The following is a 72,089-nucleotide window of genomic DNA, read 5'->3' as shown; positions in this document are numbered from 1 at the left end:
GAGATTCAGGGGAACCACGCATGTGTAAGATACTTAAAATTATCTTACCGACGAAGAAATCGCTCCATCTCTAGGTTCAGCGTTCATCGCGGTCAATTTCTTGAATTTTAGTCGCTCTTTTATTAAGGGGAAAATAGTGCCTTAGTTATTCTACAACGTGAGCAGTGCCAAGGAGATATTCACCGTCGAAACCGTCCTTTTCTGCAAGATAAGATACGAGCAAATATCAGCGGAGGAGTCAAGTTTGTGTACATAAAGTTGCAATAAAATGTGTTGTTAAGAAAATTTCTTTCGCTCACCTATTATCCTCTCTAGTCTCTTGAGAAAATCCATGCGACCCGAGCCAAGAGACAACCTCCTCGCTACTGTAATTCATTATTGAGTCCAACGCACGAGGTCTAGCTATATAGGTTAGTTCGACTAATGAGATACGGAAGAAGGAGGTGCTGAAACGCACTCGCAAAAGAAGGACGAATTTTGGAGGGAAATCGCTTTTATAAAAGAAATTTAAATCGTTTAAAAGTTCACAGCATGAAGTTGAGCAAAAACTAATGACCTTAGTCACTGTGTTTACAATTATTGCATCCTTCTGAGGCCAAACTGGTTAATCCTACGTGGCTCCTTGAGGGGCCAAATTGAAAAAAAAATCCCAAAGTAGAATTCATAGGGGCCAATTCAGATTTTGGAGGGGTCGAAATGGTGCCTGTCCCACCCGTTTTGGCTCAAATAGTCCAAAACGAACCTTAATGGGCCAAATTGGTCCCCGAGAAACTGGGGCCAATTTGGCTTTTGGGGTCAGTTTGGCTCTTTTCATTTTACAGCGTAAGCTATACATATTGTCATCGGATTTCCATTTATCGCAAATATACTCGGTGATACACTCAGTGTATTGTGTCTTCATTTTCTTAAAGCGCAAGCTATGCTGTGCTATGCTGATTCAAGCAACTTAGAGTAAAAGTACAACTTACAGCAATAAGAAAATACAAATAGTAAATGTTATTGTTATTGTTAAAAATACTGTACAATGACACAGCCTAATGTATTTATTGCACTTGCCTGGTTTCTAAAGCCAACAAATACAGACATAAATTCCTGTTCCGTTTGTTTGCCCATGAGTGCTATTTTTTGTTAATTTACTTAGAGCGTATTTCATTGTGTTAAACTAATTTAAGCTCATTAATATAAATGTACAACAGCAGCAAAAGAAAAAAAATCACTACAATGCCACAACTCAAATGTAATTATTGCTTCTAAGGTCAACGGATGCAGACATGAATTTCTGTTTCGTTGTATGTCGATGCGCACCATACATTTAGTCCTTGGATTTCTATTTATCTTAAAATGTATTAGTTTCGTTGTTGCAGCGAAGATAGCGCTACTGCACTGGAAAGTATTTACTGGGATGATCATCCTTTGCAATTATCCATAATGACGTTGCTGTTAGCATTTAATAACGTTAAATTATTATCCAACTACACTTCGTAGAGTACAAATAACGCCACAGACGAGTACAAATATCACGCGGTATTTGTACTCGTCTATGGTAGCCGTACCAGTTAAACAAGTTTTCTCGCTTCGCGCAAGCGAAGGATTGGATTGTAGTTACAAAAAAAAAAAAAAAAAAATGGCGGACAATTTGAATCATATTTCCGACAACGAAGAGTCAGAATGGCTGGCAAATATACATCAAAGTTTATTAGATGAATCGAACGAAGAAAAACATCTTGACGACCAGAAAATTTCTTCTTTTAGTGAAGAAAATAGAAACAGCAACACGACAACGCGCCAATTCCGTTCCGCTTCGCATACTTCTGTCACGCACTCCCCGTAAATAAATTTCCGCAAAATTCGCCCGCACTGAAATAACGGTTTGGCGTGTTGGATAATAAATAACTTATAAGACGTTTTGTTGTGTAGCATCGCTGAGTATTTTTACTCATCATTTGTATTTTGACTCACCCTACAGGCTCGTCAAAATACGGCACAACTCGTAAAAATACTCAGCGATACTACACAACAAATAAGATATATATATATATATATACTTCACACTTGGTTCCTGAATACATATTCAGTTAAAATTGGTAATCCATCATAAAAACTTCTCGTCGGGGCTAATGCTAAAAAAACAAAAAGATGCACTCTACAACTACCAGATGTGTAGGCTCTGTCGTTTATATCAGTTAGGGACTTAAATGATTTTGTTTTTATTTTAGAGAGGCGGAAGAAACGAGAAGGTAATGTATTTTTTATCCATGATAATGAATCTCAGTATTTTTTTATTATTATTTATCGCGTCACTCTATGCACTACACATTGGATATGAACGTATGTTTAATAAGAGCGAATATAGTCAGTAATACACTCAGCTTCTTTTTCCTTTATTTTCTTAGAGCACATACTATTGTGATAAATTGACTTAAGCAACTTAGTGTAACAAGTTTTATCTATCGCACTTGCCTGGCGTTGAAATACATTTATGCTTCGTTGGCTCTCGATACGCACTGTACATTTTGTCCTCGATTTTCCATTTGTAGTGTCATGTCTTCTTTGAACACATCTCATCCAGTTTTGGGGCTACCTCGACTAAAATCTCTTTGCGAGACGCTCTCGTTTCGAATAGTCTCGTTAACTTAAAAACCAACAAATTTGGAAATCGGCTGTCATTTTAATAAGCGATCTGGTGCTCCTGACAATTTTGATGAGACTTTCATTGAGTGCTTTGTGAACATTTCTGACTGCCCCGGTCTTAGGTCAATCACCCGACGATTGCCAATTGTCGGGTAATGCATGAGGTACGTGGCCACAGCGTATGAACGGTGGGCAAGACGCCTCTTTTGTCGTCTGTTTATAACAAAGCATTTCCAAATTGTTTTCTCAATTATATTTGACGATAACATAAGCAATTGAAGGTTATCGTTCTCCCGTTGAAGATTAGATTTTCCAAGTTATCTGTAATTCTCGTTTATTTTGTTTTTTACCTTTTTTTATTTTTGCGTTTTTTCATTATGACGTAGTTACAGTTTGGTGTAAGTATCCTGAATGGAAAAACAAAAACACAAACAAAGAAAATCAAAAATAACATGTAAATGCTCCCAAATTGATCCAATATTGGTAGTTAGACTGTGACGAATCGTTTTCATACTAAGAGAATTACCAACCTTATCGCATTGATTTGTCAATTTGATCCAATACGCATTCAAGTCAAAATGCATGATCTTTCTATAACACTGAATTGACACTGTCGCGTCAGTTACAGCTTATTACCAATCAACTGCTAACAGGTCGTCCAATTTATGCATCTAGTCCCCATAGAAATTCATTCTCGCGGTCCTGTTGCGGTTAAGGCCTACAACTACGCCATCAAAGACGGAGAGGCATCCGTAAACAGAATACCAGTAATCTTGGTGGGACAAGAGCGAACAGGGAAAACTAGTCTGAAGAGGTCTTTAAAAGGAGAGCCTTTCGACAGATTTGAAGAAAGTACGGATGGAATACAGGCAGATCCTGCATATTTCAAAGTCTCCAAAGAGATTTGGAAAACTGGGAAAAAAATCAAAGATGCGGGTCCTGAGTCAAGTCTCTCGTTTGAAAACCTTGCGGCAGCTAAGTTGACCCTTGAACGGTTAAGGAAAGAAATTGCGAGTTCACAGGATCTTCCGGAAGAACAAAGTAGAACAGCTACTCATTTCGCTGCCAAAGAAACCGAGACAGACGTGGCATTATCTTCTCCGAGTCGATCTGATGGAAGCGAAAACAGTCGCCGACATATGCTAGAAATACCTGAAGAAGTAGTTAAGCAGCTAAAAAAAATGGTGCGGAGAAAGAAAGATGTTTGCGACAACGACGATATCTATTCAATCCTGTGGGACTTTGCTGGGCAATCAGTCTATTACGACACCCATCCAATTTTCCTGATTGAGAATGCTATCTATCTATTGGTAGCTAATCTGAGTCATAATCCAAAAGAGAAGGCAACTCCATCTGTGAAAAAAGGACTGTTCAGGAATACTGTGGACTCTCACAGCGACAGAACAAACCTCGACTTCCTTGACTTTTGGATGTCATCAATTTTTTCATTGGTAGGCTCAGAACTTAGCTCCTCGGAGACAGCCACAGCTAGTCACGAGAATTTACCAGGAAGACTTCCCCCAGTGTTCTTGGTCTGCACCCATGCCGATAAGCCTTTCCTTAATACTAACGCTAGAGATCAAGCACTTGAAGTATTTGGTTTTTTACGAAGCAAAGCATACAGAGAGCACCTTTTCAAAGACGTTTTCGTTGTAGATAATACTAAATCAGGAGGTGACCACGAGTGTCCAGAGGTCGTGCGCCTGAGAGAGAAAGTACTTGCTGTAGCAAAGGAGCTCCCGCTGATGAAAAACAAAATACCGTTGAGGTGGTTGAAGTATGAAAGCTTGCTTCACATCCGTATGAAGCGCGACAAGTGGATATCACTGGATGAGGCCAGGCGTATCGCATTTGGCGAGTGTACTGTTCATAACGAGGCAGAATTCTTGACCTTGTTGAATTTCCTGCATGATCAGAGAATTGTTGTTCACTTCAGTGGCTCTCCAGAGCTGGAAAGGATGGTGATCCTAGATCCCCAGTGGCTTGTCGATGTTCTCAAGAGGATTATCACTGTAAAGCGGTATGAACACTCTGAGAAGCAAGTAGAAGCCTTGTGGTTGAAGCTTGAAGACACAGGGATCTTAGATGAAAAGCTAATCGACCATGCATGGAGACACTTGTTTGACAACCAAGAATCCCGCAACAGCCTTATTGCAATCATGGAAAGGTTGAGCTTACTTTATTCTTGGCCGTCTGCGGACTCTAACAGGCAATATCTTGTTCCCTCCATGCTGATGTCACCCCCAACAGAGGATGTCCTGAGGCTTCTTGACTCCGTAAAAATTCCATCCCTGTTTATAACATTCGCATCAGGTCGAGTGCCCCCTGGTCTGTTCTCCCGACTTATCCTGCTTTTTCTCCCGTGGTGCAACGAAGAATGGAACAGCAAAATGACCCCACAGTTATTTCATAATTTTGCCATTTTTCACATTCTTCCCGGCCAGGGTGTCTCCCTAATTTTTCGGTGCCATTCTTCATCGATTGAAATCGTCGTTTACAGTGGAGACATCGACAACGAGACGGGAGCTAAGACAACTCGAGGAAACATTGACCAAACTCTATCTCGTGCCATTCACTGGAAGTTGAGGTTGGTACTTGAATGCATGCGGAAAGAGTTTCACTGGCTCAAGAACGTGAAGTACGATATGTGTGTCTGCTGCCCAGTCTGTTCTCAACCAGGCTCGGTCAAATGTCACCCTCATGACGTGCATGGATGTGAATGTCTACACTTCTTGTCAGAGTCTGATTTGAGACAGCGTCAATATTGTGACAGACCAGGACACAACCCTCTTGGGGATTGCAGGATTCGGGTCAAGCAGTTCGAATGTTGGTTCTCATTTGAAGACGTCGAAGAAAGTGCTGGAACTTCCACGAATTGGGTAAGTTAAGTGAATAATCTAGCAGAATTTTTATATAAGGTCAGTTTTAACATAATTACACGGTTTAATTGTCAGTTTTAACTTAATTAAACAGTGTATAAATTGTGGCAGGAATGTATGACTTAAAATCATATTTTTGCGCTTAATGTATATATGTCCCAGTGTTTTCTTAAAACAATTATTCATCTTCGTTTCCTTGAATAGTTGATAATCGGATTTAAGTTTTCTGCATGCTGACTTTCAACACATCGTAGTAAATTCTTAAATGAATAAGAATGAAGCTATAATTTTTAAGAGTTGCAGGAAGTTATTTAACCCAAAGCTGAATACAGTAATGGATGTCTCTCCACTTGAAGATGTTCAAGTTTGATTCATCAAATCTGAATTCTACGAGCCATCATAATTTCATCTAGCTTTCCCATCAAGGGGCGTACTCCTCACGAAATTGAGATTACAAATAGAATGGTAAGAGTTAACTTGGTAGCCGGCAACCTGTAGCTGGTCTCCTCAACAGGCTAACTTGTCCCATTTTCTATTTCTTGAGCTCGATTCCAAAGTTGATTTAATTTGTTTTGTTTTTTTAGCAGCTGCAAGATTTTCATGCACCGCGTCATGGAAGTTGTCTCGATGAAAAAGGCATAGTTCCCTCGGAAGGTGAGAGACCCTTTCTTTTCATGTCACTATCGCTCAATAAAAATGTCATTCTAAGAAGAAAAAAGAGCAATTTTTTTTTAACACAGTTTAGCTTACCCTAGAATTATAGTTACAAATTTTGATACGAGAGGATTTCGAACAAACTTCTCTCGCGCGGAATAGGCATAGCAACCAGTTCAAGATGTTGTGCGTTAACAAATTGCTTTCCGTCATCGTGAGTCTGTCTTCTTGCACTTCAGTGTGGCTCTTTACTATTTCAATAAATACTATATCATTTTCAAGGAGCGAAACGGAAAGAACTTGCGCTGCCAGAGAGTGTCAAAAAATCCATTCAGTCCATTCCACTCCACTCAGCACGTGACGTTAAGGATATTGTGATTCAGTTTCAAGAAGCTCTGCAGTTGGAACCAGCATCTCTGACCAGTCCAGAGCCTGAGACGAAAAATATGATTCGTGGCCTTGTCCTAAGAGCGAAATCTGAGAAAAGGGATGACTTAGTGAGGCACTTACGTAAGATCACACCTGCTGGTACTACTGGTGAGTGAAGGGAAGATGAGATTTTTTTCTCAAGGGGATGGGGGTATAGGTTTGTAAGATTTGAAGAAGTACTCTCGCAAGTTTCCTCTCCATGCAGCATTATAACATAACCAAAGTTAAGCGCGCGCTCTGATTCGTCAATTTAGCGTCCCCCATTTGCCCATGGGTGTACGCTGCTGACGTGAGCAAATGCAAAGGCTATTTTTCCGCGCGCGCTTGTTTTTTCTGGTCGCGTAAGATTTGTTAAATAAAAGGGAATTCTTTAGCTATAATGTATCAATGTTATGTTATAAAACAAATGGTAAACACCACAGCGTACACTATTGAGTTATGGATACACTTGGGAGGTTTGCTAAGCACTCAAGAAGCTAGAGTTGCTCTCGGCTTTTGCCTCGAGCGACTCTTACGCCTCTATCGGGCTTAGCAACCTCCCGCGTGCATTCATAACTCAATAGTGTACGCTGTGGTGTTTACCGTTTGTTAATTAAAATAATTTCAACGCGTACTTGATTTTATCGAGTTCTTGCATTCGTTATTCATGCCCTTTTGATCTGCACTAAGTAATGTTTTGGTTTTAAGTTTTCTAAAACATGTTCCGCTATATCCATCTTTTTCTTTTCTGTTTGTTTGTCTACAGGGCCGTTGTTGAATGAGGATATGTCAGTTGGTTGCATGCCATTTGAACAATACAAAGATTTGACGTTCAGCCTCTCGGGTAAGGAATAGAGTTGGCGTCTGTGCACCCATTTATTTATAAACCAGTCGTCACTTTTAGTCGATTTCATGGGTTATCGCCCTCGACTCTCAGAAGGAGCCTGGAAAAATTTAGGCCCCGACAGGATTCGATTTTGCAGATGCGTTTGCGGATCATTTCCGCACCAATTTCCACCAATTAGCAACACAGTTAAAACAAAGTTTGGTTTAAGGTCGCAGTCTGTTTTTCAGTTTGTAAAACAATATGATATGTTGTTCTCTGCAGGTGGGGACGAATGGAAACTGTTGGCAGGAAGGCTGGGTTTCTCTCAAATCGAGATTCGCTTTCTAGACAAGAGAGTTGTAAACCCTTCTGACGTTGTCCTTGGCGCAGTGGGAGCGCATCGCCACCTGAGTGTTGGAGAAATCTATGACACATTGGTCGACTGCGAGCTACCAGTTATTGCAGATCTAATGTAAGAAGGCAAGCGACAGAGCAAGAAGCAGAAGTTAAGAGCAAGGTAGCAGCAGGAGTCATTTCCAAGAGATACACGTACGGAACAACAAATCTGATGAGCTCGCAGGATATGCGCGTCGAGGTGTATCGAGAATTATTTTAGCAGGTTCTAAGGTAACTTGCAATAGCACGCTTATAAAGTAAGGAAAATAATTTCAACCTCGGTTGTACATGAAATTAAGCTTCGTTGTCCTAGCGAGAATAGTACATAGGTTTTCTTTCTTTAGTTTATCTATATTGGATCTTATTCTAGCTTTTATTGATTTTACTTCTTAAATCTTTGAATAGTTGTTTTTGTTAATTGATTTCCATTTAGAACATGGTTTACTCTATACAACAGTAATGATATCAGAAGTTAGTTAAGCCTAAAAGCAGAGTTAAAGCGGTTCTTTTTTCCTTTTTTCATGTTTAAGTAAGGATGGTGTGTGGGAAAACATAGGCAGTCAAGGTTATTTTCTTAGTTGTCAGAGAGTGGGCTTTCAGCATGGAAATATATTTATCATATATGTAGACACTATACTTTTGGTGCTGGTTTCTGTGTCCTTCTGAATGTTTTTCCACAAGTACGGTGTAGGGAAGGGATGGTATCTTCCGCTATAGAAATTCAAAAAAGTAACATTCAAGTCTATTTTGAAATATAATCGTAACCATTCAGTGTTTCTTTGTGATTTAACACTGACAAACTTTCTTGAACCGCGGAGATCGAATGAAGTGACAAGGTTTCCTTGTGCATGTAACGTCTCTGTATTGGTATCTAGTTTTCATATTTTTTTAACAAATGCATTGTGGAAAAACAATGATTTCGTAATTAATAATACATGTATACACTCTTAAATTTTCCCTTTTGGTTCGATAGAAGAATAAGACAGTTTTCGTTTCAGAAAGAAAAACAGCAGATTAACCATTCATGTCGCGGTTACCCACTGGTATCCCCTAGGTAGAGATAAACATTTTGAGAGTGAAGTGCACCATTAATATGCATTGAAGAATAATGATTTATTGTAGTTAGTAATGCGCACTGAAATATATTCGATCTTTGGCTGTGCCTGAATTAGTTTAGAGTATAATTAGCAGCCCATTTTATCTTCCGCTGGACCTATATGTATGCCATGCACGCCAATATCAAGTTAAAGTAAGCTCGTGTGCGTTTATCATGTGATTGAATAAATAAATCAATAAATCTTGATTCGATGGAAGAAAGTGAAAGATTTAGTTGACCACTTTTTCTTTTCCATTTCTTTAAATTTCCCTTCTAAATTGTGGCTAACCAATCGTACTCCAGAATAGAGAAGGACATTGTGAGAGCAACATGTCTCCCATAAAAACAGAACGCAATAAGCTAGACAGGGCAACTGAAGCTCTCGATCAGTCAGGAGTCCACAGCAATAACCACTGTCACCCCCACCCCCTCTCCCCTTTTTCCCACGGTGCCATGGTCTGATATAATCCTCCATTTTGTAGTTGGACATTTCACTCGAGCGTTTAGTCATTGATGATCATGAACCCTACTTCAAGTTAGTTATTTACGATAATAACCTTTTCATCTTTCCCTTTTTCCTAAATTGAAATTCCACGACAGTGATATAGGTAGTTAGTTTTATCCCTTTTACTACATGAATTTATTTATTCTCGATGTTTGGAAACCTACCGGTCCCCAAGCTGAGACTATCCAGTAATATCCCCTCTCTGTAAATTCAGTGATAAAAAAGAAAGATTAAATGAAGATAACAAACATCAAATAAACTGCGATGCTCCTTGCGCGATACTCCTCCTGGAAATCAAATACCAAAATGTAATTTGGACATGTGACTTTGTTAATGGCACAGATTTCTCAGTGAAAGCTTCTAATTTTAAAGAGCACGATAATCTGACACCAATTAAAAGAGCGAAGTGGGTACTCCATACATTTTGATTTCTGTTTCAAAATGTTTGATTGCTTGACTGAACCAACGAACATTATTTTAAACGCACAAAATTATAACACAGATTTTGTAACTTTTTGCTATTTATAATTTTTCTCCTAAGTTAGCTGTAAGGAATGTCTCAATACATTAGAGGGTCTCAGAGCAATGAAACTAGAAGAAAAAGTAGTGTTCAATCCTAAAATATATTCTTCAATATGTGCGTGATATGTGGGTCCCGAGAAGCAACATGAAAAAAGCTATGAGCTAAAAGCCCTCTTTCATTGTCTAAAGTCTGCTTCCATGTATGAGAAAAAAAAGAAGCATTTTATCTCGAATTTCAGGTGTTCACCCCTTGGTTTTTTAATAAGTATTTCTTTAAAAACAGAGTTGAAAGACCATCTTACTGGCTTCAATTTCGATCGATTTTGATCATATAAGACGAACAAAGTGCATAGAAATAAAAGTACATAGAAATTCGAGTTTTACCCTCTTTTTCGGAGATTTCTTTAATGCTGTCGGCATCAGTCAAGTAAGAGATCAGAGCAGCAACCGTAAGTAGAAGTAATGTCGTGGTTTTCATCATCTCTCAAGGGTTTGATTCCCGGCTCGATCGCTACTCGGAAAGGATTTTCAATCTAGTTCGACTCCACGTGTAAACGACGCTGTGATGAATTCTAGAATGCCTTCATATAAACGCTTTCCCACAAAGACCGGAGGCGTGAGACACTCAGAAGAACATCTGCAAGTCAGCATATCCTCAGACGATTAGGATCTTCTATTCAAAGAGACCTCAAAAACGACGCCTGATCGTATCGCTGGAAAGCATGTTTAAGCATGGGTGGAGGAGTGAAGATTAGTAAAAGCTACGTACGTCGGAGAAATATCTGACTTTCATTTGCCATTGCCAGAGTCCAAACCTTAATCTAAGTTTTTGTTCTTAACGCCCAGAGTGAAACAGAAGATTAAATAAAAAACTATCTAATTATGATATCGTAGAGCCTTAATTGACATCGAGGTTATGAATTACTCGACGCTTTTAAGGATTGTTTTGGCTTCTAGACTCTAGCTAGAATAATTGAATTGTCGTTGAAAACGATGTACTTCTTTTCATTTTCCTTTGAAAGATGTTTATCGTCAGTTTTCCCTTGTTAACATTGAGTACATGCGCTTTTATCAAAATTTTTCTTGATTGAGGATTTTAGGTTTTAGAAGTTGGTCGTGTTTTCACTATATTTTCTTTTCTTTTTGTATAAAAGGAAACCTTCACATCACGAAAACTTCATAGTAGTCGACTCATGGCTGGTTTTTACTAAAGAAAACACGCCTACTCCAAATAAATACAAAATAAAACAGGCATCCGATCGACGGTTTTATAAGCAATTGTTAAAGTGTTATCTGTCAAACAATACGGCTTGAATCTAACGAATTGAAGGTTTTCTTGAATTCTTTCGTATACAGATTACCTGAACTGTTTCAAGCATAGAAATCGGTTTTAAGCACCCTTCAGTGAGACCCCCAAAACAACCAGTCCTTTGACGTAATTCGAAATTTGAAATATGAGCATCCTCACATTCCTAAGATAAACTTGAATTAAAACAGTAGAACTAAACTATATAAATTCAGTAATGGTCGAAAACAAGTGGTCGAAATCCACTTATACGCGCCCAACAAGTTTTTCTTCCAAACACATCTTGCAATATATATATATATATATATATAAACTGAAAACGTTTTGAACGGGGAGGTGTAAAGATTTCCTCCGCTGATTCGTGTCAATTTGATAAAATCAGGGACATCTAATCCGCGATGAACTTTCATTCATACATCATGAAATGGATAGGAATCAGTGTAGGAATGAAACGTTTTAAAAAGATTTAGAGAACACAGGTTAGAATAAGTTTTCAAGGGATCGCAATAGTTAGTCAAAAGTAATGTATCGTTTTTTCAGCGGTTACATTGATCAAACTCTAGGTACAGTTTGACTCGAACACGTACGCAGTTAACATGCGTCAACCTTTTTGAGTTCGAACTTTATATAGGTATTATTTTTTTTTTTCACGGACTCTGGTGAAGACATTTACATTTTAATGGGCTGATGTAATTCATCCACTCATTTGAGCTTATGGACATAGCTTAGTGATATAATTCCATTTGTTCCGAGCATTGTTCCTGGAAAAGGCTCATTGCTGAATATAATTTATCATAACTTCTGAGACAAAACCATTTACTTGCTAAACAATGATGTAAGAATAAAAACAAAACAAAAAAACAGAAAAACTTGAATCGTAGAAAATTGCTGTAATTACTAATTCTAACTTGATTTAAAGTGCCTATGAAGTAAATTTTTTGCATAATTGTGTAGCTTATTATGTCCTTATTAAGGAGTGACAAAGGAATTTTCAAGAAAAGAGATTTAAATCGGCTTTTTGGTGGCTCGAAGTCCCTAATTTAGACGTTATCGCTGTCTCCGGAAACTAGGAACGAGTTTGGCTCTGATGACCTAGTTGGTGGTTCTGGCGCTTCGTTTACACATGATTTTGTGTCCTTTAGATTGAAAACATTTCCGTCAAAGTTCTATTTGCTTCGATTTCCTGGGCTTAAACGCAAGTGTGTCTGATAGTGACGATCAGATATCATCTTCGGCATCTATGATTTCAAGCGATGACCAGCTTAGCAGCGATTCATCGAAAGAAATGGAGGTACTTGAACAAGTCCAACCTCACGCGGACGAACCGCCAGCTCACACGAGTGATGAAGAGGAGGACGCTGAAGAAGACCAGGATGGTCTTTCTCCAGTAGTATTAATGTCTAGATTGGAAAGAGAAGTACCTTTGAACGAATGGTGAGTTTTTTTCTTTTATTAGCTTGCTGAATCCTTCGTTGAGTCAGCTTGAAGCGATGAATTTCGATTCTTCGCACCTTTCTAAAGTGAGACAAAAATATATCACCTATTTTCCAAATCAAAAACGGCAAAACTTTCCTTCAGGCAATGATATGAATACATATCCGCCTCCCGGCTAGCTCAATGGATAGAGTGCTGGACTGTTGTGCGGGAGGTCGAGGGTTCGAGCCCCGGCCGGACCAACACTCAGGGTCTTAAAATAATTGAGAAGAATATGCTACGTTTCTATAACATCAAGAAATGGTTAGATATTCTAGTCTTCTCGGATAGGGACGAATAAATGGAGGTCTCACCTCCTGCAGGGTTAGGGGCAAGAGATGTTAATTTCCCATGCACGAGATTACTGTGTGATGGATGTCCTCCCCTTGGGCGGGGTGGATGGGTAACAGGACCCCCGTTGATACCAGTGTTTACTACACTGAAGGGGCTATCCTGTATAAATATAGATGTCTACTCTACAAAACAAAGCCACTTGCTATGATTAGTACAGAGTAAATAAACTTCACTTACTCTTCGCCGCTTTCGGTCAGTCAAAGGAAACGTATAGGGCACAACATCAGTCCTTGTTGGTACTGAACCTTTTATCAGCCGTTTTTTTCAACTGAATAGCTTCTCCAGTTAAAGAAACCGGCTTGTGTTCTAAACAACTATCGTCAAAGTGAGCGGAACACAGGCATGACGACTTCTTCGGCACGAAATCTTTCCGATTTATCCGGACAAAGCGCGTCCATTTCTGCCGCAAACTTTCCATCCTTGGGAAAGTAATGCATGAAAATTTCAGCTGTTCCGGTTTTGTTGGAGCAATTCACTTTATTGGGGCCACCGGCCGCGCAATAATTCTCAGCTCCCTTCTTTGCCATCTTGTCCGCCATGAAACTGTCGTCTTTAGAACCACCAACTACGTCACTTCCTGTGTAAGATGAGAGATTTGACCGCGCGCAATATGGACCCATTTCAGATTGCAAAATCCAAACATTGAGGTTTAAGAAATAATACAAGAAAGTACTTTTGGTCGGTCAAAATCGCTTAGCTGTGTTCATCAAGACATAAGCAAACAAACAGGGCAAAAGAAATTTTTACTTCATAGGCACTTTAAATCCAGGGGTTAAGTTTCTAAAGATACTGTGGTGCCGTGTCGGTGGAGGTAACAAGGTAATTTGGTAATATCAACTAAGTTGAAAGTGTAAATTGGCCACCGTAACGAGTTAAAAAGCTGACGTTTCGAACCGTCAGCTTTTTAACTCTTTACGGTGGCCAATTTACATTTTCAACTTAGTTGATAATACCTAATTACCTTGATCTAAATCACTCTGAAAGGGAAATAATTTCCAATTTACAAATTCAACTTCTAGGTTTGAACTTTTTTAAACGTTACTTATGAAACGTATGCCATCACCCGCTCTGTACAATTTCCAGGTTCACAAAATCAGAAACTCCTAAATATTTCTAGAACTGATTCTATGTCATCTGTTGTACTTGACGATAAATCTTTTTTAGGCAAAATTTATTCGTCAGTTGCATTTAGTATATGTGTTCACTTTACCTACAATGACTCAGAGGTTTCCTATCTTTTTAGGGTCTGCAGAGGCGTTTCTGTATTGAATAACCAGCTTGAATGAGCTGATAAGCCACACAACTTTCGTGAATGATTCATACTGCAAGCATTGCATTGCTTCGGTTTAAATAACGGGGCACAGAATTAAAAAAAAAACGTTTTCACATGATGGTCGTAAGTCTGTCCGTGCGCTGATTAAATTCAAACCGCTGACTACGGAAGGCAGATTACTGTCTCTCAGAGAAACAGTTTGGTGGCACTTGGAACTGCGGAGGGGATTCGTGCATTTGTTTTGAAACATAGAACTGTCACAAATAAGTTCAAATGGAATAGGCCATTTCCGAATTACATTTGACCTCTTTTTCATAACGAGGCCTGGTGCTCAACCATTCTTGTGAAAATGAGTTTATTTTGGATGTGAATTGTAACTTATTATCATATGAAAGGATGAGCCCCAGGACTCGCTTTGAAAAAGAGGCTATAGGTAACTCGGAATTGGGCTACTCGAGTGCACATGTGACGTAATCCAGTAAAAATTATTTTATTAAGGCTGCATGTTTACCCTTCGTTCAAAGTCTTGAAGACTCATACTAGCATAATGGTCAATGAAAAGTCGTCATTGATAGATTTTGACTCATATTTAATCTTGTGAACAATGTCGTGTGCGTACGGGAAGAAAGATAAGCAGATTTTGAACGATAAAAAGTGTGAGAAAACAATGGTCACTTCCTTTATTATGATTGTTGAGTATCAGAATTAATTCTTTCTGAAATGGTAACGTGCAATTGGAAAACCTTTCATTGCGGTTAAAACATTTCTTTTCATAAGATTGTGATGATGTCTTGTTTTTCATGTTCTTCGCTTATTGTTTCATATGTAAAGATTCATAAACTATATTCGACAAAATATCAATGTAAAACTAGTTGGGTACGTTGTCTGCACATCCCCATACTTCATTATGCAAACAGTTCTTGAATAAAGAAAACAATGACGAAAAAAATAGTTTGCCTTTGGGACGACGGCTTTGTTTCACAGTCGAATAGGACAATAATCCCATGCCCATGCCTCATTATACATGTAGCTCATGCGGAAAACAGTGGAGGAAAAAAAATGGATTGCCTTAGGGACTACAACTTTACTTAACAATAGTCTGGGACTATGCGGAAATCTTTCCACTCGTTGGGTTGGATGGTTTCTATTTCTAGTTAATTGCGTGATGAATTCCTAGTATAGCTGTACTCAGAAGTCTATACATAAAGATCCTACGCTTAATTTCTTTATTTAATTGCAATGTGTTTCTTTGCATGCAACATTTTCCTTTAATTTCCTCCTTAACCTGCCTGAAAATAATTATTTTATGATTTAAAAGAATATCTCCTATGATCTTAAATACACCGGTACCTTAGATTATCATTAGCACAATAAGCGCAACATTGTTAGATAAGTACAAGCTAAGGTATTGATTATATGTGTGGACTAAAAACACCACAATCATGTTTTTTCTTATAGCCACATTCTCCTGACCTAAACAATAGGTGATTTGCAACCAATCTCTATAGACACCGGTAACAATAATGAAAGGAACAAATGCTGGTGGACGAACAAAAGGAGCTAGTGAGATATCTGTTGTTTCCAACATGGTGGCAATGACGTAACGTGCAAACCACCTAGATGCAGCTTCAAGTTTCTAGAAAGACAACTGAGCAATCAACGAGAATTAAAGTGCTTGAGCTGGCTGGCCATAGCAATCCTGAGGCTCTTAAGAACAAAGATTTTATATATGGGTACATCTACGGCTGGTATGTGATTAACTATTTTTTTTTTTTCAGAACTACATTATACATGTGTTTAATTTGCAATTCCATGTGTATATATTTTTGTCCAATTTACAATGATCTGATACTCTCAACAGAGTCATTCCAAATGAACATATCAAGAGAGTTACATATCCTTTTTTATGTTGAGTTCACGGAACATGCAAATACTGAATTAAAAAAGGGTTAAGTATACAAGACTTTTTACGCACAGGTTGACCTTGAATCATATGACAATTTCTATTTTTTATTTTTATTTATTTATTTAATCGCTTTCACCATACTTACAATACTAAAAGGACTAAAATATACATATGAACAAGACACAGAAGAGAACGAAGGACAAGGGTGCGGGACACACAACAGAGCGAGGCTCCAAATTAAGTGTGCCCTTACGAGAAATATACAAATACTAACTATGTAAACAATAGACAGTGTAAAAAGTATATAAAAAGTATATAAAATAATAAAAGCAAAAACGAAAACGATAGGAATAAATCCCTTATGCGGCCGATAGAAAGTCCTAATAGCAGCAGTTACCAACTAATAGAAGATCGCGTGACCTGCTGCATTTGCAGCAGATCGACTTCCAGGTGTTGAAGTTAGTGACGTCATAGTTTGTACGAAAAGCAGCGGAATAGCGTTGGAGTACGTGAGATTTAAACTGATTGAGAGAACTAATAATACGAGTGGATACAGGTAAGGTATTCCATAGTTTAGCGACACGATTAAAGTAACTAAATTGAAAAAGCTTTGTACGGCACTTAGGAATTAGTACGTCTTGATCAGAGCTATGACGAGTAAGACGGGTGCCTTTGGGCCTGACATAATCAGCTATGGGTATTTGCGCTCGATAAAACCATAAAAACATTCAAACCGTGCTTATCTCTTTGTGACTGCACGTATTATGATTGCTCAGATTAGCAAGCAATAATCTACTATACAGACCGCTAAATTCAAAGGTTTGTTTGAATTAAAATCTTTCCTCTCTAATTGGACCAAGGAGTAAAATAAAAAATCCCACTAACCCGAGAAAACAAGACTCGTTTTCTCGATCCGCATCATCAGGAACCTCGTTTTTGCCAAATTACCAAACTAAAATGTATACTCAATGAATACAAGAACAAACACGCAGTTCTGATCTTTCGGAAGGACTTTTATTGTGCATGAGACTTTGTCTAATTGTTTTTCATCTGTTCGTCAATCCATTGCCGTAAGTAACGGACCCTGGCGTAAACACCATACTTCCTGGAGTGGCACAACTAGATCCCCACGAAACCACACCCTTTAAGAAGAACTTTCCTCCATCTGGACAAACCAGTGGCCCTCCAGAATCTCCCTGGCAGGAATCCTTACCTCTTTTATCGAGTCCAGCACAGATCATGGAGTCTTGGATCCGCGATCCATAAGCTCTTTTACATCCACTTTGACTAACAATCGGGACATCTACCTGCCTTGGCACATTGGACAAATTACCACTCGAGGAGAGTGTGCCATATCCTGAAAAGAAACCACATAAAAGAAGTTATACAGCGTTCACATATCATCGAACCACCCCTGAGATGTTAAAGCTTCAAATCAACTGAAACCTGAAACATAACTGTGCATCACAAACCGTCAAACGTGAAAACTCGCCAATTGTAGTTAAATGACTCGTTGTCCAGCTAGCTCAGTACCTGGTTGCCAAATGAGATTAGCATATTTACATCACGCGTTCCTTTTTTAGGGAATGAAAACGTTAGGTTTGGAATATATGAAATGATTCTTTGGTATAACTTTAGGATCAGCTTTACGTATTTCGCTTAGTGTCATGGCATAAGAAATGACCATATCTTAAACAATCTGGAAAAAAATTAAATATGGGAGCAAGCTGGTCCCCGTTATTCCTAGATTTACGCACCAATGAAGTCGAGTGAGTGGAATGAATTATATTACCGCCACCCAACATGTCTTGCCAACTGAAACTTGTCCACGCGACCCAGGCAAGCAATCCACTCCAACATTTACGTTCAGTTGAGCGGTTCGTCGCAATTTTAACATAGAAATATCATGAGGAAAAGTCCGTATGGCTTTTTGAAACTGATGGTTGAAGATTCTCTCCACCTCAAAATCTTGCTCGTCTCCAGTTTTCGTGCAACGATAGTGAGCACCAAGTCTACAAATTGTAAGGATCAGATTTAAAACTTTACTATTTATCGACCTCAATCGATATAAGTCCAATTGGAATTTCCACAACTTTGTTAACTCTCCTTATTAGCCAATTACGAAAGTGTCTCAGGGAAGGATCCAGGAATTTTTGATCGGGGAGGTCCTGAAACTTTGGTTCAGAAAGGACTGTTGGACTCTTTTGAGGCAAATTACTTCTCCCTCACACCCCCTCCCGCCAGTCGTGGTTGCACGTTATAATTCCTTGGCCGCTTACCGTTCACTTGGATTCATTAAATAAAAAAATCAGCCAGTTAAAAAGTGATATACGATCCTGTTGATGTAAGAATTTCAGTTTCAAAGTTGTAAGCGTGAGGTCTGATGGGGGGGGGGGTCCGAGCCCCCCAGACCCTCCCCCTGGATCTGCCACTGTGTCTTGCACATCAAATTTCGGTATTAAGGGTCGATTTCAACTGAATCGAATCATCCGATTTGAGTCGAATCAAGTCGATTTGACGACATTTTCAACCCTCCCTCTTAGCCACTTAGGGAATATTTTCGGGTTCACTTTAACGGAGTCTGTCTTGCAAATCCACTTCCGGTAGGACGGATCGACTTGAACTGAGACGAAACGTTCCATTCGACAACATTTCCTACCATCCCGCTCGGGCACTGGCAGTTTGACTTCAACTGATACAAACCATTCGAGTTCGAGCCCATCAACAACATTTTCAACCCTCCCTTGTAGCCAGTTGCGGACTATATTCAAGTCTCTTGCAAATCGACTGCCGTTATGACCAGTCGAATTCAATTAATTAAGCCGGTCGTTCGATTTGATTCTAAGCGAGTTATGATGTATTCGAGAACATTTTCAACCATGCTTCGTAGCAGGATGAGAAATATTTTCCAAGTGTCTTGAAAATCGACTTCTGGTATGGTATTTTCAACTCGATAGGAACGATTTATTCAGATTTCCGGTGTCACGAGACGTCTTAACCTCAAATTGACTACGGGTAGGTCGACTCGTAAAATGCCTCAGACAGATCGACTCCATTTGGGTGTACGGGACAACCCTCATTTTATTAGCTCATCGCAAGTCTTTTACACAGCATATGCACAGTAAGTTCGATACTTTATCATTAAGAAGTCGACGCCGTTTCCCAAGACCACAACTAGTTTATAAAACTGTTAATAACTTGAATTGTACAGATCATCTAAAGAATTACAAAATAGTTAAGCGATCAGAAGTACATAGAAATCCTTAAGGGATACTATCCTGTAAGAATTACGGGGAACTATGTCTTCAGCAATGGACAGTCTTCGTTTAAGTATGCTGCTGGGAAAGACTTCACCGATTTTCCAAAAAGAGTTTGGGGAACTCAGCTCCTTCTTTGGTTTAAAAAATAAGATTTTCAGGTATTTTTCAGATGAAGATATGAAGGAGCGTGATTATGCTGCTCATTATTATATACATCTTTTATGTTTTTCTTGCTGTTTTCCAGTTAGATATGACTTCATTATAGTATTCAAAGTTATTTAGTGCGGTTGAGTTCTACGAAGTTGATAAAAATGAATTTGAAACTTCGGCGAGATAAGTTCTTGGTTCAGATGTCAACAGTCCGTAAAGCATGAAAACTTAGAAGCACGAGATGAAAAGTCCACCAGTCCAACCTCCCCCTATCAAACTTCCGCTGTAATCTGTCAGAGAAATTGGACTCCTAAAAGTTGCCTTGTTTGCTCACCTTTGACACTCCAAAGTAATCTATGAAAGAGATTAAAGATTAAATTTAGATTTTTAATTTAATCAAAAAAGTAGCTTGCAGACTAATACGATTAAACAATTTGAAAACCGTTTTCGGAGCCTCTTCTCAGCAAAAATTACCCCTATCATGCCTATCACATATTCAGGGTGAATATCTAAAACCGAAAAAAAAAACAGCGACAACAAAACAAAATCAATCCAAGATTTCAACACAGCCACGAACAAACGAAAAAAAGTCAGCCTCTAATAGATGATCAGAAGAGATTTGCCTTTTTAGACCGTGTCATCTTTTGCGATTTTAGTCGTTTGGTCGTTTTGGACAATGAATCGCTGGTAGTCCCGAGAGTTCTTTTGTTTCCTCTACTTACAAATCTCTTAGATTTGATTTTGCTTATCATGCCCTCGTTCACAACGATTCGATATAAAACTGCATGTAAACTGTACAGTTTGCTAATATCTTAAGGAATATTTTTGGTGCAGTAAATACAAGCGGTTCCGTTTCAGCTTCTAAGAAACGATCTCTTCTTTTCTCAGAATTTAACAATGGGTGTCTAACATAGACAGGAAGTTGTAAATGTACTCTACTGGCGAGACATGAAGAATACACGTTGTCACATGCGGTTTGGATATGTTAAAAAAATGAATTTCGTTCTTCTACCTTAACGGAAAGGTTAACTTTAAATTTCAAACTTTGAGTCCACTTTGAACAGTTTAAAGACAGGTAGAAAAAAAATTGGACATATTGTACGACCTCTATGTTCAAGCAGGCCTTAGAATTTCTGGTAAAAAATGCTGGTGTTGTTTTTCTGTTTACTGTTGTGGTTTCCAGAGTTTCGGAGCCGCTGCCGAGAATGATCTTGCTCCCATTGTCGTAAGCATCTTTCCCTTGGGTTGGCCCAATAAGAGCTTACCACTAGACCAAAGATTGTATAATGAATTCGACTTTACGCTAATAAGATCACTAAGATAAGTTGGCGCTAGGCCATAAATACATTTAAAAGTCAAAAGCAAAATCTTATAGTCAATACGTAAGGAAACCGGCAGCCAATGCAGCTCAAAAAGCGCCGGTGTAATGTGGGAAAATTTTCCGATGCCAAAAATAAGTCTTGCTGCCGCATTTTGAACACGCTGTAATTTAGCGATCTGCACTTTCGGTAAGCCAAACAATAAACCATTACAATAGTCAAAACGGCTGGTTATAAAAGCATGAACCAAAGTAATTAAAGAATCTCTCGAAAGGTATTTCTTAATACGTCTCAAGTTATGTAAATTATAGAATGCTGCATTACAAGCCTTGTTTATATGATCAGTCATCTTTAAGTTGCTTCAAACCATGATCCAAGGTTTTTAACACACAAGTTCGGACTGATACGATTATTGCCAACAGTAATGGAACACGAATCTAATTTATCTACCTGTTGTCGTGTGCCGACCAACAAAAACTCCGTTCTATCATCATTAATCATCAAACGATCTCGAACCATCCATTTCCTCACTGCATCAATGCACTTTTCCATAGCTTGTATACCATCGGCTTGAGCAGTGTTGCCAAGTGGTTTAAAACTCAGATACAGCTGCGTATCGTCTGCAAAACAGTGAGCATCGGGAAGATAATGTTCCACAATCTTAAACAGCTTGGACGCATATATTATGAATAGCAAAGGCCCTAAACATGAGCCTTGAGGTACCCCGCAGTTCGAGTCAAAAGGACGAGAAAGAACCCCTTGCACAGAAACGCGCTAACTTCTATTAGAAAATTACGATCAAAACCAGTCCAAAGCAGTCCCACGTATGCCAACCTCATCAGATAGCCTCTCTAAAAGTATTTGATGATTAACAGTGTCAAAGGCAGCACTGAGATCCAATAAAATTAACATAGTGACATGTTGGGAATTCATCTTTAACAAAATGCCATTCCTAACTTTGATAAGTGCAGTTTCAGTTCTATGAAATTTTCTGTAAGAGGACTGAAGCGCAGGAAAAATAGCATTTGAAACCATGTGATCACAAACTTGATTGAAAACGACTTTTTCGGTAAACTTGGTTACGTATTGTAAGTTACAAACTGGTCTGTAATTTTTGTACAGCAAATCCAACACAACTCCTCCCGGTTAGCTCAATTGGTTACAGCGCCGGATTGTGTTGTGCGGGAGGTCGAGGGTTCGAGCCCCGGCGTCAGGGTGTTAAAATAAGTGAGGAGAATCTGCTACCTTTCTATAATCAAGAAATAGATAGATATTCTAGTCTTCTTGGATAAGGACGAATAAACCGTAGGCCCCGTCTCCTGCAGGGTTAGGGGTAGGAGACGTCAATTTCCCACGCACGAGACTACTGTGTGGTGTATGTCCTCCCGTGGGTGGATGGGTGGGAATTGGCCCTGAAAAGCCCCTATGGGGAGTGGTCAATTAATCTATGTATGTATGTATGTATGTATGTAACTAAGCGCCGCAAACATGGATGTAAACGAGTCCAAATGCTGAGTAAACAGGACCCCGGATAAGTGCCCGAGCAATGTTCACGAGGAGGTCATGATAATACCGCAACTGTTTGACGAAAAACAGCCCCAGGTAGTGGTGGAAAATAGGAGGATATTACTAAGACCAACCAATTCTGACATCGTGTAATGCACACCTCTTAAATTACAATATGTGATTGTTCGTTTTCACTCATCTACCAATCATTAATCTCTCTAAAGGATCGTTTACTCTACGAAACATAAGTCTAGATACGCGGTAAGCGCTCGTTTCCTCATTAGTCCGGGAAAAAGACCACAGAAAACGAGAGATTTCGAAAATGTTCCTAAAAATAGATAATTTTTTGAAACGCAGACCCTGACCAAGGACCAAACTTATTATTACCTTGAACTACTCAGGCGGGGTAGGTCATTTCGTCTGCTTCGTTTTCACAGTTGATTATTTTTTGTTGTCTCGTTTTGTTTTCCTTTAGATAGATAGATAAATCGTTTATTAAAAAGAAACACCTCGCAGTCCGAAGACTGAATTACGTGTATAATATACAAGAAACAAAATTCATTGTTAAAATAGTTTGAAAATCTTAATAATAGAAATATACAAATCTAATAAAAACGTTTCACTTAGGATGATCTTGTGTTAAAATCATACTTAAACATACATATTTACATCCTTAGGTTATGGCTAACAACAAAAGATTTTTTAGAACGATCAGTCTTGCACACTGGCACGTTAAACTTCCTATTGCTGCGCAGCTGCCTGTGGTGCTCAGCTTTAGGTGGGAGCAGACCTGCGAGCTTGTGATTAATGTCAAGAACAATGTCATTAAAAAGATCAAACGATAGAGATGCTCTCCTGTCGTAAAGAGATGAGATGTCTGCCTCTTTGAGCGCGCTGTTGTAGCTTGTATAGATATTTATAACATAACCAAAGCCAAGCGCGCGCCCTGATTGGTCAATTTAGCGTCCCCCATTTGCCCATGAGTGTACGCTGCTGACGTGAGCAAATGCAAGGACTATTTTTCCGAGCGCGCTTGTTTTCTCTGGTCACGTAAGATTTGTTAAATAAAACGGAACTCTTTAGCTACAATGTATCAATGTTATGTTATAAAACAAATGATAAACACCACAGCGTAAACTATTGAGTTATGGATGCACTTGGGAGGTTTGCTAAGCACTCAAGAAGCTAGAGTCGCCCTCGGCTATCGCCTCGAGCGACTCTTACGCTTCTTTCGTGCTTCAACCTCTCGCGTGAATCCATAACTCAATAGTGTACGCTGTGGTGTTTACCATTTGTTAAATCTTAACCAACGGATAAAAATTTGTGGAGGAATTTTTGGGCCAGTCGCCAGAATGTTTCTTTTTGTCATCTTACCCATCATTTTGTACCGAAAATGGCACGCCAAGCCCTTTCTATGTAACTGAGTGTGCCAGGGTCTTACGAGCGGCCAACTTACTTCCCTTTGTCGCCTAAGGGGTGAAATGAACGAAAACGCAAACGATGACTTATTTCCCCAATTCTACTCCTTTTACTTATACCATAAACTGTTTTGATCCTACGCGTGAGAATAGCATTTAATCATATTAATAATGCTCAGGTGATTATGGAAGAAATCAGAAAAATCAACTCTCGAAATGGCCCTCCATTGATTTTTCATCTTTCTTCTTAAAATGAAAGAAGGTACAATTGATCAATGTTATCCCAAGTAAAAGTTAGCTGTAGTTATGTACTGGCTATGCTATTCTCAACGAACATTTTGTTTTGATCTTCTCGACTTCCACTTGAAGAGAAGTAGTTATTTAGCTGTAGTGCGTGAATTTATTGATAAGAAAGTTAGAATTTAAACAGCCCCTCTATCCTGGCTGGCTAGTTTTCACAAAGTGTTGACCATTAGCGCTTTTTCATCAGTTGCTATGATAGCAGCTTGTCTCTCGCTTGATGGACCAACCCTAGAATAAGAGACTGCTTATATCGGTGTAACAAAATAGAGCAAATCGTAAGGGTTGTACCACGCTGTGAAAGCTATCAAGGATAGCCTAGTGACCCTTCGCTGAGCTGAGTTAATCGCAAAGAGATTGAAACTGCGACTGACTTAAGTAGGGGCTTGATTAAATCTATAAAAGTTAAAAATGCTTTCCTAGTCTCAGGCGATTTCCAAAAATGTAAGTTGTACAGAAACAAATTATCTGGTCTCATACGACATAGTAAAAGGATATACTATTGCAAATTCTTTGATGAAAACCAACATAACATGAAGAATACTTGGGTTGGTATTAATCAACTTTTGAATATTCAAAAGAAAAATTCCAAACCCGTAATAGTACAAAAGACCCGGTACCGGTGAAATTACTACTCCTTGGTTCTGAACTCCCAAACATTATGAATAACTATTTCTCTTCTATCGGGGAAAGTTTGGCAAAATAAGTATATGTTCCCTCCTCTACGAAGCATTTCAGCGAATATTTACATGATCGTCGTCCTATTAATTCTTTCTTTTTCGATCCTGTCACTCAATCTGAAATACAGCGCGAGATTTTGTCATTGCCTTAAAATAAATCATATGGATTATATTGTTGCCCAACTCGCCTGATCAAATGCGCTTATTGCATCTTAAGCCAACCTCTTGCTGATTTAATTAACATCTCTGTGAGCTGTGGTGTTCACCCACCTCAATTGAAACATGCCAAAGTCGTCCCAGTCTACAAGTCTGATTACGGAACAGAGCCCGGGAACTGACAGGCCCATCTCTTTGCTTTCAGTATTCAACCGTATCTTTGAAAAAGTAATGTATAATCGCCTTATTGCCTTTGTTAAAAAAAAATTACCTGCTATTTAAATCACATTACGGATTTCACGAGAAGCATTCCTGCCATCATGCCCTACTCGAAATTGTCAACAGAATTCAAACAAATATAGATAATAAGTTATTTTCACTTGAAATATTTTTATATTTTAAAAAAGCTTTTAATACTGTTGATCATTCCATTCTGTTGTATAAGTTATACCACTACGGAATAAGAGGAATTGTGAATGATTGGCTTTCCTCTCACCTCTCCGACTGTTTTCAATCCACTCCAATTGACACTAATATCTCACATAAATGAAATATTTGCTAGCAAATAGTGTTTTATGTTTTGCCATTAGAAGTCTTTGTTTTGCTATTCAACAATTATTCCACGAGCGCGCGTTGCATATGAGATGATAGATAGCCAACGAGGCGCTTAGCGCCGAGTTGGCTATAATCATCTCATATCCAACAAGCACGAGTGGAATAATTGTTTTATTGAAAACATTAAATTCAATATTAAATTTTACTAATTTGTTTTTGGCTCCCTTTTAATTATTTTATGCTGACACGTACGCTTACCATATTGGTAGATTATGGTATATTGGCTCGTATACCATAACGGCTAAGCAAATAAAAAGTCTTGAATTACATTATCCAATGATCCAGTTGTTCATAATAATGTTTATACAATAAGTTCGTAAGTATTGCGTGACAGTGTCCTTTGGGTGAGAGGGGGCGCATTGTGAATGGAGTCGATAACCCCTTAGGAAGATGCCCACGTGACTTTACTAGGGTCACTCATTCACCTCTGCTACTCTTCGAGTCAACAGCGGAGATTTTCGCACCTTCTCCACCTTTTCCCACCTCATTCATAGGACAACGTTTTGGTTTTATTATTGGCATGCTTTAGCCCCACCTTTACTGGGGCGAAGTACATTTTACTCAAAATTGTAAAGAGGTGCTAACCTCATTTTTTTTGTCTTTGTATATTAAAGCGGCTAGGGGTAGTACCCCCTAGTCAATTTGCTCCACTCTACGAGTTTTCATTTGTTGGGCCCCAGTAAACAAGCTACACGAAAGCAGTATAATTTTCCTCTTGTGGTCATATAATGGGAAAACATAAAAAGAAAATTTCTTTTGGTGTGCCGCAAGGATTTGTTCTGGGCACACTTCTCTTTCTAATCTATAGAAACGATATCCCCAATTGCTCTGAAATTTTTGATTTTCATCTCTTTGCTGGCGATACTAATTTAATTTATGCTGATAAAAGTCTCAAATCGCTTGAGACTGCTGTTAATAATGAGCTGAGAAACGTTACTGACTTGCTAAATGCTAACAAATTAACTTTGAATACTAAGAAATCTAATTATGTAATCTTCCGCCCCTCACAAAAGAAACTAAATTCAACTATTGGTTTAAAAATAATTGATAACAATACTAACACTATCACTTCCATGGAATATAAGGAATACGTGAAGTACTTGGGAGTCCATATTGACAGTACTCTAAGTTGGAAACATCATATTAATTACATAGTTTGCAAAATAAGTAAAACTGTATGTGTAATCGCCAATATCAGACGTTTTGTCCCGTCTAACGCTCTCCTCAAAATCTATTATTCTCTGATTTTTCCCTATATACACTATGGCATAATTACTGGGGGTCAAGCTGCTAAAACTCATATGAACAAGATTCTTCTTTTACAAAAGCGTGTTCTTCGATTTATATATGGTATGGAATACAGAGCTCATACTATACTACTATTTATTTCGCCAAATATTTTACCGGTTAACATGTGCCTTAAAACTGTGGCTGCCCAAATGCATGATGTATCATATGGCCTAACACCCTCTAAAATATCAAATCTCTTTACTCGATCTCATAAAATTCACACATACAATACGAGATTTTCTAATGCCGGCAATTATTATGTCAACAAATTAAGGCTTAACCAACAACTCTCTTCTTTTTCAAGACTTGGTCCTAAAATATGGAATAATCTTCCATGTAGCGCTCCTTACCTAAAAGGTCTTTTAGCAAAAAAGTCCATACACTTTTGTTAAAATTACTCAACAATGAAAACAATTATGTCTCTAAAAAAAACATTGTTGCTAAAATGACTAGTGGACTTATAGAATTAAAATAGCAACTTCCATATTTATTTACATTAATAACCTACTGTAAGCTATTCATACTTGAATTTACTTTATTCGCTTCGTTGTTACTCATAATCATATACTTCTTTAAATCAAGTTCACTTTTCTAAACTAACAATATTGTAATCTCCTTGCAATTTTTATTTCCAACTTCCTTGATATATTTTGATATTGTCTGCAACCACCCGACTCTATTAGCTTTGCTACATTCGGGTGGGTATTTCTTTAATTTTTTTTTTTATTTAGTTATTTATTTCTTCTTAAATAAATATATGATAAGTTTGGTAGAATATCGTATATTGCAAGGAAAAATGGTGAAAGAAATAAAGGACTGACTGAAGTAAGAAGTGTTCTGGCGACAGTTTATTGGGAGGTGGTAGCAGATTGCAACGGTACCTAGTCTGATAGCTTAAATTTTATAAGCGTTCGGCGTGGCTATAGAGTCTGGCAAGATTTATTCTATAGCTTGAACAAAAATAAAATTGATCGATGTCATGATTAGGATAAAAATTTCCTGTAAAGAGGAAACTGTGAGTACAAGTCAGTTCTTTCCAGCAGAAAAACAAACCGGCTCAATAGAGCAGGGCTCGTAAAATGCGGAAGATGGTGGAGGTAGTGCGTCGGCACTAGCGCCATTTTGTTGTGAAGAGGCTCCAATTTCATGGCGAACGACAACTTCAACTGGATGAGGTCTTGGATCAGATCTCAATAGTTTGTAAAGCATGTAAAGCGCGAAGCACAAGAAGAAAAATCCGCCAGTGCAACTTCCCCCAATCAAACCTCCACTTGAATCTGTCATTGAAATTGGACTCCCAAAAGTTGCCTTCTATGCTCACCTTCGACACTCCAACAGTAAATCTATGAAGGAGATTTAATTTAGATATTTTATTCAATTAAAGAAGTCACTTACAGATGAATATGATTCAACAATTAACCATTTTCTGAGCCTCGCCTCAGCAAAAATTTCCCCTAAAGATGCCATCACATATTCAGTGTTGAACATATGAAAACTTGACAAACCAAAAACCTACCCAAAAACTCAATAAAGCCCTGAACGAATCAAAAAGTCGGTCACCGATAAACGATCAGAACAGATTTATCTTTTTGACCGTATCATCTTTTGCTATTTCAGTTGTTTGACTTTGTTTGGTCGTGATTACTTTTTTTCCTCTACTTACAAATCTGTTAGGTTTGATTTTGCTTCTAATGCCCTCGTTCACCACAATCTAAGATAGCACGCCATGTAAACTGTACGGTCTGCGAGTAATTTAAGAATCATCTTTGATAAAGTAAATACAGCAATCCCGTTTCAGCTTCTAAGAAACAGTATCTTCCTTTCTCAGAATTCAACAGTGGATGTCTATCATAGAAAGAAAGTTGTTAATGTAATCTACTGGCGATAAATAAATAATAGACATTGCAATTGATACATGTTTTTCTATATATAACGGAGAGGTGAACATCTAAATTGCAAACTTTGCGTCCATTTTGAATGGCTTAAAGAAAGGGAGATTAAAAATTAGACGCAATACATGACCCTCGATGTAAAAGAAGGCTCTAGAATTATGATAAGAATGTTGTGGTTTTTGTTTTGTGTATTGTGTTGGGGTTTCTGTCGCTAAGGAAGTCGTTCGCCCTTTTTACGTGACCTTACTGAGTTTTGTGGAGCTAAATGGAGCAAGGCGTAAACAAAACGCCAGTATATACTTTCAGTACAGTTTAGTTGGATAAATTATATCTCTCTTGGTTAAAAAAGAGTTAAATCTTCGTTAGAATTTGACTCAGTAAGACAATTTGATATTATCATTGTTATCAAAGTTCATACATACTGATATGCCGCCTTTAGGTAGCAAAGCGCTAACGAAAAGTTTTGACTAATGCTTTTCTTCAAAATCAAAGAGTTCGAGTCTTGTTCCATGTCTTTAGATCTTCAGAATTTACAGGAAAAGAAATCGGTCTAGGGAAATGTTGCGTCTATGAATGCAAACGCTGTCGTCAGTAAATTTTTTCTGTGTCACGTAACATATCATGAACGGGCTAGGGAAGAAGGTAGATACATTAACGAAGAAATCAGAAGTCAACCCCTCTTCGATCCCTAAAATCTGAAAGAGCACAAAAGAGACCTAGTCTTGGATTGAATGGGATATAAAAATAAGTTCCAATTAAATATAAAAATGCATATGAATAAAGGCTGATAGTTTCGAAAGAAATTATTTGGGGCTGCGTCGGTGGGAGTAACGAAATAATTTGGATATATCATCAAAGTTGAAATGGTAAATTGGCCACCGTAACGATTACAAAAGCTGACGTTTCAAGCGTTAGCCCTTCGTCCATTCGCTCCGACGAAGGGCTAACGCTCGAAAAGTCAGCTTTTGTTATCGTTACGGTGGCCAATTTACCATTTCAACTTTGTTGATATATCCAAAATAAAAATGCATAGCATGACAAAAGCGAAGCTTTTATATCCCAAGTCATAACAAATCTTAGCGATTTACATTGCTCATTATATCAAATCCAGAAAAGTATAAAATAATATGCGCTTTCTAGTTTGAAGGAAAAATAATCGCGGTAACATCACAAACAGACTCTTCGATTTTTCCTCATTAATTTGTTCAAACGTTGCCTACTTTTAAATCAAACCTTGCCATCACATGCATCGGTTACGTAAAGAGATTATTTTCCCATTACGTCGACTTTCTGATCGGGATCCCACGCTCTTGTAGGACCATTTAAATAGTCCCTTGGCAGACATATCTCAACCTACTTGATCTATATTTCTTACCTCCTGTGCACACAGTTTAAGACGGATAAGGTAGGAAGTATACCACCGTCTTTATGAATGAAACAAAGGCTCTCTCAGTCGCTGGGCCAGACTTGCGTTTGCTTGTGAGTTGGTTCCCGAATTTGATCCCGGAATGGAAAGGATCACTTATACTGTAGACATTACTACTGAAAAACCAAATCGGCTGAAATTAAGATCTGAGTAGATAAAACGTTTTCCAAAACGGACTCTCCAGACAAGCAATGAGTTTGTCCCCGGCTCGGACTAAGCCGCAAACAGCCAATCAAATGCTATCCAACTGACGAACATGCGTGTCGCAAAATGTCAACAAGACTTCCGTTGCATCCTAATGAATTTAATACGTAGAGTTGGGAGTTTTAACAACTGAGCTAAGAGAATTCGTGCCTCGTCTTGGGAAATGTTCGTTATATACATTATTGATTGAGACAAACGATTGCTGGGGAACCTAAGCTGTTGATTCAGTGTTTGCCGCGCAGTTAGTTTATTCAAGGTGGTCAACAGTGGCTCCATAAGTCATGACGAGGATGCTCGCGACTAGAACTTCCATTGTAATAATCGTAGTTGTATTATTCGCCTTTTTTTCTCATTCTGAAGCTTGGAGGAGACGTCGTCGTCGAAGATGTACACCGAGAGACTGTGAGGTTAGTTCGTGGTCGTCATGGAATCAGTGCACCGCAAACCAATGCGGACAGAGAGGGTCTCAATCTCGATCAAGAACAGAAATATCTTCCACGTCTTGTGGAGGAGCACAATGCCCTGAACTTTACGAAACACGGCAGTGTTACTCAGCCAAACCATTTGACTGCGTAGTTGGTCCGTGGTCTGAGTGGAGCGCTTGCACAACTCCTTATGGAGTGTCAGGAATACAGACCAGTCTCCGTCACAGAACAACTGTGGAGCACTGCGGTGGAACATGTACATCTACTTCCTCGAAAACACGATCCTGCCCAGAAATCAGTTGTTTAAATAGAGGAAGCGTGAAAGACAGAACATGCTTCTGTAAGGAGGGTTATGGTGGAGATTACTGCGAGAAAGGAGGTAAATTGAACAAACGTTTATTACAATATTATAACAATGAACTGGGTGAGTGATTCTGCTAAGAGTAAGATGAGAGTAAACCCAACCTAGGGAAAAAATGTTTGATATCAATTTTATCTTTACTGGGAGTGATTTTCCCTCAACAGTATCCTTGTGTTACAGATACTAAGTAAGAAGGGTTAAGTTTGGTCATAAGGGCTTACAATTTGTGAAGAAGCGTCTGAGTTCCAATTTCTTCGTGCCTATTATCTGCTTGAAATAATGACAAACAATCGATAAAGCACACCACATTTAGGATCATATAAACGTTACCTGACTGACCTTGATGTACTCATCTCTTGACTAAAATATTTTCCATTTTCAGAGGGGACAATAAAGGTGTGCTTGCAGGCATCTTAACACCTTGTTTCATTGTATTTCTCGTTGTCGCAGTCGTGTTCTATGTACTTTATAAAAAAGGGAAGTGTTGAGTAATGGAGCGATGATCTGGAGAAGAATACCGTTTCACAAATAAAAATTACAATCGAATGAACATGCACCAACGTAGCAACGATCAAGAGAGGAATGCAGTTTGCCGAATCCACTGTAAAACGAAAAAGAACTCGCTCATTATGATGGCTTTTCTATCTTTAGGAAGCATCTAGTGCATGACATCAAAAAATGTCTAAGTGGGCATCAGTGAGGCTCAATTGAAGCACCACTTTTTGTTGAAAATTATTTTGAAATATGCATTAAAACCTGAGTCTAGACGTTGATATGGCTGTCAATCTTACTGTTAAATATTGAAAAACTTTTGTCATGTTGATCTGAATGAATTTGGCTTGCAAAGGTCGACTTTTGGTAAACTGAGCTAATGGGTCTGAATTTTACTGCCCACTCGATGAGATCCGTAATAACGCTACCAAACCAAGACTAGTGAAAAATGTATTTTTCGTCACAAGTTGCATGAAATTAGTTTGCGTGATGTGGAATTTCTTTCTCCTTAAAGTTGTGTAACGAACCAGCGAATTATTCATTATCGAAAAAAGTAAACGTTATTGACTAGGTAACCTAATAGAACAAGATCGCTTCCAGAACAAGCAAAACATTGCGGCTTCGAATCGATGTTGATGAAGAAGGGTTTCTTTTGCTGACAACATTTGATGTAAAATCAAAATGCTTATTCGTGATCGAAAAAATAACTGTCATCGACGAGGTAACTTAAAAAGGCTAAGATCGCCTTCAGAACAAGCAAAACCGTTGCAGCTCCAAAAGGTCTTTTGGAAATAGAATTCCGTATGATGACATAATAATAATAATAATAATAATAATAATAATAATATAGATCGATTTCTATAGCGCTTTTCCATGTAAAATGCTCTAATGCGCTTTACAACACTGTGCGGGGGACTTTTCCAGAATGCCGGCGGCAGTTTACAATTAACAAAGGAGAAATTTTACAGCTTCCCCCTCCTGGGTAGATAATAAAAAGCATATTTAAAAAACTTATTTCGCCACAAAGATACCTCGGCATCTAGTGAGGACTCGAGCCATCATTTGAGTGCGAACTCTAACAAGAGTACCATGACGATGACGTTTCACTCGGGTTTGATCGGTGTTAGCCTTTCATTGCTTGGTTCATCAATCAGAGTACTGACACCGCGGCCAAACAACATGAGTAGAAACGAGCAGAATACTTCAAAGCCAATGTCATAATTTTCCCTTTGCAAGTTTTGATACTTCACATTTATGCATCAGGACAGATAGACTTTTTGGAGATTCAGTAAACTTGTTTATTTCGAGGCATACTGCGCATATTGTTTTGTGCATCATTTGCGCGCGCTCCTTAACAAAATGGCGGCTGATATTAGGGCCTGAATTCGTCGCTGAGTTAATTTGTCATTTTCTCGTGAACGATCTCGGTGATCCCTTTTTTTGAAGTTAAGGGTAACGTAATTCATGAGAGAAGACTAAAATTCAGCATTTTTGGAGCGAGCGAGTAATATGGGGTCAGTAACAAAAGGTTTCAGTCTATTAGTAGTTTGACCGCGCCAGCGGGTAGAAAAATACGTAGATTCCTTTATCGGATTCCATAGCTATGGCCTAACTCGACTAATGGCTAAAATTCCAGCTTGAGTCCTTGTATAACTCATGCCAGGCTCTCGCTAACAGCCGGCATTTTTCACTCGCCCGCTTTTCCGCCTGTCCCTGTCAAAGGCTAGTCTTAGCACTCGTTTTAGTTAAAGAAACTCTACAAACCTTTTAGCCTTGTTTTATTTTATCCCGTTTTAACCCTAGCTTTGAGTATGACGTAGAGAAAGGAAACAAGTCAACGTTGATTGGATCCGCCGCAATTCCGTGATTTTCACGGGTTCAGTTTATCAGTTTATAAAAACAAGCACACAGGATGACGATGAAAACTGAGGCTCTTTATGTAAAGTAGAAGAAATAAAAAAGTCAGTCAAAAGAACAGTAAATTTCCGATCTGAGATCTTCCTTTAGCTTTGTGTTTGCCACTCGTTGCATTTCATATTAGTAAATGCTTATACACTAAAAAGTTCTCACACCAAAAACGTATTAATTCGCGCCCCAACAGGTTTAAGACCGAAACCCATAATCGAGATCAGTGGGTCGGAAGGGGATTGTTGGTGAAGCGACTGAATTACGCGGACTTATTCGGGGAGAGGGGGGACGTGTGTACGTTCTGCGTATCTCGTAAAACAAGTTGTGTTTAACGTAGCGTATTTTTTCTTTTGATAGTCCATCTGTGATGTAGCCTTTTCGACAGTTTTTATCATTTTCAGCCAAGTTAGAAAATGTGATGCTTATAACTATTACATCATTTTTCCTTTTTCTGTCTAGTATTACCTTTCTCAGCGTTGTCACAACAGACACCATGATAGCCCGCTTTACAAATACATACTCCATTCGCTAGAGTACCTCCATTCCAACAACTCATCTGAGGGCAGGCTCGTGTCATTGCTAAATGAGATCCTCCGGGACATGTACCTCCACACTGCTCTGGAATTATCCGGCGACGTGTGCTAGTCTGCTTTCCTGCTACACCACACTTTGTTGAACAAGCATTCCACTCCGACCAGGAGCTAAGTCGACAGTCAACTACCCCTCGTTCGCCGCAACGCCAAGTCCTCCCTGCGTATGACATAATTAAAAGATGTCAATAATTGGTTATATATATGTATATATATATATACAGTTAGATAGCTAACTGTATATATATATATATCTGCAGTTAGATAGCTCTCGCTTGGCTTTGCCTTTTGGCTACCTTGCGATTGAGCACTCTACACTGGGGTTGCCATGCACTTAGCCTTCGGGCGAAGCTCATCACCTTAGTTGTGATTTGAGCACTCTCGCATGGCAACATGTCTGCACTTGGTCCCACAAGTGTAGCGCCCAGGCAATGGTTTATTCCAGAGCTTGGCCCAGTGTCTGCACTGCACTGATGAGACCCAGGATTTACTCCTTCACCTCCACAGTATTCACTCTGCTTTGGGATTCTGCGCAGGATCACTCTTGGGGCACGGACTCTTGTGAGTATTTGTCTTTTGGTCGATTTTAGTCCTCTTTCGCCTTTTTATCTTTCGGCGTTTTTCGGACTTCTTCGGCAACCCTGCCGATTTCCGGCTTCGTGCCGATTTCGGAGGGTTTTTTCGGTCCTTTCTTCGGCCTTTCTCGACCGTGGTTTCCGGGTGTTCGGCGTTTTCCGTTTTTTCCGGTGTGTTTTCGGCGAAACAAAATTTTTCGGTCGCCCATCCAGTTTTGGGCTGTGTTGCGTGGGGCCGAACTCACGTTTCTTGTTGAGTCTTGGACACTACAAAATCTTAATTATGGTTGGTTTCCAAAGAACCATTGACATACGTTGTAATTTGTTCCCTAATGGGACAAGTTCCACACAAATAATTAGTTATATAGATGCCCACTTCCAAGAGAAAACTGGGCATGTTGCTAAAGCTGTGTCTATCCAGCAGTGCCCCGGTTTTATTGCCAGGGTGACTTTTGATGATGAAAAGGGTGCGTTAGCTATGTTCCACTATCAGGAATGTGGGTCGGTGGTTCTTAATGGGGTCGAATGTGAGGTCATTTCTCCCCCCCACCACCCCCTCAAGTTAGTATGGTCGTCGTCCACTGGTTTCCTTATGAGGGCCCAGTGGAATCAGTTAAGAACGCGCTTTCAAGCTATGGTGAGATCAAGTCTGTCCGCCATCAAATGTGGCCTGGCAAGCCGTCAGTCTCTACTGGCTGCCGTCTTGTCAAAATGGTTGTCAAAAAGGAAATCCCTCGTTTCATTTCCATCGGGGGTATTCGCTGCAAGGTGTGGTACCGTGACCAGCCTTTGCGATGCGATATTTGTAGACAAGTTGGACACGCGGCAAAACAGTGCCCTGATAAGGGTAAGTGCCGCCGCTGCCACAAGGCGGGGCATTTTGCTAGGGAGTGTACATCTGCATGGATCCTTCCCCAGGCCCCCCCGGTGGCCCCTGGGGCCCCGGTTGGTAGCGCTGGTGGGGAGGAAGAGGCTGGCGATGATGGGGGTGACATTGATGAGGGCGATGCTGCTGAGGCGGCTGGTGATATCGAGTGCGAAGACGCTGTCGATGGTGATAGTGAAGCCGAACCCTTGGTGGGTGAAGCGGCCTCCCAGGTGTCAGGCATGGAATTGGGCACCCCTGTTTTGGACTCCAGCGGCCAACTGGTACAGGCACAGATTCCTGTCGTCCCCCCGGCCAGTGGTGACCCTGTGGCCGATGGGATAGCGGCTAGTACCCAGGCCTCGGTGTCGGGTGCTCCTCTCTTTGAGGATGAGGCTTATGCTACCCAGGCAGTCCAAATGCTGTCTGTTGCAGCTAATAGTTTTGTTAGACAACTTGCTGATAGTGCCCCACAAGAGGTTGAGTTCGCTGAGTATCTAACCAATGCCAGCGCTAATACTGATCTTTCTCCTCGGACTGGGTCAGAGAGTAATGTCAGTAATTGTAAAGGAAATAGTGAGGCTCCGAATGATGAGCAAACTAGAGGGGCAGACGCCTCGGGTAAGACCCCTTCTGGGTCAACTGAAAATAATGATAGTGAACTAGTGTCTAGTAATGAAGTAAATGGTGGTACTGACAGTGCCCCTAATTCAATTAGTGTAGTTAACGTTAATCACGGTAGCGCTACTGATAATTTATCTAGTAAAGGGGAAACTGCAAGTGTGGTCCCTGCTAAAGTAAATAGTAAAGAGGATAAGAATGCCAAAAAAGGCTCTTCTAGTGGTAAAGGTACCAGTAAGAATAATGTTAGCTCTTTGGCCCTGGCTGACGAGCTTTCCGAAATGGATACAGCTCCGGCCATGGCTACTCGTAAGAGGCCTGCATCGGACGCTGGTTCTGAGTCAACCCCCCAAGACCCGGATCCAGAACCTCCGGCTACGTCGGCTTTGTCCCGGCGTAAGAAGCTTGCAAAACCATCTGCAGCATCATTGGGTAAGGCTGGCAAGAGGTCCTCGGGCGGTAAGAAGAAGACCTAAGCATGATGGCTTCCCTTTTGTGCGCAGTGATGGCTCTTTCCATCCTTACCTTAAACTGTAATGGTCTGCGGGACCAGTCTAAAAGGTTTGGCTTTCTGCAGTGGTTGCGTTCCCTCCCCGTGAAGGTTGATGTTGTCTGCCTGCAAGAAACTCATTGTGTCACTCTGGCTGAGTGTTCTTTGTGGTTTTCATCGTCCGGCTTTTCGTCTGTGTTGGCTCCTGGTTCTGTTCACTCGTGTGGTTGTGTTATTCTCTATCGTTCTTCTTTATCTCTTCTAAACTCCTGGTCTGCCGATGGTCGTTATCTGCAATGTGAATTCTCTCTCTTTGGCAAAGTCTTCCGTGTGGTCTGTGTCTATGCCCCTAACTGCAACCCTGCGCGGAATAAATTCCTTGATGACCTCCATTCAAAAGTCGATCCATCTGTCCCTACTGTGCTTACTGGGGATTTCAACGCCGTCTTTGACCGAGCCCTTGACCGGCGTGGTTCTGAACCTGCAAGTTCATACAGAGACAGTTCCTCTTCGCTGGCCCAGCTTTTCGAGGCATGTTGTGTTATGGATGTGTGGCGTTACCTCCATCCCTCCTCCTCGGATTTCACCTGGACCAGGTGGGATGGCAGTTTGGCGTCGCGCATTGATCTGTTTGGGGTGCCCTTTGCCTGGCTCCCATCGGTGTCCTCTTGCGCTATGTACTGCTGCCCCTTTTCGGACCACAGTGCAGTAGTGCTGTCTGTCTCTGTTCCCGACGTCGTCCCACCTGGGCCAGGCTACTGGAAACTGAACATATCCATGTTAGATGACCCGGAATATTGCCAGCTCGTTAGGGAAGAGTGGATTTCGTGGCGTCGTACCCTTCCTGGCTTCCCCTCTCTCGCCAAATGGTGGGACCGCGGGAAAGGTCGGATAAAAGGCCTTACCATCAGGTACTGTCGCAAAAAGTCATCTCAAACAACTGCATCGAGGGCTGCCCTCGTTCGCTTGATCGATCATCTTCGGGCCAAGCTGGATGCTGGCATGACCTCCTGCGCGGGCCCTTACCGATCTGCGCTGGCGGATCTGGCAGCTATGGACACCTACGTTGCCAAGGGTGCTCAAGTGCGATCAAGAGTTAAGTGGGTTGAGGAGGGTGAGTCCTCCTCGGCCTATTTCTTCCGCCTGGAAAAGAAGCGGTCTGCCGACCGCCGCATCTCTGCGCTGAGAGAGCCCGGTGGCTCTATTGTTTCTTCTTCTGTTGCTTTGTGTGCCACTCTCGGCTCTTTCTATTCCGACTTATATACGGCTTCTCCTACTGACACTTTGATCCAATCTTCTCTTTTGGGTAATCCGTCTTCTGTCCTTCCGCGAGATCGGGCTGATAGTTGTGAGGGCCTCCTCACCCCCCTCGAGATCTATGAGGCTCTCAAGGGCATGAAGCGGAACAAGGCTCCTGGACTGGATGGCCTTCCAGCGGAGTTCTATCTTCGTTTCTGGGACGTAGTCGGTGCTGATCTCGTAGCTGTTCTTAACGACTGTTTTTCCTCCGGTTCTTTGTCTCTCTCTCAGCGTAGAGGTGTGATCTCGTTGTCTTTTAAAAAGGGGGATCGTCTTGATCCAAAGAATTGGCGTCCCATTTCGCTGTTGAATGTCGACTATAAACTGGCATCACGAACCATTGCTGGCCGGCTCCTCCGTGTCATTCACCTGGTCGTGCACCGGGACCAGACGTGTGGAGTGCCGGGTCGGTTCATAGGGGAGAATGTCACCTTTCTCCGTGATGTTGTGAGTTATGCGGAGTCTACGGGCACCGCGGTTGCAATCTTATCTCTTGACCAAGAAAAGGCATTCGACCGGGTGGATTGGGGCTTTCTGCGATCTACCCTTGTCCCCATGGGTTTCGGCCCCCAATTCATTGCTTGGGTAGACTTGTTCTACAGGCAGGTCCAAAGTGCCATTAATGTAAATGGTCATCTGACACCGTTTTTCGGTCTCTCGCGAGGTGTCCGGCAGGGGTGTCCCCTGTCTCCTCTGTTGTACGTTTTGGTTTCGGAGGTCCTTGCCTGTAGTATTCGCTCCAACCCCCGTATCGTTGGCCTTTCCCTCCCGGGGTGTCCCCCACTATCCCCCATATCTCAGTATGCTGACGACACGTCGTTAATTTTAACATCCGACGATGGGATCAAAGCTGCTCTGGAAGTTTATCATCAGTATGAGCGGGCGTCCGGGTCAAAGATCAATTTCGGAAAGTCCAAGGGCCTTTGGTTGGGCGGCTGGCGGGGCCGTACGGACTCCCCCGTCCCTTTCGATTGGACACCTTCGAAACTCAAGGTCCTTGGAGTGTTTATCGGTCCTGGTAACCTGGAAGAGGATAATTGGCGCCCGCGCATTTCTGCGGTGGACCATGTTCTCAAATCCTGGCGTTCACGTGTTCTGACCTTTCGCGGCAAGGCTCTCGTTATTAATGCTCTCGCCCTCTCTCGGGTCTGGTATGTGGCGTCACTCATCCACATGCCGGCTTGGGTGGAGACGGAGCTTACTCGACTTGTGTTTTCATTCTTTTGGTCTGGCAAGCGGGAGCTCGTCGCCCGCGCTGCAGTAGTGCAGCCAGCTCTTTTTGGTGGTTTTTCAGTGGTCAGTGTTCGCTTCAAGGTGTGGGCTCTTCTGGGTCAATGGGTGAGGAGGTTTGCCTCCTCTCCCTCCAGTTGGGTCTCACTGATGTCGTTTTGGTTTCAGTCTGTCCTTGGTGTCTCACCTCTCGTTGCTTTTTCTCGCCCTTTTTCTGTTGACTCTAGAGCCTTGCCACCATTCTACCAGTCTCTGATCCTAGCGTGGCGGAAACTTGATGGGTCTTTTGCCACGTCCAGGGATTGCCTTGTTTATGCTTCTTCGTCTCCTTTGGTCTGTTCCCCTGTTGTCAGCATGTCTTCTAAGTCATGCTATTTGTATCTCCTTTCTGAGAACATGGTCCAGCCCCGTTGTGTGTACAAGTATGAACTTCAATTCCCTAATCTTGATTGGCCTGCCACGTGGCGTACCCTGTCTATGTTCGACCTGGATCGTCGTGTCACCGACCTTAACTGGAAGATTGCGCATGGCGTTCTGTACACCGCTCGGCGCCTCTCTCTTTTTGGTTTGTCGGTTTCTCCGTTCTGTTTTTGCGGTCCCCAGGTTGAGTCACTTGAGCATCTGTTTTACTATTGTCCGCTTGCTCAGAGTGTTCTCTCCTGGGTCCAGTCTTTGTTGTTCGTTTTCTCCCCTATGAGTCCTGTCATTCTTTTACGTCATGTTCTTTTCGGGTTTAAGACGAGTGAATTGATTTCTGTCCCTTGGGGTTTCGTCTACCTTCTTAATGTTTCTAAGTACTGTATTTGGTTGTGTAGGAACGACTACCGGTTCCGTAATGTTCGTCCTGGTGCCGTTGCGGTGATTGCGTCCATTAAAGCCCGCTTGAAGTTTTACCTACCTCTAGCTTTCAGGCGGTGCAAATCTAGCAGACGTCGTCGCTTCTTCCACAGACAGTGGTGCGCTCGTGGCGTTATTGCTTCTGTCTCAGGCAACTCTCTGGTCTTCAATCTTTAGTTCTCCCCCTTCTCCCCCGTGTGTTCCTGTGTCCGTCATGTTGCCTTTTGTGCTGGGTCTCCTTCATTGGTGTACTGCACAGGGGTTTTGTTCCGTTTCAGTCCTGTTGTGTCTGTCATGTAGCCACTTGTGCTGGGTCTCCTTCATTGGTGTACTGCACAGTGGTTCTGTTCTATTCATGTTTTGTCCATGTTTTTGTTTGCTTTTGTCCCTACTGTGGTAGGTAAGTGTGTCAGCGGGTATGCGTGAGTGTGGTATTTTGGTGCTTTGACTAACCATTATCACTAATCGTAGCATGGGAGTTTAATCTTTGAAAGTGTGTGATTAACCTGGGAGGTGGGGTTCGATCCCCCAGCGAGTTTGGCGTCCTGGTGGGCCCTCCGTTTATGGCGGTCCCAACCCTCAAGCCCTTGCACTCTGGCGGCGGGTTTGGATTAGACATTTAGGTCGGCAGGCATTGCACCGCCCTCACGGGAGCCTGGCCGTCCGCCTTAAACATAAAAAAACTGATGAGACCCACATAAGTCGAAACAGTGTGCACTGTCTGCAGTTATATATATATATATATATATATATATATATATATATATATATATTAGTACATATATGTATATATGTACTAATAAGAGATATAGCTAGTATATATGTACTAATAAGAGATATAGCTAGTATATATGTACTAATAAGAGATATAGCTCTTTGGCATACAAAGCTTTGCTTTCATGTCCAAATTGAGCACTCTAACTAGGATGAGTCATTGCTCTGCAATTGCGCATGCTCGCTAGTGTACTCTAGTTTGAGCACTCTGGCATGACTTAGACGATACCACAAAGGTTGGATCGTTTGGGGTGACCATATTGGTTCTCCTCCATCCTAGCATTAGCACTGCACTGATGAGGCCCAGGTCTCGCATGGTAAGTGTTGCTTCATACTCTTGTAGTTTGAAGTTGGTTCTGGTGTTTTTCGAGGTCTGAGTTGGATAAGTGAGTACCTGCCGGGAGGGAAAACTTGCGACTTTTTCCTCCCTGGCAGTGGTTGTTTTCTTTGGTTCCGTTTTGGTCGCCCATCCCTTTTTTTGGATTTCTCGGTCGATCCGAACTTGCTTTCCTTTTTGCTTTTTCTCTGTTTCGGTCACCCATCCCTCTGACTTGTCTTTGGGTTGGGTCCGAGTTTCAGCATGGTCGTGTCCTTTAATAGGACCATCGACGTTGACTGTCAGGGGCTCCCTGAGGAGGTACTTTTCTCGGAAGCGGTTGGTTTGTTGCTGGGTTTTTTTGACCGTGAGTCTGACCATCGGGTGGCTGCGGTGCAGGCATGTCCTGGCCGTGTTGCGAGAGTCACTTTTGCTGAGAACGGCGATGCTGCTAAGTTATTTTTTGAGGAGCTAGGTGTCATCAAGTTGGGTGATGTAGAGTGTAGGGTGGTTAAACCCCCTCCTCCTCCTCCCCAGCTTACTACTGTTGTAGTCTCTTGGTTTCCCTTTGAGGGATCAAACGACGCCATCAGCACAGCTTTGTCTGCATATGGTACGGTCAAATCTGTTCGCAATCAGGTTTGGCCCGGAAGGCCTTCAGTGTCCACCGGGTCACGCATTGTCCAAATGGTTATTAGGAATGTCATTTCACCGTTTATTTCTATCCGTGGCGTCCGCTGTAAAATTTGGTATAGGGGGCAACCCCTCCAGTGTACTACTTGTCATAAAGTTGGTCATAAGTCGGCGGAGTGTCCCCTTAGGGGCAAATGCTTCCGATGCCGTCAAGGTGGACATCTAGCTAGGAACTGTCAGACGACCGTGGGTGCTCAACCTGCTGTAGACACATCAGTAGAGATGGACATACCCTCGTCTGTAGCTCAAGAAAATGATGTGACAGCTGAGACAATTGCTCCCGTCCCTAATGACGTTGTTGCTGAGTCTGAAGAGTGCGATTATAACCTTGAGGCCAGCGAGGACCGTTTTCCAACCTGCACATCGGTTGACCAAGTACCATCAGACAATGTCTCCCGTAAACGCGCTGCTCCCCAGACTTCTCCGGTTTCAAAAGGAACTGTAAAGAAGCCTGCTACAACGGATACAACCCAGTCGATTTCCGTACCAGTCGCTAATAAGATAACCGTGCCACCCTCCGTTACGTCGGTCATTTCTTCCAAGTCCAGAAGTGAAATTCTCGAATTGCTATCCACACCTCCTGGCCTTTCAGGTGATAGAGTAGACCTCCTACGGTTAACATCACACCTTCAAGTTCCTCCTGGTTCAATTGCCTTTGTTCTCAACCCGCAAAATGGTCCTCCTAGACATGTGCTAAAGTACACTCCGAGGAAATAGTTTAATATTAGTTTAAAAATTTAAAACCTAAAAATGAAAACTAAAAAGTAGTTTAAGTTATTTAAGTTATCGAGTGTGTGTGTTCAATTTTTGGTGTGAGTGTGTTAATTTTTGTTGAGGTGGGGTTCGATTCCCCAGCGAGTTTGGTGTCTGGTGACCCTCGTTTCTGGTGGACCCCAACCCTAAGGCATTGCACGCAAGCCATGGGTGGGATTAGTCCTGTTGGTCGGCGGGCATTGCACACGCCCTTCATCGGGGGCCCGGCCGTCCACCTTAAACATAAAAAAAAACTGCACTGATGAGGCCCAGAAGGCCGAAACAGTACTGTCTGCAGTTAGATATAGCTCTTTGGCATACAAAGCTTTGCTTTCATGTCCAAATTGAGCACTCTAACTAGGATGAGTCATTGCTCTGCAATTGCGCATGCTCGCTAGTGTACTCTAGTTTGAGCACTCTGGCATGACTTAGACGATACCACAAAGGTTGGATCGTTTGGGGTGACCATATTGGTTCTCCTCCATCCTAGCATTAGCACTGCACTGATGAGGCCCAGAAGGCCGAAACAGTACTGTCTGCAGTTAGATATAGCTCTTTGGCATACAAAGCTTTGCTTTCATGTCCAAATTGAGCACTCTAACTAGGATGAGTCATTGCTCTGCAATTGCGCATGCTCGCTAGTGTACTCTAGTTTGAGCACTCTGGCATGACTTAGACGATACCACAAAGGTTGGATCGTTTGGGGTGACCATATTGGTTCTCCTCCATCCTAGCATTAGCACTGCACTGATGAGGCCCAGAAGGCCGAAACAGTACTGTCTGCAGTTATATATATATATATATATATATATATATATATATATATATAATTATACCTCAAGAATTAGGTTACTTGAACTTTTACTGCAGTAAAAGTTCAAGTAACCTAATTCTTGAGGTATAATTATCCATAGCTCTAGCCCTGCTATAGAGCACTTTTTAGTAGATGATGATCTCATTCCGTTGTTTTGGTTATATATATAATAGCTCTTTGGCATACAAAGCTTTGCTTTCATGTCCAAATTGAGCACTCTATCTAGGATGAGTCATTGCCGTTGCAATTGCGCATGCTCGCTGGTTTACTCTAGTTTGAGCACTCTGGCATGGCTTAGACGATACCACAAAGGTTGGGTCGTTTGGGGTGACCGTCTCGGTTCTCCCCCATCCCAGCATTAGCACTGCACTGATGAGGCCCAGAAGGCCGAAACAGTACTGTCTGCAGTTATATATATATATATAGTAGCAAATGGACTACTCAAGTGACGCACATATGGATTTTAATACAGCCTGTTTCGAAGACCAACAAAAGTTGATCCACTCATTAGTTAAACTCCATACACACTGAGGCATCGTGACGGTTAACTCTAACACAGCAACGTGATCACATGGCATTGTTTAAAAATTCAAATCTTGAAAACCGTGCGCGCGCCGATAATAGCGTTAAGAATACCTGAGAATATATTTTCGCCGATGTCTACAATTGGATATTATTTCACTTCGCTTGTTTAAAGAGGCTTCATGTGGATAAGACAAGATAAAAAATTTCTCAGTAAGGCATAAATTGCAACGTTTTGTGGCATTGGAATATGATCTAGCCCTAGCAATAATTTTCCATGAAATCGAATAGTCTTCCCTCTTCTCCTTTAGTTTCCACAGGTACTTGCTCAGCTCTGTGTCATTTCGCCGTCTCTCGTGGTTGAACGACATTTGGTGGTTGCGCCATCTAGTCTTAAAATCTGTCGCTGTGAGGCCAACGTACGTTTTAGTTTCTTCCTTGGTATCGACTGTGGCTTGGTAGACGACCTCGCTTTGCAAACATTCCCCTCCTAAAGGGCATTCGTTTTCGTTCCTGCAGTTGCACAATCTTTGGGGGCGGCTATCTTCGGACATATTTGCGTTCCTGATTGTGGCTTTGTTATGCCCGTCTATGATCTGTTTCATATTTGGTGTGCATGAGTAGCTCAGTTTAATGGTGTTTCTATTGAAAATTTTCCTCAGTTTGTGGGTGACTGGAAAGCACTTGTCAATAAGGTTAATGAACGCTCTGCCAATGTTGGTCTGTACGTTTCTGTTAAATGGTGGGTTAAACCAAATTATGTTCCTTCGCCTTTTGGTTTGGTATTGCGGTCGGTGCGGTTCCGGTTCAGTGAAGTGCAGCTTGTATGTGTAGCCACTCTTGTGTAACGCGTCTTGGTAGGGAGGTGCGGCTTTGTTAAACATGTCTTCGTCAGAAGAGATTTCAGAAAGTCTTTTATTAACTGCTTCGGGGATGTTTCGTAGTATGCAAGGTGGGTGGTTAGACTTGCTGTGTACGTATAGATGGGTAGTTGCTGGTTTGGAATAGGGTCCGAATCTGCCGGTTATCAGGTCAAGCGTTACATCGAGAAAGTTGATGATTTTCTTGTTTGCCTCGATGGTAATTCTAAGGTTGTTTTGGGCAAATATCGTGCAAATCTGTCTCTTAATTCTCTCCACTCTTTGGGGTGTTTGGTTTATAACTGCAAGGCCGTCGTCACGGTAAAGTCCGATGTTAATTTCTGGTATAGTCGCAAGCTGTGATAGGAGGTAGCAGCCGATTAGTTCACATGTCTCCGTCTCATTTACAAGTTTCTGGTTAAAATATTAAAAAAATAAATATAAAAAAAATATAAATATAAAAAAATAAAAATATATTTAAAAATATTAACCAGAAACTTGTAAATGCAACAGGCGTTAATCAATGGAAGAACACATCCTCTGTGCTGCAGTGGTTCAAAAACTTACCAAATAAATGCGAATCTGCTTTCATCAGCTTCGATGTTGTAGAATTCTACCCCTCAATAACGAAAGATCTACTTGGACGTGCCCTCGACTTCGCGTCTAACTACACGACCATCTCCTCAGATGATCGCCAAATCGTCCTGCTTGCTAAAGAATCACTACTATTTAGCAATGGGACCTCTTGGCAGAAGAAAAATTCCAACGGCCTTTTCGACGTCACCATGGGAAGTTATGATGGAGCGGAGACATGTGAACTAGTCGGCTGCTACCTCCTATCACAGCTTGCGACTATACCAGAAATTAACATCGGACTTTACCGTGACGACGGCCTTGCAGTTATAAACCAAACACCCCAAAGAGTGGAGAGAATTAAGAGACAGATTTGCACGATATTTGCCCAAAACAACCTTAGAATTACCATCGAGGCAAACAAGAAAATCATCAACTTTCTCGATGTAACGCTTGACCTGATAACCGGCAGATTCGGACCTTATTCCAAACCAGCAACTACCCATCTATACGTACACAGCAAGTCTAACCACCCACCTTGCATACTACGAAACATCCCCGAAGCAGTTAATAAAAGACTTTCTGAAATCTCTTCTGACGAAGACATGTTTAACAAAGCCGCACCTCCCTACCAAGACGCGTTACACAAGAGTGGCTACACATACAAGCTGCACTTCACTGAACCGGAACCGCACCGACCGCAATACCAAACCAAAAGGCGAAGGAACATAATTTGGTTTAACCCACCATTTAACAGAAACGTACAGACCAACATTGGCAGAGCGTTCATTAACCTTATTGACAAGTGCTTTCCAGTCACCCACAAACTGAGGAAAATTTTCAATAGAAACACCATTAAACTGAGCTACTCATGCACACCAAATATGAAACAGATCATAGACGGGCATAACAAAGCCACAATCAGGAACGCAAATATGTCCGAAGATAGCCGCCCCCAAAGATTGTGCAACTGCAGGAACGAAAACGAATGCCCTTTAGGAGGGGAATGTTTGCAAAGCGAGGTCGTCTACCAAGCCACAGTCGATACCAAGGAAGAAACTAAAACGTACGTTGGCCTCACAGCGACAGATTTTAAGACTAGATGGCGCAACCACCAAATGTCGTTCAACCACGAGAGACGGCGAAATGACACAGAGCTGAGCAAGTACCTGTGGAAACTAAAGGAGAAGAGGGAAGACTATTCGATTTCATGGAAAATTATTGCTAGGGCTAGATCATATTCCAATGCCACAAAACGTTGCAATTTATGCCTTACTGAGAAATTTTTTATCTTGTCTTATCCACATGAAGCCTCTTTAAACAAGCGAAGTGAAATAATATCCAATTGTAGACATCGGCGAAAATATATTCTCAGGTATTCTTAACGCTATTATCGGCGCGCGCACGGTTTTCAAGATTTGAATTTTTAAACAATGCCATGTGATCACGTTGCTGTGTTAGAGTTAACCGTCACGATGCCTCAGTGTGTATGGAGTTTAACTGATGAGTGGATCAACTTTTGTTGGTCTACGAAACAGGCTGTATTAAAATCCATATGTGCGTCACTTGAGTAGTCCATTTGCTACTGTAATGGCTCCTTCATTGTCGAGCACTGTCATGGATCCTACGTTGCCTATTTCGAAATATTCCATTCAAATTAAGATATCGAAACCACATTTGCTCATTCTGTAATGAACGTTATAGAAACGCAACTGAGCTTAGTAATGATATTTGGAACCTGAAAGACCGAAACATTGAGTACAACATGAAATGGCGCAAAGTAAAACGGGCAAAATCTTTCTCAAACGTCGCCAAGAATTGTAATTCGTGTTTGTGGGAGAAGTATTTTATTTTGCGTAAGCCCGATATGTCAACCTTAAACAACCGAAATGAATTACCATCGTCCTATAGACACTCTGGGAAGTTTCTGCTAAAAATGTCATCACATTATTAGCGCGCGCCACACGTTTTTTCAAAACTTTGAATGTAACCGTTTTTTTCATATAACTTTGAATGTAACCGTTTTTTTTTTAATAACTTTGAATGTAACCGTTTTTCAGGCAGTTGCCTGATGATGGCTCCTGATGGAGCATGAAACTCTGAGTAGCAATTAAATGTCTTGGACCAAATAACCCAATTCGTTGCTGATAAGCCCGTTATTTCTGGCAGTTGCCTGACGATTGCTTCGCAAGAGGCGTAAAACTCAGAGTTGCAGTAAAAGTTCAAGTAACCTAAATATATATATAACCAAAATAGCGGAATGAGATCGTCATCTACTAAAAAGTACTCAATGGCAGGGCTAGAGCCATGGATAATAATCAATTATTATATATATATATATATATATATATATATATATATTAGCCTTCGGGCGAAGCTCATCACCTTAGTTGTGATTTGAGCACTCTCGCATGGCAACGTGTCTGCACTTGGTCCCACAAGTGTAGCGCCCAGGCAATGGTTTATTCCAGAGCTTGGCCCAGTGTCTGCACTGCACTGATGAGACCCACATAGGTCGAAACAGTGTGCACTGTCTGCAGTTATATATATATATATATATATATATATATATATATATATATATATATATATGTATATATATATAACCAAAATAGCGGAATGAGAACATCATCTACTAAAAAGTGCTCAATAGCAGGGCTAGAGCTATGGATAATTATACCTCAAGTTTAGGTTACTTGAACTTTTACTGCAACTCTGAGTTTTACGCCTCTTGCGAAGCAATCGTCAGGCAACTGCCAGAAATAACCAATTTATTTATTAATTAATTTATAAATTTACTAATTTATTTATTATAATTTATTAACCGTTATTTCTGGCAGTTGCCTGACGATTGCTTCGCAAGAGGCATGAAACTCAGAGTTGCAGTAAAAGTTCAAGTAACCTAAATCTTGAGGTATAATTATATATATATATATATATATATATATATATATATATATCTTATAAGACGTTTTGTTGTGTAGTATCTTTGAGTATTTTTACAAGTTGTGCCGTATTTTGAAGAGCCCGCAGGGCGAGTCAAAATACTAATAACGAGCAAAAATACTCAGCGATACGACACACCAAAACGTTTAATAAGTTATCTATTATCCAACACACCAAATTATTATTTCTGTGCGGGCGAGTTTCGCGGATATTTATTTATGGGGAGTGCGTGACAGAACTGTGCAAAGCGGAACGGAATTGACGCTTTGTCGTGTTGCTGTTTCTATTTTCTTGAATAAATGATGAAATTTAATTGTCGTCTAACTGCTTTTCTTCGTTCGATTTACCTAATAAACTTAGATTAATATTCGTCAGCCATTCGAACTCTTCGTCGTAAGAAAAATTATTTCTATTATCCGCCATTTTTTTTTTTTTTTTTTATAACTTTAATCCAACTCGTCGCCTGAGCGATGCGAGAAGACCTGTCTAACCAGTTCTCTGGAGTACAAATATCGCGTGACATCTAAACTCTACGACGCGTAGTTGAATACTAAATATCAGTATTGTAATTTCCAGCATAAATTGCTATCTTAGTGCCATCCAGTAGCTAACTTGGGACAATCGTACTAGACCCACTTTTTTTCCTCTGGCAAAAAGGCAAGAAGGCAATTCGAGGGAGAACTTAATAACCCTGTCTAATTTTTTCAAAGATTGAAATTACCTCGGATAAAAACTTTTATCAATGAATTTGCAAAAAAAAAACTCCATGGTACACCAGTTACATTAAGGTAGCCTTTGGGCGTTAGCGAACATTAACCTTGTTAGAGACAAATTAAGGAAAAAAGGCCTGTATAGACCTCGTTGAATTGATTTAATCTGACTAGGGAATATTACACAGACAACTGATTCGATGAGTCAGTTCTGTAAATTTGGTAGACGAGAAAAGCCTAGAAATACTCGTCTTCTGCTTCATGCATGAACTGCCGTAGCTCATAATTGCATGAGCTGCAAACTTAATTCGCTGCATATTTATAAAAATTAATTTCTCAACGTAAAGTTTATTCTGGAAGGCATTAAGATAAAATCATTACCCGCTCTTTGTCCAAAGCGTCTCTGTCCGCAGGACAAGTTAGACTTCGGCCTTCAATTTCTTGCCTAAAAAAAATATCAATAATGACAACAAAATAAAGAAAACAAAATCAGATTTTTTAAATTATAGCAACCATCAGTAGCCCATCAAAGGAATGATACAGTTAAAACACAGACATAATTGCCTCGCTCTGCTAATGATTTTCTCGGTAACTAGTCCGTTGTATGTTCTTGATCGACTCAGTCGCTCTGAGAACGATCGGGATGTCTCTTTATGAGATCTGGAGAGACCACGAGTAAGTGTTCGACGCATTCAGAGAAAAATGATGAGTATAAAGATCCATTTCGTTTTAACAAAGCATTTTTATGATTTTTCTTGAAGTACTCTATTTAAATCGGCGAAATGACAAATTATTGATGAAAAGTATTCAAGATTTACAGTGTGATGCAAAACATATGCGTAATGAACTTAACGCTATTGAGATTGATAGACAGTCTGCGATGGCGAACACGAAATTTCTACCTCTATATATTAGAAAAGGACCTGTCGATGAAAACCATACCATATTTTACATAAATATTCCTAGAAACACAAATTACATGTTATAAAAAATCAACTAAACGAAAGATTTCTGAAGTTCTCGATCTTCCATGGACGGATATGCTTGATTTGTAAGCATCAAAACATTACCTTCTGAAATGCTCGTCGAGGCATCCCTTACAGAATCTGTGTCCACATCTTGTGAGAACTGGGTCTTTTAACGTTAAATGACATATCGAACAAATCAGTTTGTCTTCAACCTCATTCAAAAATTGCTCATCAAAACCAGAAGGTAACGTATCTCTTGCTATTTCCGCCATTTGCCACAACAATCAAAAGCGAACGTGGTGTAAGAGAATCCCAGAATACCCATCACGCTCCCATTTACACCAGAGATTCATTGATAGAGAAGGAAAATCTTGATCGAGAGCAAATAATCTTAAAAAAGGTGCGATCAGTCATAACGCTTTATTCGAAATATCTGAAAAAGTTCATAATCATTGCACTTCCATAATATATCGCAATGGCTCATCCCTGACTCAGCGATAAATCGCTGGAAAGACATTATATCGGTATCGGAAGAAGAAAGCGCGATAATCGACGATAATCGCTTGCATTACTTTTACACGGTAGTAAAGTATAGATTTTTTTATGTCGATAGCGCGGCCGTCTTTTGCCATACAATTCCATATATTTCTGCTATTGCGTAACGTAAACTCATTTGCATATTTTCGGAGCTCACGATATCTGTGGCTTTATAAACAGATAATCGAATGAAAAAACAATAGCTAAAAAGTAAAGATACAAGTAATTGCGATTTTGTTTTCGCCTAGTATGAGCCTTTATTATCCAACTGTGCTTCGTAGAGTGCATATAACGTGAGAAATGATTACAAATATCACGCGATGTTTGTACTCCAGAAATATCCGCAAAATTTACATAACTCGTAAATTTGCACAATTCGCAAAAATACTCAGCGATACTACACAACAAAACGTCTGATAAGATATATTTATTTCCCCAAATACAGAAAACAGCGCCTGAGTCATGTCTGGACCATAGCTCTAGCCCTATATATATATATGTAACCGAAATAGCGGAATGAGATCATCATCTACTAAAAAGTGCTCAATAGCAGGGCTAGAGCTATTGATAATTATACCTCAAGATTTAGGTTACTTGAACTTTTACTGCAACTCTGAGTTTTATGCCTCTTGCGAAGCAATCGTCAGGCAACTGCCAGAAATAACGGTTACAATCCATCGAAATTTAAAAGACAGAACAATGTGTACATGCGCGCTCAACATACTGCACGCGCTATCGTAACGTTACGTTCTTTAACAGGAATTTCCTGGCATGTCTGCAACCTGATCTCAGCTCATTTCTTTTGTTTAAACTTGCCATTTGCGGTTTACAAATGATAAAATATTTCTCCCACAAACACAAATTGCATCTACTAGCTACATTGGAATACGAACTAGCTTGTTTCACCTTGCGCCACTTAATATTAAACTTAGTGTCCTTATCTTTAAGACTCTATATATATTTGCTAAGCTCAGTAGCATGCCTGTAACGTTCGTTTCGGAATGAACACAAGTGGTTCCTGTAACGCATTTTAAAAGCGGTGTCACAGAGACCAATGTACGTTTCTTTTGTGGTTTCTGTGGTGACCTCTGCATGGTAAATTATGCTTTCCATGTTACAGCTTCCATCCATGGGGCATATGTCAGGTTTTCTACAGTTGCAGCTTTTCCTAGCTCGATCATTAGTGCGTGCGAGTTTCCGGATTTCAGATTTTGTTATGACAGTTTTAATGCTGCCCATACAGCTGTAGGTCAGTTTATTCACGTACAGGGGGATGTTGCCTTCCTTAGTAAAAGGGTAATACTTCCCACTTGAGAGGTCAAGCGTGCCGTCTAGAATTTTGGTTTTGGTGATGTTAGCCTCGACTGTGATTTTTAAGTCATTGTCGCGGAGGACTTTGTAAAAACCTTTCTTGATATTCTCTATTTCCTGCGGTGTTCCATTGAGGGCAGCCAAACCATCATCCCGGTATAAACCGATATTTTTACCATACTTCTCAGTAAGAATTGATAAGAGAAAGCATCCAACCAGCTCACACGTTTCCGCTCCATCGAAGGACCCCATGCCAACATCAAAGAGGTTGCTGGCAGATTTTTTCTCCCATGGGCGATCATCGTTAAATAGCAGACATCGTTTTGCATGCAAGATGATTTCACGCTCATGGCTTTTGATTGGGCAGTACTTAGAGGCAAAATCTAGTGCTTTGGAAAGCAACTTCTCAGTGATGGAGGGGTAGAACTCACAATTTCAGTCCAAGTGCCTATATGTTCTAGAATTAACAGTTGGTTTCGAATCTAACTTGTACAACAATGCAGTACGTAAAAAAGAAAAATATCGGAACTTGATAAACGAAATGAGTAGAACTTTCAGATGTGTAAAATTTGTAAATCTCTCCATGAGCTCCCTTGGCGTTTTCTCAGATGAATGCTCTACGTTCTTAGGCATGATGAATGACATAGGCATTGCCAAAAAGCAGCAACTTTACATAATCAAGAAAATGATAAATATAGCTATTAGAGCAACATATTACGTCTTTTGTTGTAGAAATAGGAATTGGGACAACCCAGATTTGATGCAATTTTGATTTTTGTGTGTGTGTTGAATAAGCCAATCTCAAGCAGCATTTGTAAATTGCCTATACGTGGTGAGATTTACAATTGCACATTTAAAAACATAAATAAAGTTTCCATTAATATTACCTAATCGAAGATTTGTCTTCCGGATTGGTTATTTTGTCTTATCATTGCTGTTGTGTATGAATGCTATTTTGTCTTATCACTGCAAGATGTGTGTGAATGTAGTGTGTGTGTGTGTGTGTGTGTGTGTGTGTGTGTGTGTGTGTGTGTTTGTGTGTATGTGCGTGTGTGTGTGTGTGTATGTGTGCCGTGTGTATGTGTGTGTGTATGAATGTTGTGTGTGTGTGTGTGTGTGTATGTGTGCGTGTGTGTATGAATGTTGTGTGTGTGTGTTTGTGTGTGGGTGTGTGTATGAATGTTGTGTGTGTGTATGCATGTGTGTGTGTGTGACGATAGGTGGCTTAAAGTTTTCAGTTTTCTTCCACTAATTACCTTGCTTCTGGCAGCAATCCCCGAAAAACCCTTCTTTACAGAAACATGCTCCATCTCTTAGACTTCCGCCATTAAAACAGCCGGGATGTGGGCACGATCTCGTTCTCCTGAGGGAAGATGAACATGTACCGCCACATTGCTCTGTAGTAATTCGGTGACGAGAGCTTGTCTGTGTTCCTGATACGCCACAAGGAGTTGTACAACCGCTCCACTCTGACCAGTAGCTTAGTTCACAGTCGACTGCCTTACTCCCATAGCACTGCCGAGTTTCGAAGAGGTTGTCAGGGCATGCTGTTCCACCACAAGAAGGCTGCGATACTATCATTCTTGATCGACTTGAGAGCCTCGCTCTCCACATCGGTCTGCAGTACAAAAACTCCAGTGCGACCAAGACATGACATCGCAGTTTTGTTTTGTACATCGACGACGACGACGACGGCGTCTTCGCCATGCGTCACAGTCAGAAGTGAAAAAGAACCACAGCAGCAGCATTATCAAAATGAAAATTTTTACCGAAAACATCGTTGGTGTACGCTATGGAACTGCCGTTCACAGCTAAGTGTCGCAAACACGGATGTAAACGAGCCCAATACTGAGTAAACAGGACTCTGTATCAGTGCCCGTGCGATATTCACAAGGAGGTCATTCTCATACCTCAACTGTTTGACAAGTGATATCATTGTGAAAGACAGGAAGACATTGCTAGGAGCGATTCTGACATCGTGCAATTGTTTTACGCACACCTCTTAAATTACGATATGTGATTGGTTGTTTCCAGTCATCTATCGATCATTAACCTCCCAATCAAAGGCTGGTTTACTCTACAAAAGATTAGTTTACAACGCAGTTAGAGCTCGTTTCCTAATTAATCCGGAAAAAAAGGACGACAGAATAAAATATAAGATTTCGAAAACGTTCCTCAAAATGTATATTATTTTTTTTTGGAAACGTAGACCAAGGCTCAAACTCGCACTTATCTTGAGCTAACCTAGCGGGGTAGTTTCATTTTATTTGATGTACGAGACTGCTAATACCGTTGCCACAAAATTAAGCAGATCAATTTTCCCACTTAGGGTTCAGTTGCACGACGCTGTGGAAGCTATCTAGAACAGCTTAGTAACCCTTTATTTGCTGAGTTGGAATTCATCGCAAAGAAATTGAACTGCGACTGTAGTTAAAAATGTTATGACGACGTTTTATTGGGAGTTGGTGCCTATACCGATATATAGCTCACTTTAAATTGAAATTGCAGTTCGACTGATCTGTAGTTTACAATGCTGACTTTCAAAATAAAATCGTTAAAGCAAAGGACAAGAACTTCCAGCTTGCGTGACCTGCAACTACTAACGACAAAATACTTAACCAAAAGTAGGCGACCAACAGATATGTCAGTTTTCGTGGGGTATATTGACTGTATATCATTGAGTTTTGGCACATTTAGTTCGTAATGAACATTTTTTAAGTTTTAACGCGCTGATTGCATTTCCATAATCAATGTAGGACAGTTGAGCTCTCTAAGTTTGATAAACTGTAAAACTGTATGCAAACATTTTAAGAGGTATTTTTGGTAAAGTACATACAAGTAGCTCCGTTTCGGCTTCTAAGAAACGATTTCTTCCCTTCTCGCATTTCAACAATGGATTTCTGTCATGGAAAGGAAGTTGTAAATTAGATTTAATTTACTGGCGGGACATGAGGGATAGACGCTGTCATATGCATTTGGGTCATTTAACAATATGAATTTCGTCTTTCTAGCGATAACGGAGAGGTGAACATTCAAATTGCAAAATTTGCTCTAACGAAGGGCTAACGCTCGAAAAGTCAGTTTTTAAACTTATTACGGTGGCCATTTTACATTATCAACTTAGTTGTTATAAACAAATTAAATTATCTTGCTACGTTTGGGTCCACTTTGAACGGCTTAAAGACAAGGGGATTAAAGATATGACACATTATATGACTTTCTACGTATAAGTAGGCTTCAGAATTTTGATCAAATATGTCACTGGTAATGATAAATCTTACCGATTTTAACTGCCCAATAAAATCAACTCAGGATTAGTATTATGCAATATGTGTTTTCTGATTTAAGAGGGTTACAGTCATGGCAACATCACAAACAGAATTTTGGACTTTGCCACCTTATTTATTCAAGAGACGTATATTTCAAAACAAACCCTGTTATCCCATGGCAACATCTAGATTCCACGCTCTTGTAGGGGAATTATTTAATTAGTCCTTTAGCAAAGGCATACCGTAACATACTTCATCCATATTTCTTAACTTTTCTGAACTCAGTTTAACAAGGATCAGGTTGGAAATATACCTTCGTGTTGATACATAAAACAAAGGCCCTCTTTATCTCCAAGCCTGACTTGCTTTTGGTTGTGTGATCGTTCCCGAATTTGATCCCGGAAATAGGAAAGGATCACTTATCCTGTAGGCATTCTAACTGACTGACTCAGTGAAAAACCAAACTGAAATTGAGATCTGAGTAAGAAAAACGTTCCTCCAAACGGACTCTCTAGGAAAACAATGAGTTTGTTTCGAACAACTGAGAAAAAGTGATCACCTTCATGAGCTCTTAAGACCGCAAACAGCCAACCAAATGCTATCCAGCTGACGAACATGCGTATCTCAAAATGTCAACGAGATCTAATGAGTTTGAAACATAGAGTTTTTATCAACTGAACCATCAGAATTTGAGCTTCGTCTTGTGGAAGGCTCGTCATATATTATGTTTGAGACAAATGATTGCTGCCGAACCTGAGCTCCATATTCCGTGTTTGCTGCGCAGTAAGTTTACAAAGAATTGTAAACAGTGGCTGGATATTCACGGCTAGAGGTTTCATTGCAACACTGTCACCCGATGAGACCTGTGGTTATTGAATGATTACACCAAGACGTTTCTTCGCCTTTTGCACCCTAACATCAGAATGCATATGATGAATATATGACGTTCATATATTTTGAACTGTGGCTATAGATACGTATGATGCACTATCCTCGCAGTAGAGAGCTGAAAAAAATCAGGCCTGTACGGGTTTATTACGAATCACAGTTTTATTACGAATCAACTTAACGGCCTGCTCCCAGTTGGCTTGTTAGCTCAATTGGTAGAGCGCTGCACTAGTATCGCAGAGGTCAGTGGTTCGAATCCCGTACAGGCCTGATTTTTTCAGGTCTGATTTTCGCTATTGCATAAATAGCGCTATCTACTGCGAGGATCGTGCATCATACGTATCTATCTATAACCGCAGTTCAAAATATATGAACTTCATATATTCATCATATCTGATTTATCATCACGGGGTTTATTACGAATCAATTTAACGGCCTGCTCCCAGTTGGCTTGTTAGCTCAATTGGTAGAGCGCTGCACTAGTATCGCAGAGGTCAGTGGTTCGAATCCCGTACAGGCCTTTGAACTTTATTTATCAGACCTGATTTTTTTCAGGTCTGATTTTCGCTATAGCATAAATAGTGCTCTCTACTGTGAGGATCGTGCATCATACGTATCAGTATCCATGTTCTCCATACTGTTTATTATACATTTCTTAAGGTGTTGATAAGGAGAATTTGTTTGGCAATCATGAGCTTCTTTCGTGAATGATCATTTTCTTTATCTATGACCATTATGTGGGATTCAGGGGTGAGCTTGTAAGGAGATATTAGATGCTAGTCATTATAAGGGATCAAAGGTTTGGGGGATTAAACGATTGGGCACTCCAAGAATATCAGACATACTAAGGCAAAGTAAATATGACTAATGATGTACCTGCATTTTAGAAGACTCAATGGCTGAGAGAACGCAAATTAATTTCCAACCGTTCATAGAGTTGAAATTGGGCATGATAGTCGATAAAGAAAGTTTGAAATAAGTTTATATTTCTTATCAATGCATGGTAATAATCAAATCTTTCTTACTACAAATTGATATAGATAAGCTCTCGAGCATCTTCTGGCTCAGTTTTGATGCCTGAACTCTAAACACGTATAAATGTTGATCACGATGACTGTAATTAAGGGCGTGATTCACGAGGGAGCTCTAACAGCGAATAAGTGTGTTACATTAACATGCCATTTCCAAATGGATGAAAGAAAGAGAAAAGTAACCAAATAAAAGGTAAGATAAGATCCTTTATTCAACATGGAGTTTAAGCTCAGCTTAGTTAATCGTTTTAGGAATAAATGCATGACTTAAAATCATCTATTTGAGTTCTATTACCTCACTGATTTAACATGTATTAAAGCAATTACTCGGAGTATAGCAACAAGCTACCTCAGTGTCGGTGGCTGGTGGTGGATATTTACCTCGCCGCTTCGCAGCCCGGTAAATAAAATCCACTACGAGCCGCCTTCACTTCGGTGAATAGCTGTTAATACTACTTGTGACAAATTCCAAGGGTCTAGTCTGGGAAAGAACCGCAATAGTTGATCACTTCGCCGTTCTTTAGCGGTAAACACGTTTCTATCTTGATTTAACAATAGTTACGTATGATGCATGATCCTCGCAGTAGATAGCGCTATTTAAGCAATAGCGAAAATCAGACCTGAAAAAATCAGGCCTGTACGGGATCTAATACCGCAGTTGAAAATATATGAACTTCATATATTTTCATTGTATCTGATTAACAATAGTTGTTTACATTCTGTAAATGTACATCCACAGCACCCTTCAAGCACCAGCGTTGTTCCCTTCCACGCCGACTCTGTTGCTTGACTTGCAGAATAATGTGATCAAAGTGATAAAGGCCAAAAGACCGCCAATGGAAAGTAAGATAACTCCAACTTTTTCCCCATTTGATGGAGGAGATCCGCCTATGAAAATATGCAAATGCACAAAGCATGAAAATACAGATCTTAACGATACCCTGCAAAAATAGAAATTGGGAAAAATAACAGTTTATAGTACCCAACTGAGACCAAAAATTCAAAATTTATTTAATGCTACCTTTTTTATATCTCTTTATGTTTTTGGCCAACTTTCTTTTATCGTCGTAATAACTGAACTGCGAATTCCTGCGACTGTGTTTAGGTAAGAAAACATGTTGTCTACAATTATTGTGCGATTTTGCCTAATTTTAATTGATTCATTTTCATTCCTTCCCTCTTCACAGCACACACCGGTGTATCCCCCTTTGCAAAAACATTGTCCTTTATGAAAGCTTCCTCCATTTAAGCGAATGGGCTGAATACAGGCGCGCGTCATTGTCACGTTAGATCCTCTGCGGCATGTACCTCCACATTTCTCAGTAGTTATTCGGTAGCGATGGCTAACCTGTGTTCCTGCCTCCCCACACATTACCGAACAGGCTCCCTACTTAGACCAGGAGGTAAGTTGACAGTCAGTTGGTGCAATTCCAACACAATGTGGGAATACGACTGTAAGTAAGTATTGGGAGAGAAAAACGATTAAACGGAAACTCGGGGAGATTTCAGCAGAATTTAAAAAATTCTCACCCTCTCAGACCAACAGAAGTGATTTTTGTTATTTGTTAGTGCATGCTTTTCAAGGCCGAGAACAGTTCGTTTATGAATGAAAAACGTTTAGCTTTAACATTTTTACCAGAGTTGGCAGCAATTGATTAAGACTAAAGCCAATAATATGTTAAGTGAAGTGAGGCTCAACAATCTAGCTAGTTTACTTAGCTGCACCCTTGCACAGTCTTAAGGGCCTAGATTTTCTTCCAGTCAAAGAGTTAAAGGAGGAAATTTGAGAGCGGATGCGTTTCTGCATTTGAGTCTTGTATTGGTGACATGTGATGAAACAAACCCATCCAAGTTTCACGGATATTCCACTTATCTGAGCTAGAAAAAGTTTGCCTGAAAACTCACAACGCGAATACAAGCACTGCCGCAAGGCATATTCGAATTTCACCCAATTGTTAGATCGTGCCTAGTTAAAGAAGGAAGTAAAAGTCACTTCACTTCATGGAATCACTGACACATAGTGGGTTATATTTAGTTCTAAAATACTCATTTGCAAATCATTAACATTCTTAAACAAATTTACCTCGGTTCTCGCAGCATTCTCTATCATAGCCATCCTTGCAGACGCATGTTTTATCTTTTACACATCCTCCGTTCAAGCAGTTGATTTCAGAACAGGATCTTGTTTTAGACAAAATGGATGAGCACGTTCCTCCACATTGTTCTATAACTGTCCAGTGGGGAAGACTGGCCTGTATTCCTCATACTCCACATTTGGTCGTGCAAGCGCTCGACTCAGACAAGGAACTGAGTTAACTTCTTTAGTAGAGTGACAGTGCCGGATTTCGCGAGGATCTGGGCATTCTTTTCCTCCTTAAGTCGAAGGAGATTCTATTTTCCTTGATCGAGTTTCAGAGCCTCACTCTTCACACTCAGTATCTGCAGTGCACTGACTGCAAGACGACCAAGACTTGACTTTACAGTGTACTTGACATCTTCGACGACGTCGGCGACGCCACCAAGCGTCAGAATTAGAAAACAAGGTAATCAACACTACCAACATCAAAGCAATAGCGATTTTAGCTGATTTCATATCTGTACACAACTGAGAATCGCTACAGTGGCAATTCTGCCTGAGGTTCTCCTTGATCAGGGATATCTGTAGACGACATAAGGAATGACTTATCAAATGAATGTTCATTAATTCTATGGCTACAAACAGTTTAAGTCATAGATTAACCAAGAGGGAAATACCTCACCCAACTAAACCGATAACCATAATGAAAACTTTATTTGGGCGTTTTGTTTAGGCATGCTTTTCTTTTCTTCTAAATTTGTTCAAACGGTGCCTTTTAAAACGAACCTTGCCATCTCATGAATGGTACGTAACGCGATTATTTTCCGACCACGTCGAGATCCCACGCTCAGTCTTGTGGAAGAAATTTAATTAGTTCCTTTGAAAAGACATACCTAAACACACCTCGTCTATATTTCTTACCTTCTGTGCACACAGGTGAACACGGATAAGGCTACAAATAGAAAAAACGTTTCCCCCAACGGGCTCTCCAGGAAAGCAATGAGTTTGTCTCGAACAGCTAAGAAGTCATGATTAGCTTCACGAGCCCTTGACACCGCGAAGACCCAATCAAATGCTATCCAGTTGAAGAACATGCGTGTCTCAAAATGTCAACGAGACTTACGTTACATTCTAATGAATTTGATACGTAGAGCCGGTCAGTCAGTCAGTAACTTTATTATCGTGCCAAATCCTCTAGGTGACCACAAGTGGCAGTTTTAGAATTCGTGCTTCATCTCGAAAAAACGATCCTGATCAGATATCAGTTGTTTAAACGAAGGAAGCGTGAAAGATAGAACATGACTCTGTAGGGAAGGTTACGATGGAGATTTTTGCGAGAATGGAGGTAAACAAACGTTTATTGGCAACATTAACACTAATAAGTACTCAGGGTTAGATGAAAGATTTTGCTGTAGGGAAGATGAGAGTAAACCCGACCTTGGGAAAATTTAGTATCGTTTATATCTTTTCCGTTGGAACTAAACGACTGTTAGTAAGAGGGTATGGACTCTGAACCAATACTCATAGTCTTAAAATAAGTGAGGAGAACTTGCTACCTTTCTATAATCAAGAAATAGATAGATGTTCTAATCTTCTCGGATAGGGACGAATATACCGTAGGCCTCGTCTCCTGCAGGATAAAGGGTAGGAGACGTTAATTTCCCACGCACAAGATTACTTTGTGGTGGATGTCCTCCCCTGGGGTGGGATGGGTGGGAATTGGCCCTGAAAAGCCCCCATGGGGAGTCATCAACTAACGTATGTATGTATGTATCTATCGCATGATCCAAGCAGAAATCTCATTCCAAACTAAATTTTATTGTCCAGTTCCAGATCTGTGCACTGTCCCAGAGATGCATGTGTCACTGGTGTTGTATCCCGAAAGTGATTTTCCCTCAACAGTATTCTTGTGTTACAGTTACTAAGTAAAAAGTGTTAGCCAATTTGTGAACTTTAACCCAATCGAAGCTTGGAAGTTTAGTTATAAGGGCTTAAAGCGAAGAAATGTCTGAACTCCAATTTCTTCGGGCTTATTATCTGTATGAAATAACGACAAAAAATCGATTAGGCCCGCCATATATATGATCGTATGTGACCTTGATGTACTCATCTCGCTGACTAAAATATTTTCCTTTTCACAGGGGACAATAAAGATGTGCTTGCAGGCATCTTAACACCTTGATTGATTGTAGTTCTCGTTGTCGCAGTCGTGTTCTATATACTTTCTAAAAGAGAGGGAAGTGTTGAATAATGGAGCGACGATCCGGAAGAGAATACAGTTTCACAAAATTAATAGAAAGTAAATCGAATGCACACACGCCCATGGCTTTAGCAACGATCCAGAAAGGAATGCAGTTTGCCGAATCCATAGTAAAACGATTAACAGGGACCTTAAGCATCGACAGCGAAATGGCACGACGACGACGGGCAGAAGTAAAATTTTCCCGCACGAGGGTTCTGGGCGTGTGCAATGTTGTCAAAACGTCGTCCAGCCTTTAGGTTTTACGTTATATTGAAAACTTAAGTAAACAACTAAACTTTTACATGCTGATAATCATCCATTTCCACCTTTTGATGTAATGATTGTTTGATGTATTATGCGCAGAGCAGCGGAAGTCAAATGTTCAACAGTTTGGCGATTTTTAACAAACTAAAATGGCTTTTCTTGTAGAAGCATCCGAAACCATGGCCGGCTACATTGCTACAGCTGAGCAAGAACCAGTTCAAAAGAAATGTAAGATTTTCTGTATCTCTTTGAGGAGATTTTTAAGGATATTTGAAATCATGTTCTTCTTATTTTAGACCTGCATATCATTGTGCTAGTTTTAAGTTGTTCTTCAAGGTATAAATTTTAAGTTTTGGCACTAAAAAAATGTATTTTCGTGTTCTTTTGAGAGCAAGTAAATCCAGGTATCCTGCTTGGACGGAAGACTATGAGCTCTTGATGCTTCGCGAAGCTGTAACGAGTAAACCTGACAATTTTAAGCCGAAAAGTAGTGAACATTATACACATAGTCAATCAATTGATTGGTGATCATGCTATTCATTTCATTTATATTCGTTTTTAGTATAGTTTCAGAGCTGAGCAAAGAGTTTCCAGCAATCTGATTGGTCGAGCGGTTCCTTATATGACGCCATATAAACCGCTCCACGCGGTTTATATAAACTGTTAAAATAAAATGTTAGTAAGTGTTATTAAAATGTTATGATTTTAGAAATTTCTGTTGTTCAGCTCTGAAATTGTACTAAAATAACTATTCCCCTCAGGTTCGGTGAATATTGTCGAATAATCCCCTCGACTTTGTCTCGGAGATTATTCGGCGATATTCACCTCGCTTTCGGCGAATAATTGTCAAATATTCATTTATTCCTACTATTCACTGCTAATAACTGGAGCAGGTTTAGCGAACCTATGGAACATGTCTCCATATCTACATGGGTATGAAAGCCGCTTTAGCAGCACGCAGAGACCTTCTAGTCCATCAAAAACAGAGCGCTGACTGCAGGTAATCGTGTCAGGGAATTGCAAAACTTCCTTCAGAATTCGTATATCCCGTTTTCTAAAGCGAAACTCTGCGAAGCTCTCAGACTCATGAAGCTCTTCCAGGTCAAAAGCTGCGCGCGAGTCGTATGGAAAGTCGAGGTTTTTCAATGCATAGAGGTCGCATAGAACTAAAAATTCATCATCATCGATAAAGCCATCGTTGTGAGTAACTAGAAGGAGATTTCGGACGTTTTTGAAAGCCATAACAAAAGCAACCAGTCAGAGAACCAAAACCCGTCGTCGCCTCAAAAGAACACACTGCTCAACTTTCGTTTTTCCCGCCGAGAACGAAACCCTCGACCCAATCCTCCTTGGGTGGCTAACGTCGTCGTCGTGTATTTTGTTGTCGATGCTTAAGGTCCCTAATAACTCGTTCATTACGATGGCTTTTCTATCTTTAATAAGCATCCAGTGCATGCCATCAAAAAATGCACATTAAGGTAGCAATGTAGCTCAAATAAAGCGCCGCATATCGTAGTGCATTATTTTGAAATACACATTAAGACCAGAGGCTAGTCGTTGACATGGCTGTCATTCCTACCGTTAAATGATGGAAAAGTTTTTTTTCATATTTATCTAAATGAATTTTTCCTGCTACGCTCAGCTTTTCTTAAAACTATCCATGTATCGTAATGAGTTATGGATGTTATTGCCCTCCCGAAGATATCCAACCAAACCAAGGCTGGTGAAAAAATATCATATTTTTTGGTACAAGTTGCATGGAATTCGAATTCGTGAACTGGAGTTTCTTTCCCTTCAAATTATGTAACGAGCCCGCGAATAATTCATGGTGAAAAAATAAGTGTCATAGACTAGGTAACCTTAAATAGCTAAGTTTACCTCTAGAACAAGCAAAACATTGCGGCTCTCTACGGATGTTGAGGAAACAGAATTTCCAGTAATGACAACATTTAATGTGAAATCAAATGCTCTATAGATTCTTAGTTGCTTCGAAGTGGGAGACCTTTTTTTGGTATCATAGCTTATCGAGATTTTGTTCGGAAATGCACAGCACCGACGATGACAAAAAATCTCCGCACCCCAATGTGTGCTAAGTTACTAATTCTAACGTTAGAAATGTAAAAAACAAAAGCCCTGATCTGTGTATCAACCCAAGCTTCCCATTTCACCTCATTCCACTTTCTCCCCACTTCCCCCCACCCCCACGCACTATCAGTGGTGTGGCTCAGAGCCCAAAGTCATGACACAAAATAATATTTGTTATTGGGCCACGACTTAAGTAATAACCCCTGACGTTTCTTCAGGCTGTTAGGGAGAAGAACGATTTGGTATTCAAGGAATAGCAAACAGACTAAGACAAAAAATATTTTATTATTTATTCAGTAAATAACATACTGATGCACTTGCGGAACTATCAACGAGCATAATTAATGGCTGCTCGGAATCCCTAGTCGATCAGAGTTGATATTTGGCTCAAAAGTTAAAACATATCGTAGTAATCAAGTTATTTCTGATACAGTTTGAAATAAATAGGCTCTCGAGCGCCTTCTGGCTTCTACTTTTTCTTTCGGTTATAATTTTTGCCAAATACACCCGTGCTTGTTTAATACAAGTTGCTTGGCTTAAAATCATTTTATAAACTATAAATGAAAACAAAAGTTAATGAAAAACACAAAGAAACTCTTCAATAGCCTTGTTCAGCTTATTGAGCTCTGCAATTACACATGAAACTTCTTTGAGCTTGAGCACACTCCTAAAGAGCTTAAAATGCTGCAAGTATTCAGGGATGGGCTGTCCTTGAGTAACACATTTCCAGACTAGAGGTATATGCGCGCTTTTTTGGAGAAAAACCAGTGCAAGTCACTCAGTTTTGAAGTAAAACTCCTCTTTCGTCATTCTTCTTATTGTTTAAAAATGATACATAAAGAATATTGCTTGGAACTTATGGCGTAGAATCCCCCCCAAAAAAAACATCATAGAATAACATTTTCCACCCTGAGGATGGCAAAGTTTTCCATTTTTCCAATTTTGATTTTCATCAGATGCACGAATGTACCAATTAAATCCTCTTAATGTAGGATTTTAGGTTTTAAAAGTAGGTCGTGCTTTCACATATTGTTTTTCTTTTGGTATAAAAGAAAACCTTCATATTTAAATCGTTCACAAAAAGGTCACTGTAATTGATTTTAGGTTGGTTTCTTTCATATACAGATTGCCTCTCCGTTTTAGGCGTAGAAATCGATCTTCAGCGTCCCTGAGTGAGCCTCCAAAGACTACACGTCCTTTACCATCTCTCAATATATAGACTGAAACCGTTTTGAACGTGGAGGTATAAAAATTTTCTCCGCTGATTCGTGTCAATCTGATGAAGTCGGGGACATGTATGTCTGCCATTAACGTTCATTCATACATCATGAAATGGATAGGAATCCACGTGGGAATGAAACGTTGTAAGAAGATTTGGACAACACAGGTTATAAGAGGTTTTCAAGGGATTTTTACTCGAAGATATGTATTTTTTTCCAGAACTTGCATGCATCTATCAAACTCTTGTTATCGTTTGACTCGAACACGTGCGCAGTTAATATGCGTCAACCTTTTTGTGTTTAAATTTTATAAAGCTGTTAATTTTTTTCGTGGACTCTGGTGAAGATCGTTCGCATTTTAATTGGCTGCTGAGATTTATCCAGTCATTTGAGCTTACGAACTCAGCTTAGTGATGTAATGCCTTTATTTCTGAGCATTGCTCCCAAAAAAGTTCTATTGCTGAATATAATATATTGTAACTTAAGAGACAAAACCATTTACGTTGTAGGTAATAATTGAAACAAACAAACAGATCATGAAAAAAAAATTGAATAGAAAACTGCTGTAATTATGAATTCTAGCTTTATTTGAATTCCTCTACAGAAAAATACAATTTTCAGTTGAAGAACTTAATTTCTAGCTGTTAACTTTTTAAACGTGACTTTCTGGATGCTACCTTTTTGAAACATATGCCATGGAAGTCCATTAATCCCCCGCCTAAAACAAAACTGAGGTTCACAAAATTGGAAACACTTAAATATCGCTACGACTGATTCTATATCATCTGTCATACTTGAAAATAAAGCTTTTTGATGGGAAGTAGAACTCGTCATTTACATTTTTTATCTGTGTTCACTTTACTCACAATTGCAATGACTCAGAGGTTTCTTACCTCACGGGTCCGCAGAGGCGTGTCTGTGTAGAATGATATTCGACGATCTCAAACGACCCAGTTCACATGGAAATAAGGCACTTTGACAATGAAGAAGTCAAGTATGATGGTTAAACTGGTGTTCATGATATTGAACTTCAAACTTCTCAGTAAATCTCCATTTTTTCAGACCTTTATTTATTTGAGAAGCTCATCCGCGCATCAGTTGCAGTCATAAATATACATCTGTTGGATCCATGTATCTGAGTACCTGACGCACCAATAACTTACTTACCTAGCAATCTGGAACACGACACAGCTTTGATGGATACTTCACGCGGCTATCATTGCAGTTCTTTGGTTTTAACGAAGTCGCCACACTGAATGTAACAAAACGTTGGTACGTGATTGCGGTCCATGCACCTCAGTTCAAACCGCTTACTAGGTCATAGTAAAAATTTTTAATAGTACTTGAGGTTTTGGAAGGGACGCGTGCATCGGTTTGAAGCAATGAGGTGTCCCATTAAGTGCAAATTAAATTTTGCACCCGTAAGGTAATCCAATAAATAGTATTTACTTAGGGCTCTTTGCTTACTCTTTAAAGTATCGGCGACTTATACAAGCATAAGGTGATCAATCGTCATTAGAAGATATTGAATCATATTAAATCTTGCGAGCAATTTCGTGTATGTCTGAAAAAAAAAGAAATATATCTTGAACGATACAAACTGCGAGAAAACGATGGCCATATCCTTATTGATATGTTCTGTGTATCAAAACAGATGCTTCGCCAAGTGATAACGTTGACGTGCAGCTCTTTCGCTAAGGTTCAAAGCATTGTTTCTTTGAAAATTTTTTTTTTTTTTTTTTATGTTTTGATTCTCATCCTTTAGCTTATTGTTTCTAGTATGTTACGACTGATTAAATACGTTCGAAAAAATTTGTTAAATTTTAGTGAAATGTTCAGCAGGCAACCGTGGACGATACTCCTACTCTTGTACGTTGGATCAGCGATGATCTGATCGGCCCAAAATAACGAATACGAAATATAAATATAGAGGCAAGACCGATACCGCGTAGATACGTAAATTTTAAGACGGAGAACGATATTTCGGCTGGCCAAACCAGCCTTCTTCAGGTGCAGTAGGAATTAACAGAGAATTGGGGTGATGCTTCGAAGATAGCTGTATGATGTAACAGCGGAAATATGTAAAACTAATTTGATTGACAATGAGATAACAATAAAAATAGAGATAGTGAGCAAAAATAGAAATGGTTAGCAAAAATAGAAAAGAAGTAAGGTATAGGATAAATAACGAGAAACTAATACATTTCTTCGCGAGCGTTAAGGTCATCTGGATAAATAGTGTTGCCTCTTGAAATTTAAAAAGCTTCCCTGGCCTTGCGTATCGAGTCTCTCCTGGAAAACACTTTTTCGACGGCGATTAGCTCCATGTCGTGAGCAGAGTGGTTAGGAGAGGAAATGAAGTGTTCTGCCGCTCTAGTAGGTTTAGATTTAGAGTTAGGTTTATAGTGCTCCGTCTTAAAATTACTTATCCACATTGTATAGGTCTTGCCTCTATATTTAAATTTTAGTGTAAAACTGGTTGGTTTTATTTCTCTACAACTCATACTTCATTATGCATTCAGTTCTTGAACTAAAAAGAAAACAATGGTGTAGGAAATAAATTGTTTTACAACACTATGGGGCTGTGGGGAAATCCTAGCACTGTTTGCAATACAGTTTCTCTGGTCTCTCGCTCATGGTAAAGTCTACTAACTAAACGGTAAGATTGGCGTATAACCCCAAACTTATCATGCGAGTAGCACAGCAATAGATTGTCCCTTAGGAATGAGGCTTTGTTTGAGAGAAGATTTGATTGACGGAAATTCTTTCCGAGTAAGCTTACATTTTCAAAATCATCTTCAAACGTCATTACTCTTTTTCATCAAGCTCTAACTCTCGCAGCCATTCTAAACGTTAAGTTCGGCCTCGAGGATCGTGTTTCCCGCGGGTTTTTTGTTCCGATGCATGGTCATCCCCGTGCCTTTTGTTTACTTTTTCTGTTTTTATATCCTTTTTTTTTCTTTTCTATTTATCTTGTCGTTAATTTTATTACAGTTTTGCAATTGTGAATAGTCAGGTCTCGTATATCTCCTATTTTTTTTTTTTAATACAATCTCCCTTGTTCTTCAACAAGATAATTTATTGACTGATCATACTGGGTTGCATATGTAGTTTGATCAATAATGGTTATGTCACGTTTATCGTATTTATCGAATTGTTTAGACAAATGACAATGCTAGATTTTAGCTGTTTACAAAACACGTGGCAGTGCTTTTTCTTTCGAGTTCGCTTGTTACAATAAGGCGTCAACTTCAATTAATGAGTTATTTTATCGGTGTTCTTTGCATTCAATGATCGTGCTTAGCAGTACAATAATGAAATAAGCCTAGAAATCCCCCAAAGTCGTTCTCTAAAAGCCTCCGATCAAAAATTAAATTTGAAAAGTCATCATTTTATATGAATAGTTAGATTAAGCACCGCGAAAACGGCGAACGCTGAACGCCGGCTAGCCGTTTGTCGTTTTCCGTTCCGTCCGCGATGTTCGTCTGTTTAAGCTTCCCGACGACACGGTAGAACAAATGTTGTCGGTCGCCATTCACTGCGACTAGAAATAATGGATACAAAGAAGTAATGTATATTCCGCTTGAGTTTTAACTCTATTAGCTTTACAAGCAGTTCATATAAAAGTAAGATGATAAACGAAGCTTAGCTATAAAAGCAAGCGATCAAAATGTAGAAATAGTCGGTAAAAATGGGCTGCAAATACTCACGTTTTCGCGTTCCCTACAAACGGGAAAAATGTCCTCCTCGAGTAGAAACAGCAGCCGGCAAACGGTAAACGCGGGAAATGTCAGGTCAAGCGACCCTCTCTGCCGTTCGCGGAAAAAAAAAAAAAAAATACGTGGTGCTTAATCTCTCTAATGTCATTCAAACATAACCAAGACCGTGAATTGAAATCCAAGCGAAAAGAGACGACCAAAATATTTCTTATTTAGCAGTAGTTTTAATAGTTGGCAGAAGCTTCCAAAAGTAAATGGAATGAATACGCTGATTGGTAAGTGGTTGTAGCCTAGCTAAGCAGGATGAATTGAGGTAACTGATGGTCATGACCAAGTGAACTGGGGTGATTCCTCGTTAGACCCATGCTGTGTGGGCCTTCTCTGTTTATTTAAGCGATAAACCACACTTTCTATCGGTTTACCGGCTGATAAACCACGCGGGATGTTGGAAGATCAAATTTTTCATCAAACAGATAATTAATTTTGCGCAAAAGTAGAATTGCTAAAACGTCCTGGACTAACATATCCTTAACGGTCTCAAGCCCATTGTAAAGAGTTCCGGGGATCATGCGATTTGATCGACGCAGATTATTTTATACTTAGTCAGAGGACATATCTACAACAAGAAGACACGAGTTGTGGCGATTTATCAATTCTCATGACCTACTGAAGTCGCCAAAGTGAGGTTTGTGATCTTTCAGACACACTGATTAAATAAATGGGTAAAAGATATGCTGTATAAGCAAGCAATTACGACAAAATCTAGATCGCTTTAAAACACGTAAAATTATCTAAGCACAAGAACAAGCTTTTCTTTAGTTCTTTAAAGTACTATGTACTAAAAGCAAATAACAGTTGTTTCCTTCTCTCCTTTTATAATCAACAAATAAAAGGGCTTAGAAAAATTATTTGTAACCCCTGCTAAGGCTGAAACCTCAAGTGGCCAAATTAGTGACGTCGTCTTTTTTTTTTTTTCTTCTCCACAACTTAAAGGAATCTGGTGACGAGGGCAAATTGTTTTCTCCGTTATTTCGCCATCTTGGAGTATTTGGTCCAGCGTTGCAAATATTGGAAAGATTGTACCAAGGTAAGACGAGTTAATTATGATAAAGTAGCTGAATACAAGTGCAATTGGCTTCGATGATTTAGTACCTTGAAGCGTCTTAATGTTCACTTCAAACTGAAACATGTTAAAACCAAAGCGACTTTTGTTTGTAACTTCGCATCGGCTTGATGTACGGCTGTGGCGAAGTTACCTCCACTATCTGATGAATGTTTTTCATTCAGGACAGTGTATGGTGTTGCCTCCCTCGAACTTATCTAATACTTCAAAGAACTAAGTTCAAAAACCAGTCATATAACGACACAATGTTTAATTATTATAATTTCATGAGACTTAAAACTTCATGTTTAATGGGATGCACAAAATACCCCGCAAGGAGCGTTTCCGTTACTAAACTTCCCGGCTCGTTCGTTCGATTCAGATTTTTCCGCAATGAATGGCTCTCAGTCTATAATTTCGAAAATGACCTTATAAACTAAATTCATTCTAATGAAAGAATGCCGGAATCATGAAAACGCTCCAAAATTAATCATAGAATTGCTTTAACCCTTAAAGACTGTGAATCCCACAACACAACTGTCTGCCCTTTCAGCTTGCACGCTGTATATTATCAGATGTGACATTAACATGGGATGATCTTGCATTATGAATTCGAAGAGTCACTTTGATTTTAGCATTTATAGTTTTCAGTGCATGGTGCAAGTTAAGCACTAACCATGCAAATGATAGGAGGAAAAATAATTATTTAGCGGGAGAGATGAGAAATGAACATGGAAGTGTCCAGGTTTTGCGAGTATATCAAAGGCGAAGGAACAACTCAATAACTCAGGGCACGTATCCCGTTTTTTCTTTCATCGCTGTACCTTTAAAGAGTTAAAAGCGTAGGGCAGAGTTTCATTTCGGAACACCTTTTCAGTAACGTTTCATGCCAAGAGATTATAATCTCTTGTTTCATGCAAATCAGATAAGCTAACGTGTAATTAGGGTTTTTACCGTGACCTCCGCTTTTTAGTGCATCATTTCAGTTACCAAATATGCATAATTCCTGGTAAGCAGTTCTTAAAGAAATTTAAGCTAACAACATGTTTTCGCTGAGAAATTGCTTTTTTTAAGAGCTGAATGACTTGAATTGGTCCTCGTTATGAAGTTGCATTGCAAATATTATAATTTATAATTTGAAAACACTAAGGGAATTTATTTTTTGATTGAAAGATGGACGCTTCAATGATATCGCCCCGGGGAAATGGAATTTTTTTTTTGTTTACTGATTGAACTGTGTATTTGATGCGTGGTGGTCGATATGCCTTACTTTCCTTCTTCTGTTGAAGAATAAGAGATTAGGAACTGCATCGTAGTTCTTGTCAAATTATTTTATCGTACACTGACTGCATTTATTAGACATGAGATGGCGTTCGATTTATGTCTCGTTGTATTTTCTCATTCTCACCATTGTCAAATGGATAAGTAAAAAACAACATTTAGAATACATATTTAGGCAGCAAAGCAGCACGTGAATATTTTACTGAGTCCATATCTCTATTATCACCGCAGTAATTATACTAATAGAAGTTATTCAGCCTTAAGTTTATCGTTAGACTGCTAGGGATACAATATTCCAGCCTTAATTAAGCTCCATATGAACATATGCTGAAAATTACACAGTATCGTTGATGAGGACAATCGTGTAAAGAGTGGGTTCTAGTTGTCTAGGTCTGGCTCCAATTGTGAAAATCATTAGTACCACCTGCTAAGGCTGAAATCTAAAGTGGCAACACTAGTGATGTCATCACCTTTTTCGACTTCTCCATAACGTAAAGGAATCTGGTGAAGAGGGCAAATTGTTTTCTCCCTTATTTCGCCTTCTTGAAGTATTTAGTTCAGTGATGATAATATTGGAAAGGCTGTAACGAGAAAAGATGATGAGTTGATTGTGATGAAGTAACTCAATACAAGTAGAATTGGTTTCGGTGATTTAGAACCTTGAAGCGTCTTAATGTTTACTTTGAAACATTTCAAAACCAAATCAACTTTTGTTCGTAACTTCGCATCAGCTTGATGCTCGGCTGTGGCGAGGTTATATCTACTATCTGATTAATGTTTTTCATTCAGGACAGTGTATGGTGTTGCCTCCCTCGAACGTATCTAATACTTTAAAGAATTAAGTTCAAAAACCAGTCAGATAACGACACGATGTTCAATTATTATAATTTTATGTGATTTAAAACTTCATGTTTAATGTGATGCACGAAATATCTCGCAAGGAACGTTTCTGCTATTAAACTACCCGGCTAGTTCGTTCGATTCAGATTTTTCCGC

At 40.0% G+C, this 72,089-nt stretch overlaps 4 protein-coding genes, 1 long non-coding RNA gene and 1 pseudogene across 23 annotated transcripts in view; 4 read left to right on the top strand and 2 right to left on the bottom strand.

Annotated features, from left to right (window-relative positions):
* The window catches only part of LOC148718519 (uncharacterized), a 677,830-nt gene extending 668,713 nt beyond the window's left edge, over positions 1 to 9,117 (top strand). For all 15 annotated transcript variants that reach the window (XM_088740223.1, XM_088740224.1, XM_088740239.1 and 12 more), the window contains 6 exons: positions 2,217 to 2,237; positions 3,307 to 5,510; positions 6,095 to 6,164; positions 6,447 to 6,701; positions 7,339 to 7,416; positions 7,681 to 9,117. In XM_088740223.1, coding sequence (XP_088596349.1) covers positions 2,217 to 2,237; positions 3,307 to 5,510; positions 6,095 to 6,164; positions 6,447 to 6,701; positions 7,339 to 7,416; positions 7,681 to 7,874 — 2,822 coding nt within the window. In that variant the 3' untranslated portion in view covers positions 7,875 to 9,117. The remainder of the gene's footprint in view (positions 1 to 2,216; positions 2,238 to 3,306; positions 5,511 to 6,094; positions 6,165 to 6,446; positions 6,702 to 7,338; positions 7,417 to 7,680) is intronic.
* A 21,121-nt stretch (positions 9,118 to 30,238) lies between these two features.
* Positions 30,239 to 32,098, top strand: LOC111347330 (thrombospondin type-1 domain-containing protein 7A-like). The gene is made up of 2 exons (XM_088740252.1): positions 30,239 to 31,249; positions 31,616 to 32,098. Exons 1-2 carry the CDS (start codon positions 30,727 to 30,729, stop codon positions 31,717 to 31,719), a joined length of 627 nt encoding a protein of 208 aa, XP_088596378.1. The 5' UTR covers positions 30,239 to 30,726; the 3' UTR covers positions 31,720 to 32,098.
* On the bottom strand, positions 31,251 to 50,465 carry LOC111344363 (TNF receptor-associated factor 3). The gene is made up of 4 exons (XM_088740264.1): positions 50,170 to 50,465; positions 49,481 to 49,544; positions 34,097 to 34,381; positions 31,251 to 31,695 (listed from the first exon to the last, which is right to left on the bottom strand). The coding sequence occupies exons 1-3, from the start codon at positions 50,337 to 50,339 to the stop codon at positions 34,349 to 34,351; spliced, it is 267 nt and encodes an 88-aa protein (XP_088596390.1). The 5' UTR covers positions 50,340 to 50,465; the 3' UTR covers positions 31,251 to 31,695; positions 34,097 to 34,348.
* Positions 39,207 to 40,415, top strand: LOC148718518 (uncharacterized). Its single transcript, XM_088740245.1, has one exon. It carries the CDS (start codon positions 39,245 to 39,247, stop codon positions 40,313 to 40,315), a length of 1,071 nt encoding a protein of 356 aa, XP_088596371.1. The 5' UTR covers positions 39,207 to 39,244; the 3' UTR covers positions 40,316 to 40,415.
* A 2,698-nt stretch (positions 50,466 to 53,163) lies between the features above and the next one.
* LOC148718517 (spondin-1-like) lies at positions 53,164 to 53,908 on the bottom strand (annotated as a pseudogene).
* Positions 53,909 to 69,713: 15,805 nt separating this feature from the next.
* Positions 69,714 to 72,089, top strand: part of LOC148718510 (uncharacterized) — a 122,196-nt gene continuing 119,820 nt past the window's right edge. For all 5 annotated transcript variants that reach the window (XR_015993709.1, XR_015993708.1, XR_015993707.1 and 2 more), the window contains exon 1: positions 69,714 to 69,797. This is a non-coding gene — a long non-coding RNA (uncharacterized LOC148718510). The remainder of the gene's footprint in view (positions 69,798 to 72,089) is intronic.

Source organism: Stylophora pistillata, chromosome 12, assembly GCF_964205215.1.
Source record: "Stylophora pistillata chromosome 12, jaStyPist1.2, whole genome shotgun sequence".
Classification (NCBI taxonomy): domain Eukaryota; kingdom Metazoa; phylum Cnidaria; class Anthozoa; order Scleractinia; family Pocilloporidae; genus Stylophora; species Stylophora pistillata.
Note: the sequence above shows the minus strand (reverse complement) of the source record. Positions and strands in the feature narration are given on the sequence as shown.

Coding starts and splice junctions, on each gene's coding strand:
- LOC111347330 (XM_088740252.1), top strand. CDS start 30,727: ATGACGAGGATGCTCGCGACTAGAACTTCCATTGTAATAATCGTAGTT. Junction 31,250..31,615: donor AGATTACTGCGAGAAAGGAG/GTAAATTGAACA, acceptor CCATTTTCAGAG/GGGACAATAAAGGTGTGCTT.
- LOC148718518 (XM_088740245.1), top strand. CDS start 39,245: ATGCCGGCTTGGGTGGAGACGGAGCTTACTCGACTTGTGTTTTCATTC.
- LOC111344363 (XM_088740264.1), bottom strand. CDS start 50,339: ATGGCGGAAATAGCAAGAGATACGTTACCTTCTGGTTTTGATGAGCAA. Junction 49,545..50,169: donor CTCGACGAGCATTTCAGAAG/GTAATGTTTTGA, acceptor TATTTTTTTTAG/GCAAGAAATTGAAGGCCGAA. Junction 34,382..49,480: donor ACGCTTTGGACAAAGAGCGG/GTAATGATTTTA, acceptor TGTCATACGCAG/GGAGGACTTGGCGTTGCGGC.